General features: G+C 47.2%; 1 protein-coding gene and 1 non-coding gene across 2 annotated transcripts; one reads left to right on the forward strand and one right to left on the reverse strand.

Moving 5' to 3' along the window:
• Positions 1-523: 523 nt before the first annotated feature.
• LOC120392593 (cytosolic phospholipase A2 gamma-like) lies at positions 524-51,949 on the reverse strand. Its single transcript, XM_039517380.1, has 12 exons — positions 51,837-51,949; positions 39,023-39,092; positions 37,356-37,472; positions 34,501-34,643; positions 32,759-32,957; positions 31,044-31,161; positions 30,022-30,162; positions 27,763-27,804; positions 19,874-20,043; positions 4,307-4,573; positions 3,106-3,271; positions 524-1,124 (listed from the first exon to the last, which is right to left on the reverse strand). Exons 1-12 carry the CDS (start codon positions 51,947-51,949, stop codon positions 958-960), a joined length of 1,713 nt encoding a protein of 570 aa, XP_039373314.1. The 3' UTR covers positions 524-957.
• A 12,811-nt stretch (positions 51,950-64,760) lies between these two features.
• On the forward strand, positions 64,761-64,832 carry TRNAE-UUC. The gene has a single exon. It is a non-coding gene; the product is annotated as a tRNA-Glu (tRNA).
• The last annotated feature ends 6,836 nt before the right edge of the window (positions 64,833-71,668 follow it).

Consider the following 71,668-nt stretch of genomic DNA (forward strand, 5'->3'; position numbering starts at 1 on the left):
TCACCAAACCCCCACTCAGCTGTCACTGAACCCTGTAGATGCCTTATCACAGTCGACACCTACGTTTTGGCAGTAAGAGTTCCCTTGGTGCCTCTGGGTGTGCGCACGGCTGCCCTGCTCTAGGCATACAGATGCCTAAGCCCCACAGCAATGCACAAACTGGGGAAAGACAGGTGTTCCTCCGCATAGCTTGCCTGTGGGGCCCACTGCTGTAGGCTGTAAGCCAGGGGACTGGAGCCTGGTGTCTCTGAATTCAGTGGGGAGTGCTGCAGCCTTCAGAATCTCACCCTTGCTCTTGCTCTCTTTCTGGCCAAATTTCCCTTTAATTCTTTAATCCGCAGTTGAACAGTTTCAATGGGGGGGGGGGGGGAAATGAAGCCCCCCGCTCCCGCCAGGAGACTATCCCACTGCCTGGTGATGAGGGCACTCACCTCAGAGGTAGCAGATCCCTCTTCAAATCCCTCCTTCCACTGAGGCAAGCAGGGGACTTGACCTGGGGGTCTTCTCCATCCCTGGTGAGCACACTAACTACTGGGCTAACAGCTCTGAGGGAGGCCATCTTCCTACTTCTTGCACCAGGGCTCAGGCCCCACAGGTGAAGTAGGGAGGAACACGTGCCTTTCCTGGGGCGGGAATTACTCTGGGGCTTCGGCACCTGGACACTGAGATGGTGGCTGCAGTGCACATGCCCCAAGGTAGAAACATAAGCACCTAGGGAAATTTCACTGCAACAACTTTGGTGCTGAGAGAGTTTGGACACTACAGGGTTCTACAGCAGCTGAGCAAGAGTTTTGTGATTCTCAGAGTGCCTAAATCCTTTAGTGAATCTAACCCAGGGAAACTAACTACTCTGTGCTGCACTTAGGTTCTAAGAGGTCACAGTATACAACATCACAGGAAATGTGCTGGCCAGAGCCAGGCACATATTTTCTGCCCTTCTTGAACAAAGACGTGGTTTTAAAACTCCTTGGTGGAGGAGGACACAATCCGCTGGATCGCCTCCCGAATCCTCTCCTTGTTGTTGGATACATTCATCTTTGCTTTTTCGAGGAGTTCATCAATATCATTCTTTGTGTAGACTAAATGAGAGAAGGAAAACTTCTTTCTGAAGTGCTCTATTTCACCTAGGAATAAAACAAGAGGGTAAGTGCCAAAGAGAGGAAAACAGTGGTACTGCTTTTACACATTTACGGCTCCCAGAAGCATAGAATCCAGGAACCTAAAGAGGCAGGAGAACAACATGGGCAATTCCTGAGGCTTTCATAGAATCACAGAAATGTTGGGCTGAAAGGGACCTTGAGAGGTCACTAACTCCAACTTCCTGTACTGAGGCAGGACCAAGTGAATCTAGAGCATTTGTTCAAGCTGTTCCTAAAATCTACATCCCTTGGAAGCCTATTCCAGAGTGTAACTACCCTTAGAGTTAGGAAGATTTTCCTTGCTTTTCCACACAAAAATAACATATGACCAGACATCTAGCGAAGTATCAGACAATAAAGGGGAAGGAGTGCAGATCTAGTTAAGTAAAGAACAAATCAAAGGTACTGAAGGAATTAGCTGAAGAAATCTTGGAGTCACTGGAAAAAATATTTATGAACTCACGCATGAAAGGAGAGCTCCCGGAAGACAGAAGAATGTAATGCTCATCTTTAAAAAGGGGGGGAAAGGAAGAGCCAGAGAATTACAGACCAGTCAGCCTGACTTCGATACTTGGGAAGCTACTAGAGCAATGTATAAAACAGTCAATTTTCAAATAGCTGGATGATGAAGGGGTGATCACTAGCAGCCAGCCTGATTTACAAAGAATAAATCATAGAATCTTAGAATCTCAGGGTTGGAAGGGACCTCAGGAGGTATCTAGTCCCACCCCCTGCTCAAAGCAGGACCAAACCCAACTAAATCATCCCAGCCAGGGCTTTGTCAAGCCTGACCTTAAAAACCTCTAAGGAAGGAGATTCCACCACCTCCCTAGGGAACCCATTCCAGTGCTTCACCACCCTACTAGTGAAATAGTGTTTCCTAATATCCAACCTAGACCTCCCCCTCTGCAACTTGAGACCACTGCTCCTTGTTCTGTCATCTGCCACCACTGAGAACAGTCTAGATCCATCCTCTTTGGAACCCCCCTTCAGGTAGTTGAAAGCAGCTATCAAATCCCCCCTCATTCTTCTCTTCCGCAGACTAAACAAGCCCAGTTCCCTCAGCCTCTCCTCATAAGTCAGGTGCCCCAGCCCCCTAATCATTTTTGTTGCCTTCTGCTGGACTCTCTCCAATTTGTCCACATCCCTTCTGTAGTGTGGGGCCCCAAAATTGGATGCAATATTCCAGATTTGACCTCACCAGTGCCAAATAGAGGGGAATAATCACTTCCCTTGCCTAAGCTAACCCATGGGAGATGCCCAGGAGAGGGTGTGTGCTAAGCACTGTGGGAATTGAGCACCCAAGTCCAGGGTGGAGGAGGCACCTGTCTCTGCTTGGGGTTCTCGGCTGTGGTGACAAAGACTCTATAGCCTGGTGGTTACAGCACTTACGCGGGCTGTGGGGGCCCAGCATCTAGTCCTCCTGCTCCGCTGACTCTCCAGTTATGATTCCAAAATGGAACAGCTTCAGTAGGGGAGGCTGAGGCAGCCTGACATCAGAATATCCCACAGCTCAGTGGTTAGCGCACTGACATAACAAGTAGCAGATCAAACCCTTTCTCCCGCTCAGGAAGAGGAGGGACCTGAACCGGGGCTCTCCACATCCTCGGTGACTCTGTAGCCCCTGGGCTAATAGTTATGAGAAAGGGCCTCACTCCCGCATTTCTCTGAGCACATGTTCGGGGCCCAGTCCAGCAGGCAGCCAGAGGCGTAGGGAAGCCTGGGATGGGGCAACAGTGCTGTGCCCAGAGAGACAAACACAGGCCCTGAGAGAACTTTCCTGCAAAAGCTTTGGCACTGAGCAAGTTTAGGCTCCTACAGAGTCTGTTCACAGCTGAGCAGGGTTTTTTATTCCCAGTGAGACCTGATCCTGACATTTAGGTGGCTAAACCACCAATGAAGCACCTAAGTCCCTTTGTGAATCTAGCCCGTAGAGTTTTAGAAAAGAGGTGTATAATTAAGTTACCTGGGCAATTTTTGATGTTGAAGAGTGGAAAGTGCATGACGATGGGAACGTCCTTTCCTTTGAAGATGTAGCAATCAGAGGGGTGACATGGGTCCAGCTTTTCTGGATCTATCTTGGGAAATGGGATGTTATTTGTCTCACAATACTTGGCAGTTTTCTTGATGGTCTGGGAAGGAGGAAACATGATTTAAAAATAAATACATTAAAATAATTACCATCTCCATTACTAAAATGTGATGCCACTAAAATGACCAGGTTGGGGAGTTAAAAATACCCCTAAGCTAAGAAATACAAACATTCAAGGAACTGACTAATAGAGGGCCTCCAATGGAAACCAGAAACAACTCTGTTGCCATATCTCTGTAGCCAGAATCTTTGTAAAACAATGAATATACTCTGACTGAGGTTTTCAAAACCTTCAAAGGGATGTGGATACCTATTAAAATTAATCCCTTAGGTGGACTTGAAAACTTGAACCCAAGGTAATAAGCAGGAGTCAAATGCAGACATTCATCTCCAAAAGCACTAGTGTTTGGTGTTTTTGTTTGTTTTCCCAAATTCACCTGTAGGAAACCTTGATTTCAATGAAGACAAAACGTTATTGTAGCTGAGGCCACTAGAGGAGACAATATCACCTATGGAGCATTGGTGATCTGTGAGGCTGAGGTTAATGAGCTTGCAGAGTTGTAACTGGCTTATTGGAATTTAGTTCACATTTCTGCTGGCTCTGTCTCCTCATGCTAGAGTGTTCTTGGTTCTGTAGGTACTACCAGTAATAAAAAATTGGTAAATCTAATGACTATCATTTAGGTAATCAGATAGGACTGTGATAGACACAGGGCACGCCTGTGGAGTAAAAGGTCGGAATTTTACACATAGTAAAACTGAACTTTAAGGAATTTCATCTTCTTCCATGATATCAAAAGGGAAAGAGAGGTCACATTGACTAGGCTTGTAGTTGGTCACACTCCCTTACCCCAAACTCAAACGAACTGGCAGAGAATAAAGTAAATATTCACAATGGATCTTATACCACCATGTGCCTCAAATTTTGATCCACAAAGAACCTTCAGGGAATCCAAATTACTGCTGCTAACATCGGTGCAACCTCATTGGGTCACAGGCCAAGCCTTGGATATTTGTGCAGTGCTTGATCCTGATTGGGGGTTTGGGAAATGTCACAATAAATAACAGAAGTTACCTCGAAAGGATCCCCATCGCTGAAGTCAAAGGAGAGGATTAGTTTCACTTTCCTCTCTCCACGCAGAACAAGGGGGTAGGCAGAATTTATGGCAGTCCAGGAATCGATCAAGCTGATGATTTTGTCCTTAGTGAAGACAGGAGATTTGGATTTGGGGTCACCTGCGAAAATCCATCCATGTATTGTTTTAGGCTGTGATTTATCCAAGGGGTCACAATGAGTGAGGTGCCCAAATCCCCCAACTTCTGTGTGCATTTTCAAAGGCTCCTAAACTGGCCGATAAACTCCTAGTGGGATTCCTAAGGCATCTAAGCAGGTTGGGCACTGTCAGGAGTAAGGACCCACAGCGAGCATGCTTATGTGCTAGTTTAACTCCCTGGGAGTCTAATGAGCACAGCTGGCCCTCATCTGAGCCCCCTGATTAGCCCAACTGCCTGACGGGCAGCAGGGACCTGCAGACCTGTTCTTATGAACAGCAGGAGGGCTCTGGCTGCTCAAAGAATTCACCCATGGCTGCGAGAGCTCCTGCTCCGTCACCAGCCTTGCACCTGCCTTGCCTTGCTCCAGGTAAGAGCTCTGATCCTGGCCTCTGACTCTGGCTTCAACCAAACACAGCAACAATGTATTGACAGCCATGTGTCCAAACAAAAGCCCCACATTCCCTTCAGTTGTATGTGAAATCCCTTTTATTTCCTTCCCATGAACACTCAAAAAGGCAATTGGATCTGCTAAAAATATGAAAAATATCCCACCTGCCCCAGCCCCACAAAAAGCGTTGAAATTTCAAAGTTGTTTTCATTCCACAGGGTGGAAGCTGATTCATTTCTCTTTTTCATGAAAAATGACAGGGATTTCAATCCAATAATTTCCCAGAATATTTTGACACATTTTTCCATGAAAAAGTTGATTTTAGAAAATGGCCATTTTCCACTCACAATAAAATGTCATTTGAGAAATATTGACCAGCTCTAGAGAGAACCTTTTGCCTTAAAGAAAATTATGGACTCCTTGCAATACCCTTCTAATACAGCCTTATAAAGTATGTTTGCACACCAGCTCTCAAACAGAATGTTCATAAGGCTGTGATAATTGTCAGAGTCCTCAACACCCAGTTGAAGAAAATTGTCGATGCCCGTGACCCAACAGAGCTGGGGCTGAGGGGTTTGGGTGTGGGAGGGCTCAGGGCTGGGGCACAGGGTTGGAGTGCGGCAGTGAGGGCTGAAGGGTGGGGCCGGGAATGAGGGGTTCAGGGTGTGTGAGGGGTTTTGGGCTGGGGTAGGTGCTGGGGTGCAGGAGGGTGTCAAGGCTCTGGGCTGGGGGTTCAGGCTCTGGGGGGCAGGGATGAGGGGTTTGGGGTCCAGGAAGGGGCTCCGGGTTGGGGTGGCTCAGGGCTGGGGCACGGGATTGGGGCATGGATTTACCTCCAGTGGCTCCCGGTGAGTGGTGCAGAAGGGGTGCTAAGGCAGACTTCCTGCCTGTCCTGGCACCATGGACTGCACTGTGCCCTGGAAGCAGCCAGGAGCGGGTCCCGCTCTAGGCAGAGGTATACAAGTGGTTTTGCGGGACTCTCACCTGTAGGTACTGCCCCCAGCCAGTGAGATTGCGGAGCTGGTGCTTGGGGTGGGGGCAGCACGTGGAGCCCCGTAGCCCCCCTGCCTGGAAGCTGGACCCACTGCTGGCCACTTCTAGGGCACAGCGCGGTGTCAGAACTGGTAGGAACTAGCCTGCCTTAGCCAGGCACCACTGCTGACGAGACTTTTAGTGACCCAGTCAGCGCTGCTGACCAGAGCGACCCGGTGCCTGACATGCCGTGACCCAGTACTGGGTCGCAACCCCGAGTTTGAAAACAAACCAGGCTATAGTATAGCAATCCCTTCCCACCCCTCACCCTCTGCTGCCCCAGTGCATTTTGCTTACATGTGTACAGAAAGTTATTGGTTGTCCCCCAGATCCCGTCTCGGCAACAGCTCCGGAATTTCCATAACAATTTACATACACTCCACATATTTCCTATTAGGCAAGAAAAATCAGAATAAAAATTGAATCAGAAAATAAGTTAAAAAAAATCGCTAGAGGAAATCTGTAGACATGTTCTTCCTTTTTCCCTCTTGGTTGCCAGTAGGTGTGAGTGGGGTTCAAGACGGGTATTTGTTAATCCAAATGCATTCAGATAGTGTAGTACCCGTTGTAGAGTAATTGCAATAAACACAGAGGTGATTCTTCCTCTGGGCTGCTGGACTCAGAAGAACAGGGCGGGCCTGTCTGGTTTTCTGGCTGACTGACAGACAGTGTGCTGCCAGAATATCATGATGCAGGGACTCCTATATGCTAGGTCATTAGGAGTGGGTGCAGCCCCCACTGACAATGGATGTTTCTTTTCATTTACACAGGCATAACTGAGGAGCAGCTTTGGTACGACAGGTCATGGAATGGGGATGGGGTGTGAGGAGAGTCGAGAGCAGCACTTGTATGTGGAGCAAGGTGGGTAGGAAGTGAATGGGCAGGGGTGGAGAGTGACTGGAAGGTTAGCTGTGCTGAGACAGTGCTAGACAGAGAGCAAGTGTCCAGTACTTCTGCCCGCTGTTGAGAGGAGAGGGACTATAGTTTTGCTCACTGAGTTAAAATCCTGCTCCTAGGGCAGCAATAAGGAGCCCTACCCTTTGCAGCAGGCACGAGACAAAAGCTGCCCAGACATGTCCCACATAGAAATGATGGGAAGCATTCCAACAATTTTTTTTCCCATGAATTTGCCTATTTGTTGAGATGGGAACATTCCGTGGAGGTGGTTCGATCCTGATAGTACCACCAGAAACCAGTCTGATTCCTGCCTGCTGGCCTGCCTGGCTTATCAGCAGGTGGCCTTGGAGTCGAGGACCCCAGGGTTTCCAAGCAGCTGAGGGGCAGCCCCATCACATGGACTGCCTGGGATCGGGGGAACCCACAGCTCCAGGGTCTTTTTCACAGAGAAATTTCAACTGTTGGGATTTGGTTCTGAATCAGAATGAAACCAAATTTCAAAATATCACACCCACCCTGTGAAACAGAATCACCTCTCTGGCCAGCTCCAGTCCCATCGGGGGAAATGTGGTAGGTCAGAATGAAAGAAGAAGGGGCAATGGAATGACTCACTGTCTGTGTCCAACTAGCAGCTGGATTCTGACTCATGGGCTTAAAGTTAAGCATGTGCTTGGCTGGATCAGGGCCTATGCAAGGAAAGAATGATCAAGTGGGATGAACTGATGGAAAATATTCAGTGAGATCTTTTAGAAAGAACTCGTTCACCTTGGTTGCCTTGCCATACCTACCACAGTTGACGTCCTTTTTACTATGTTTGTAAAAAAACAAACAAAAATAACATTGCACTGTCAACAATTCTGTTGATCTTTAATAAAAAGTTAGTAATTAAATTTACTTTCTCAGAAAGTAGGATTAGTCTTTGTTTACTCAAAGAAGCCCAAGACTGCTAGATACTTACCTGCCACACACTTTATATATTTTATTAGTTACAGATAAGTTCTACATGGCCTTGTGTTCTCTTAAATTTTAGAAAAGTCACTCCAAGCCAGATCTAAAGAAAAATATTTAAGTACCTAGTGGGCTTTTGAGATGAGTGGGAGTTAGGTGCCTAGATGCTTTTGAAAATCCCACTCCAGGCTTAGACACCTTTAAAAATATGGCCTTGAAACTGATGAGCACTCTTATTTACCTTCTCTATTTCTTCTGTAGAATTCCTTATATCTTAACTATTATTAGGCTCGCAAAAATTAGGTTTTTATAAGTAAATGTTGATTTCACAGGACACACACATTGACAAAAAATCCATTGATGATGATAGAAATTTACAGAGAGGCAAAGCAAGACAAATTCTGCTTGAGAACTTCTTACAGTTTGATTTAATGATATTTACTTTATATATTTTGACGTGATGTTTACTATTTGTGTTTTAATGGTTATAAAGCTTGAATTTTTAATGTTTTGAATTTCAGTGCCTACTCTCATTAAATAATTATTGTCTGATCCCTCCCTCAAATTCCCACAACTGTGAAAATGTAAATTGATAAAAATAGAAAAAAATGTTTAAAAGTAAACATTGATATTAGCTGTCAAATTTACAAAACAATAAAAATTGAATTCTGCTAATTTTGGTTAGTAAAATGTATCAAATTGGAATACTGGAATATGTACTTTAACCAAAGCAACCAGAATTGCCAGCTACCATCAAGAATATACTACGGGTAATTGAAAATTTCAATCTACATAGTTTTAATTAACCAGATGATATTAAGGGAGTTAGGAGATACATCCCCATGGACTTTCGATGGGATTTTGGTGGCACGAGTGCCTTACATGAGAATATATGAAGGGCCAGACTGGGTCAGATCAATGGTCCGTCTAGCCCAGTATCCTATCTTCTGACAGTGGCCAATGCCAGGTGCTTCTGAGGGAATGAACAGAACAAGGCAATCATGGAAAAATCATGGAACAGGTCCTCAAGGAATCAATCCTGAACCACTTAAAGGAGGGGAAAGTGATCAGGAACAGTCAGCATGGATTCACCAAGGGCAAGTCATGCCTGACTAACCTAATTGCCTTCTATGACGAGATAACCGGCTCTGTGGATGAGGGGAAAGCAGTGGATGTGCTATTTCTGGACTTTAGCAAAGCTTTTGATACAGTCTCCCACAGTATTCTTGCCAGCAAGTTAAAGAAGTCTGGGCTGGATGAATGGACGGTAAGGTGGATAGAAAACTGGCTAGATGGTCGGGCTCAACGGGTAGCGATCAATGGCTCCATGTCTAGTTGGCAGCCGGTATCGAGTGAAGTGCCCCAAGGGTCGGTGCTGGGGCAAGTTTTGTTCAATATCTTCATTAACGATCTGGAGGATGGTGTGGATTGCACCCTTACCAAGTTTGCAGATGACACTAAACTGGAAGGAGTGGTTGATACGCTGGAGGGTAGGGCTAGGATACAGAGGGACCTAGACAAATTAGAGGATTGGGCCAAAAGAAATATGATGAGGTTCAACAAGGACAAGTGCAGAGTCCTGCACTTAGGACGGAAGAATCCCATGCACTGCTACAGACTAGGGACCGAATGGCTGGGCAGCAGTTCTGCAGAAAAGGACCTAGGGGTTACGGTGGACGAAAAGCTGAATATGAGTCAACAGTGTGCCCTTGTTGCCAAGAAGGCTAATGGCATTTTGGGTTGTATAAGTAGGGGCATTTCCAGCAAATCGAGGGATGTGATCATTCCCCTCTACTCAGCACTGGTGAGGCCTCATTTGGAGTACTGTGTCCAGTTTTGGGCCCCACACTACAAGAAGGATGTGGATAAATTGGAGAGAGTCCAGCGGAGGGCAACAAAAATGATTAGGGGGCTGGAGCACATGACTTATGAGGAGAGGCTGAGGGAACTGGGATTGTTTAGTCTGCAGAAGAGAAGAATGAGGGGGGATTTGATAGCTGCTTTCAACTACCTGAAAGGGGGTTCTAAAGAGGATGGATCTAGACTGTTCTCAGTGGTAGAAGATGACAGAACAAGGAGTAATGGTCTCAAGTTGCAGAGGGGGAGGTTTAGGCTGGATATTAGGAAAAACTTTTTCACTAGTAGGGTGGTGACTGGAATAGGTTACCTAGGGAGGTAGTGGAATCTCCTTCCTTAGAGGTTTTTAAGGTCAGGCTTGACAAAGCCCTGGCTGGGATGATTTAGTTGGGTTTGGTCCTGCTTTGAGCAGGAGGCTGGACTAGATACCTCCTGAGGTCCCTTCCAACCCTGAGATTCTATGATTCTATGATTCTATGAAATGATCCATCCCCTGTCGTCCAGGCCCAGCTTTTGCAGTCAGATGTTTAAGGACATCAGAGCATTGGGTTGAATCCCTGACCATCATGAACAGACCTAATTCTTTTTTGAACCCAATTACACTTTTGGTCTTCACAACATCCCTTGGCAATGAGTTCCACAGGTTGACTATGTGTTGTGTGAAGAAGAATTTCCTTGTATTTTTTTAATTGCTCCCTATTAATTTTATTGTGTGACCCCTGGTTGTTCTGCTATGTGAATGGATAAATAACACTTCCTTATTCACTTTCTCCACAACATTCATGATTTTATAGACCACTGTCGTAGCTCCCCCTAGTCATCTTTTTTCCAAGCTGTACAATCCAATCTCTCCTCATATTGACGTTGTTCCATACCCCTTATTTTTTGTTGTCCGTGTCTGTACTTTTCCCAACTCTACTATAATATTTCTGAGATGATATGACCAAAGCTGAATACATTATTCAAGGTATGGGTGTACTATGGATTTATACTGTGGTATTCTGATATTTACAGTCATATTATCTATCCCTTTTGTGATGTTTCCTTACATTCTGTTAGCTTTTTTGACTGCCACTGCACATTGAACAGCTGTGTTCAGAGAACTATCCATGATGACTCCAAGACCTCTTTTTTGAATGGTAACAGCTAATTTAGACACAGAACTATAGAATCAGGGGCGGCTCTAGACACCAGCACGCCAAGCAGGCGCTTGGGGCGGCCGTTTCCCGGGGGGGCGGCATTTGGCTCCGGTGGAGCACCCGCCGGCATGCCTGCGGCAGGTCCACCGGAGCCCGGGACGAGCGGACCTGCCGCAGGCATGACTGCGGCGGGTCCCGTCTTCCCGCGGCTCCGGTTGAGCTCCCGCAGGCATGACTGCGGCAGGTCCGCCGGTCCGGGCTCCGGTGGACCTGCCGCAGGCATGCCGGCAGGAGCTCAACCGGAGCCGCGGGAAGAGGGGACCCACCGCGGGACCGGGGAAGGGCGGCGCAGCGCTCCGCGCTGCTTGGGGCAGCCCGATTTCTAGAGCCGCCCCTGTATAGAATATCAAGGTTGGAAGAGACCTCAGGAGATCATCTAGTCCAACCCCCTGCTCAAAGCAGGACCAACACCAACTAAATCATCCCAGCCAGGGCTTTGTCAAGCCTGACCTTAAAAACCTCTAAGGAAGGAGATTCCACCACCTCCCTAGGTAACCCATTCCAATGCTTCACCACCCTCCTAGTGAAATAGTGTTTCCTAATATCCAACCTAGACCTTCCTCACTGCAACTTGAGACCACTGCTCCTTGTTCTGTCATCTGCCGCCACTGAGACACAATCATTTTGTATATAAAGAGTTGGGATTATGTTTTACAATGTGCATTACTTTGCATGCATCAACACTTAATTTCATTTGTCATTGTGTTGCCCAGTCATTCAGTTTAGTGAGAGCCCTTTGTAAGTCTTTGCAGTCTGCTTTGAACTTAGCTATCCTGAGTAGTAATGTTGTATCATCTGCAATCTTTGCTGCCTCATTTTCATCCCTTTTTCTAGATCATTTATGAATATGTTGAACAGTACTGGTCCCGGTACAGCTCCATGGGGAACCCTGCTATTTACTTGTCTCCATTGTGAAAAATGACCATTTATTCCTACCCTTTGTTTCTTGTCTTGTAACCAGTTACTCATCCATCAGAGGGCATTCTCTATTATCCCATGACTGCTTACTTTGCTAAAAGTCTTTGGTGAGGGACCTTATCAAAGCCTTTCTGAAAGTCAATGGGATTGGTGCTCCTAAATCACTTCAGCCCTTTGGAAAAATCCCACTGTAAAAAACTTAGGCTCAGATGTCTAAAGGGTTTTTTAGCACTGCTCTGCTCAGGGTAGCAAGGCAGTGAGACTTAGGTCCTAAGGAAAGGATTCACTAAAATATGAGGCCTTTTACTCCCATTGAAATCAATGGGAGTTAGGCCCCTTACTTTAAAAATCTGGCCCTAAGTCACTTTTGAAACTGGAACTTAGCCATCTAAATCATATGGCAGGTTGTCAAAGGCACCGAGGTGCCCAAAAGTGCAGATAGCGTGTGGTATTTTCAAACATGCCCAGGTGAGTTAGGCACATATGTTCAATTGATTTCAATGGGAGCCAGGCATCTGATCTGCTTAGGTACTTTTGAAAATGCCACTAAATTTCTAAGTGCTTCTTTAGCCCTAAATCTGGCCCAGAGGCCTTGCAACACTAAGCAGGGAAAGGCATAAATAGCTCTGAAAATATGTGCTTTTTAGGCCTCTTTTTCTGGACTGGGGGGGTCAAGCCTAATGGTCAGAGCTGGAGACAGGAACTAGGAATCAGACACAAAGAAGGGCAGGAGCAGGTCAGGAACAAGGCTGGAGCAAAGCTGGAAACAAGGTATGGAGCAATCACAGCTGCAGGCCTGAGTATTGAGCAGCCACTGGCTAAGCACTACTGCTGGCAACACCACACAGCCAATAAAATGATCTGGCCAATTTGGGACTTTGGGTGCAGTTCGCTAGCTAATCCCAGACCCAGCTGCAGGGCCACAGTTCTGACACCTTTGGAAATCTCAGCCTTAACCAATAAAATACATCTATATGTAGTATCTACCCATATACTCTCATATTAATTCCTCTGTATCTAATCTCTATTACTTGATTTAAATGATTGAAGGCATGCTGAGGGAATGGTCTGAGTCTCTTGTAGCCTCAGATCTCTCACCCTTGTCCATCTGGATATGTCACTGTGAATGGTAGATAACCGTGTTGTTCAGCTGTTTCCTTCCTGTGATGGGGAGAGAGAGGGAGGAGTGGGACACCCAGCTCTCCATCCCATCTGACCTGGCCAGAGCACTCAATTATTTCAGTCTTTGGGGAAGATTAGGACAGAGGTTTTCAAACTGTGGATTGGGCCCCAGTACTGGATCACGGCATTTAAGGCACTGTCGCTCTGGTCAGCAGCGCTGACTGGGTCATTAAAAGTCCTGTTGGCGACGCTGCCTGGCTAAGGCAGGCTAGTCCCTAACTGTTCCGACACCGCACTGTGCCCTGGAAGTGGCCAGCAGCAGGTCCAGCTCCTAGGCGGGGGGCACAGGGCTCCACACACTGCCCCCACCCCAAGCACTGCCTCCACACTCCCACTGGCTGGTTCCCAGTCAATGGGAGCTGGGGGGTGGTGCCTGAGGGCGAGAGTTATGAGAAGCTGCTTGTGCATCTCCACCTAGAGCAGGACCCACTGCTGGCCGCTTCTGGGCCACAGCGCAGTCCGTGGTGCCAGGGCAGGCAGGAAGCCTGTGTCTGCACCCCTGCTGTGCTGCTGACTGGGAGCCGCTCAAGGGAAGTCCGTGCCCCAACCCCACACTTCAATCCTCTGCCCCAGCACTGAGCCCCCCCCAGCCCCTCATTCCTGGCCCCACCCCAGAGCCCGAACACCCACCCCCGAGCCCTGACCCTTCCGGCACCCCAACCCCACCCCAGCCCAGAACCACTTCCTGCACCCCAAGCCCCTCATCCCCAGCCCCACCCCAGAGTCCACACCCTGACCCCTGACCCCCTCCCACACTCTAACCCCTTGTCCGAGCTCTGAGCTCCCTCCCACACCCTGAACCCCTCATTCCCAGCCCCACCCCACAGCCTTCACTGCCGCAACCCAACCCTCTGTCCCAGCCCTGAGCTCCTCCCACATCCCAAACCCCTCAGCCCCAGCTCCACTGGGTCATGGGCATCAACAATTTTCTTCATTTGGGTCCCCAGAAAAAAGGTTTGAAAACCACTGGATTAGGACATGGACATGAACTAATGGAAATGCAGGGCCAGTGTAGATGAGCAGACTCACCCCTGTGGCACCTCCTGCTGGTGTCTTCCAGGAATTAGCTTGATTTAGCTCCGGAGCACCCTCTGCAGGCTGGTGATCTGCCAGTCCTCTGGCCCCCTCATGTCCCTCCCTGGACCCAGTGCCCTTTTACATGGGGTGCTGCCGTCTGGCAGTAACCCCTCAGTCTTAGGGTCTCCCCTCCCCAGGGAACTCCCACCCTCTCTATTCCCACCTCGGCTCAGTATAAGGCCAGTCATCGTCTAGCCCCACACCCTGGGGCAGGCTGCAGTATCAGCCTATTCATCACTGGCAAGGAGGGTTTGGACCTGCTGCCTTTGCCTACCCTGGGCTGCCCCCTGCAATCCCCCAGTACCTATTGGCCTTGTGCTAGGCTGCAGCCTGGGGCTTTCCAGGCTGGAGCTCCCCAGCTCCTCTGCCTTTCCCCAGCCCTGCTCCACTCAGGTACCCTGTGTCCAGCTCCCTGCAGCCAGGCCCTTCTCCCTCTACAGGCAGAGGGAGACTTTGTGGGCTCCTGGCTCACAGCCTCTTATAGGGGCCAGCTGGGCCTAACTGGGGCATGGCCACAGCTGACCCTACTTTCCCCAATCAGCACAGGCTTCTTGCCTCAGCCACAGCCCTCTCCTGGGCTGTTTTACGCCCTTCAGGGCAGGAGCAGGTAACCAACCTGCTACAGTCAGATATTCAGCTGATGTAATTTGGAACAACTCCACTCAAGCCCTCAGAGCTACTCCAATGTATATCTGTGAAAATTTGGCCCTCGGCTTGGCTAAGATTGATACAATGTTGTCTGGCTGGGAGAAGCCACTCCAAAAGTACAGCCGAGATTCTTCAGGTCTCTTTGACTCTGTGTGTGTATGTCTGGCCATTGTGGCTCTATTTAACCTTTCCCACAATTCAAAAAAACAGGGTTCACCCAATGAAATCAGTAAGCACCAGGTTTAATACAAAGAAAATAAAATATTTTTGCGTACAATTCACAGTTAACCTGTGGAACTCATTGCAATGATGTGATGGCCAAAAGTACAATGGGCTAAAAAAAGAACTAGATAAGTTCATGGAGGATAGGTCAAATGGCTATTAGCTAAGATGGTCAGGGATGTAACCCCGAGCTTGGGGCAGTCATAAATTTCTGTCTGCCAGAAGCCAGGAAGAGAAATCAGGGTTGGATCTCTCCAAAATTGCCCTGTTTTTTACATTCCTCCTGAAACTCTGGTACTGCCCACTGTTAGAGACAGATTAGTGGACTAGATGCACCATTGGTCTAACCCATTAGGGCAGTTCTTATGTTCTTATTTTAACTCTAAGGACCTAGGAGAAGATTTTTGAAAGGATTTAGGCACCTAAAGATGCAGATAGGTACCTAATGGGATTTTCAAAAGTGCATAGGTAAAGCCTAACTGCTATAGAATATAATGTGGTTTGGGCACTTAACCTGCTAAGACATATTTGAAAATGTCACTAGGTGCCGATCTGCAGCCTTAGGTACCTAAATACCTTTGACATTTTTCTCCCTAAGACAGTGAGCTGGGGAGGCAGTGTGGTCTAACGGATAGCACACTAACATGGGACTCAAGAGCCCTGGGTTCTGAAAGCAGCTCAAGCACTAAGCTTCTCACTTCATGGTCCTGTACTTCTCATGCTGTACAACAGTGCTAATGAGAGTGACTTCCTTTGTAATGTGCTTTGAGCTCTTCTCAGGAAAAATGCTAGGTGTTGTTGTTATTAACAATAGCTAGGATTGGCTGAATTTTATTTTTATAATCTCAATATAGATGTTTTATCCAAGCCTTTTTAAAGGTTTTTATCAATTTAAATTTTCACTGCAATTTCAATTTTCACTATGGGGAGAGAGACAATTATCTAATGGCAGCAGATGTGGAGAGTCAGGAAGTTAAAGTTTTATAAACCATTAAAATGCAAATGCAAACATGCTACATTCTAAATATACAAACTAAATATCCTCAAATCAACAAATCTCCCCTGTTTTTGCTATTCGTTACTCCATTTGTTGTACCAAGCCTAAATAAAAAACCTAATCATTGGATCTTGACTCTAATAAGTTCTCAAGCAGTATTTTTCTTACTCTGCTATCTGTTCATTTATATTATTATCGATGGACATATTTTTTCATTGGGTTGTGTGTGTATTGTGAAATTGACATTTACCAATAAATATCTAATCCTTCCAAGACTAGCAATAGTCTTGCGGCTACCTGGTCTTCTCAAACCAGCTCTCTGCATCTCTTTTTCCTACTACACCAGGATAAGTGGTTATGATCCACTCTTTTGGATGTCCATGTTGCCAGTCTAGACCTTGCTATTGGGTTATTGGAAAGCACGCTCCATGGGGTTTATATAGTAAATCTCCCCAGAACTTGAAACGGAGGCAGACTTCAGCAACCTCTTTGATATGCTGGAAATCCTGATTTCAGCACATTGCATCAGGGCTCTGGGATCTGCATTGACTGCGTTGGGATTTCTAGGGTAGAATTTGAGACATTGGTTTGAATTTCTAAGCACTGAAGTGCCCTACGACGTAGCTGAGAAAGCACTGCTCTTTAGCCTGGTCTACACTACGCGTTTAAACCGGTTTTAGGAGCGTAAAACCGATTTAACGCCACACCCGTCCACACTAAGAGGCCCTTTATATCGGTATAAAGGGCTCCTTAAACCGGTTTCTGTACTCCTCCCTAACGAGAGGAGTAGCGCTAATATCGGTATTAACATATCGGATTGGGGTTAGTGTGGCCGCAGATCGACGGTTTTGGCCTCCGGGCGGTATCCCACAGTGCACCACTGCCCGCTCTGGACCGCAATCTGAACTCGGATGCAGTGGCCAGGTAGACAGGAAAAGCCTCGCGAACTTTTGAATATTTCCTGTTTGCCCAGCGTGGAGCTCTGATCAGCACGGGTGGTGATGCAGTTAAAAATCAAAATAAAGAAAGAGCTCCAGCACGGACCATGTGGATGTGATCGCTGTAAGGGCAGGCAAATCTGTTCTATCAGCGCTCCGTTACAGAAGACGAAATTCAAAATCATTTTTTAAATATCTCCAGACAGATGCCATAGCAGGGACTCAGCGCACTGCTGCATGACAAGCGTAATGGAAAGCCAAAGAATCAAATGGATGCTCATGGACTGGAGGACTCAAGCTATCCCACAGTTCCTGCAGTCTCTGAAAAGCATTTGCATTCTTGGCTGAGCTCCAAATGCTTCTAGGGTCAAAAACAGTGTCCGCGGTGGGTCAGGGCATAGCTAGGCAATTTATGCACCCCCCCACCCACCCCCAGAAGTGAAAGGGAAAACAATCCTCTCTTGACTCTTTTACATGTCACCCTATCTTTACTGAATGCTGCAGATAGACGCGATGGTGCAGCACTCAACACCAACATCCTTGCTCCCCCCCCCCGCCATGGGTGGCTGATGGTACAATAAGACTGATACCCATCGTCATCATCAGCCTATTGGCACATGGGGCAGTGCAAAAGGACTGGTAACCATGCTGACTAGCATCTGTCAGGTTGATCAAGGGTGCCTGGTCCTAATTTTTCCTGGTAGATGGTACAGTATGGCTGATAACCATTGTTGTCATAGCAACAGGGGGCTGAGCTCCATCAGCCCCCACCCTTCATGTGTAAAGAAAAGATTCAAGTGCCCCTGAACTAGCAGAGGGATGCTGGGCTCCTCTCCTACACACTCCTTACTGTCCTGTCTGGACTATCATAGCAGCTGGAGGCTGCCTTCACTAACAAGTCACTGTGTCTTATTCCTGCATTCTTTATTACTTCATCACACAAGTGGGGGGACAATGCTATGGTAGCCCAGGAAGGCTGGGGGAAGAATGGAATGAACAGATGGGGTTGTTGCAGGAGCACCCCCTGTGAATAGCATACAGCTCATAATTTCTGCAGGATCTGACACAGAGCAGCTGTGCTCTCTGGTTCTCTGATACAGTGGTTCTCTAGTACACTTGCCCATATTCTAGGCAGGACTGATTCTATTTTTAGATACCAAAAAGGAGGGATTGACTCAGGGAGTCATTCCCAATTTTGGCTTTTGCGCCCCTGGCTAAGAGCAGCCAGGGGCACTTATGACAGCAGCAAATGGAACAGTGCAAAAGGACTGGTAGCCATGATCATCTTATTACCAATTTATGGATTGGTAGATGGTACAGTATGGCTGATAACCATCTCTGCTGTCATGCAAAAGCAAAAGCATGCTGCTGTGTAGCGCTGCTGAATCGCCTCTGTCAGCGGCATCTAGTACACATACGGTGACAGTCACAAAAGGCAAAACAGGCTCCATGATTGCCATGCTATGGCATCTGCCAGGGCAATCCAGGGAAAAAAGGTGCGAAATGCTTGTCTGCCGTTGCTTTCCCAGAGGAAGGAGTGACTGACGACATTTACCCAGAACCACCCGCGACAATGATTATTGCCCCATCAGGCACTGGGATCTCAACCCGGAAATTCCAAGGGGCGGGGGAGGCTGCGGGAACTATGGGATAGCTACGGAATAGCTACCCACAGTGCAACGCTCCAGAAGTCGATGCTAGCCTCGGACCGTGGACGCACACCACCGATTTAATGTGTTTAGTGTGGCCGCGCGCACTCGATTTTATACAATCTGTTTTACAAAACCGGTTTATGCAAATTCGGAATAGTCCCGTAGTGTAGACGTACCCTTTGACATACCAACAAAGTTGTGTTCTTTGGAGGAACTTGAGATGTAGTTTCTCAGTGTAAAAAGGGAGATGTTTGGAAAGATTTATTTAATCATGTTTTTTAAGGCCAGAAACTGTTATGTGTAGTCTGACTTACTGCATAACACAGGGCAGTGAATTTCACACAGTAGCTCCTGCATCAGTCCCATAATTTCTGATTGAACTAGAGAAGATCTTAACAAAAGTGATTTCTTATCTCTATTTTAAAACTCTATTTGATGGAGACTCCACCACATGCCTAGGTACATTTTCCAGTGGTTAACTGCCCATCTGTTTAAATTTCACCTCATACCTCTAACCTGAATTTGCCTAGCTTCAGCTTCCAGCCATTGGAACTGGCTCTGCTGTTATCTGCTAGGGTCAAGAGCCGTTTGCTCTGAGAACTCTCCTCCCCAAGTGAGTGCTTATGCACTGTGGTCAAGTCACTTCTTGCCTTCTCTTTGTTAAGCTAAACTTTTTGAACTTCCTTAGTCTCTCATTAAGAGCCTGATTTTTCTCAGATCTCAGGTTCTTTTCTGAACCTTTTTGAAGTTGTCAGCATCCTGTAGGAGGGTCTCTGATGTTTAGCACCCGACTGTGCATTAGCTCTACTATTGTGGAGCTCATCACTGCAAACCAGTTAGCGGTGGCATGCTGTATGGGTCACTACATATTATTCTATAATTGGAAAGATTGTCGAGGGTGCCCAGACCTCTTTTGGTTCTTACAGAAACAAAAATAAATCAATGACAAATAAATACATTTAAAAAACTTTTCAGAGAAGAAGCAAAATTATTTACTTGCCTTCAATTTCTAGTGAGCATGGACCATAAGTCTTTCCTCCAAATTCCATTTCAAAAATCTTGTGATGTGCATCACAGTCTGCCATTCTTTCTTCCAAGGTCTTTGAACCCAGGTCTCACTCATTTCACAGCACTTCTGGTAGGAATCCTTGCTGTTCTCACCTGCTTAAATGACAGGTGAAATGAGGTGAGTTTTGTGGCAGGCCATGGAAGGGTCATTAGAAGTGTTTGGTGGTACTAAGGCAGTTCCAGTTCCCAGCTCCCATTGAAAGACAATAGGATTTGGAGTCCTAAATCCCTTAAAGCCTTTTGAAACCCTCAGCCTGTGTGTATTGGAACAGCCCTGGGGATATGTAAAAATATTGGCAAATACATGTGTTGCCATGGAAACATGCATGCAGTGATTCTTTTACCCGGTAGCTGGGATTTCCTAAGATAAATCTAGTCCCGTTGGTCCACTTGCCTTTCAGGACTTCCTTCAGCTTCTTGAAGACTCCCTCACAGTCTTCCCCAACTGAGGCATGAACCTGAAGCTCCAGGAGGAGGAGGATACACTGACAAGTTGCACAAGTGCATCTGATACCTGGGAGGAAAGAGAATATAATGTAGCCAGAAGGCAGCTGTTTGTCCTGTGAGCCCTGAGTGTGGAGAGAGGGAAGAGTCATGTTGTTCCCGGTGCACAAGTTTCTTGGGAGCAGGGATGCACCAGCCAGTGTAGAGTCAGACACCTGGCTGCTGAATCTTTGTACCTGGTGTCCTAGAACATAAGGCCCCAATTCAGCAGAAGAAGGAGTGCAGTGGTTAGAACTCACCTTCCAATGACACCTGACTTGCAGTGTGAGCTACCTGGGGCTGACCAGGGCAGCTCAAAATATCTATCTATATATACATAGATATACAGATATCTAGATAGATAGATATAGAGATACAGATTACCTACCTACCTACCTATCATGAAAAATTGCTGTTCAACCAAATTGTCATTTTGATTAAAAAAGAATTGGTTCTTAGGCAAAAAAACCGGCAACACCAATTCTATTGATAGTTTCCAAGGTCAGAAGGGACCATTGTGGTCATCTAGTCTGACCTCTTGTGTAACACAGTAAACTGTATTCAATTTTGTTTTAAGTAAATGAGCAATTTCCCCCCTAGAACATTGTAGCAAAAACTGAAATGTTTTAACATACCCAGTTTTTAAAAATAGAAAAACATCAGACTTGGTTTTGGTTTAATATCTGAACACCACACCTGCCCCCAACTACATTCCTGATATGAAAGCATTTTGAGCCCTGTATAGATAAATGCACATGCCAGGTAGAGATGCATTCATTACGGATCCCCATTCTTTCGATGTGAGAGATTTTCAAAGAAGCCTGAAGGATTTAGGAGCCCAACATGTACTGGACTTTAATGGAATTCCAGTATTCCATGAGGCTCCTTTAAAAATCCCACTATGGACGATGACATTATTCATCAGCACCTTGAAGGACTGGAGCTTTTCAAGAAAACCTCAGGAAGGCAGGAACTTGACTTCCATTGGATTAAAAATTCTTTTGAAAATCCCGTCATTAAAGACTAGACAGTCATCTGGCCTGGCAGTGCTGTGTGAGGGAGACTAGTTAACAGGGCCGCCCAGAGGATTCAGGGGCCCTGGGGTCTTCGGCGGTGGGTCCTGGAGCGGAACGACCCCCTGCTGCCAAATCGCCACCGAAGACCAAGAGTGGAAGAAGCTCCCTGGGCCCGGGCCCCGCGAGAGTTCTCCGGGGCCCCTGGAGTGAGTGAAGGACCCCACTCCAGGACCCCTGAAAAACTCTCGTGGGGGCCCCTGAGGGGCCCAGGGCCTGGGTCAAAGTGGCCCACTCGCCCCCTCCCCCCCCGGGCGGCCCTGGTAGTTAACAAAGGCTGTGAATGACGACCTGTGTACCTAGGAAGAAGTGGAGGCATGGCCATTTCTGTCTGTCCAAAATTCAAATGGTAGCAGTATTTTCCTCACCTATCAACCTGCCCCCATCAGCGCCCTCTTTCATCCCACCTTGCAGCTCCTTCTTGCATCAATCTGAAACACCTTCAGTACCTAGCACAACTCCATTTCGGCCTCCTGGAATAAATGCACTCATCACTACTATGTATCACCCCATGTTCTTCTGGACCTACATATCTAAAGTAAAGTTCACTGCCATGTGTCAGGCAGTTGAGGTGGAGAAGTAACTACAGACATTCTGCCAAACCTGCAGGCACTGGTTTCTCTAGAGCAGGCATGGCCAAACCGCGGCTCAGGAGCCACATGCGGGTCTTTGACAGATCACCTGCGGCTCATGGGGCTTGCTGCTCCAGCCCCACGGTGGGCGGGGAGGGGGTTTTGAGGCCTGACTTGGCACTTCCCCCTGTGGCAAGATGAGCTGTAGCTCATGACTTCAGTCCCATGGGGGTGGGCACAGAGGCTCAGGGTTTCTCCCTGTAGCAGGGTGAGCCAGAGCTTGCAGCTCCAGCCACACAGGGGGATGCAGAAGCTTGGGGCTTCAGCCTTGCCATGTGTGAGCTGGCACTCACAGCTCCCCCGCTGGGCCAGGGGCGAGGAGGCTGTGACATTACTGACATAATCTGTAACCATATAGATCATTGTTGCAACCACTGTTATATATTTTCAGCAAATATTGTACAAAGGTTGCCATGTGAGGTGTCTATGGAGAGGTTATGATTTGCTGATTATGCTTATGCTATCTGTGTGGGTGTATCATTTTTGTAGTTGAAGTTATGAATATTGCTATGTACTTTATCAATGCGTTTTGATTCTAAGTAGCCTCAGTGAAGCATTTGGTCAGCTTCTTGAGAAGGGACTATTCTCAGTTAGTGCCCAATCAAGAAACACTTAACCGACAGTGAACTTTGGGAGACGCCAATCCACATCTGAGCTTTCCTGGGAACATTCAAACTAACATGTAAACAATGGCACCGGCCTGAAAAGAACTGAGTCATGCATGGACATGTGGCTTCCCCATGTGACTCCAGGCTCCATCTTGCTGCTGTGATCATCCGCAGGGCAGAAGATATAAAAGGCTGCTGCATCTCCTCCATTTTGTCTTCAATCCTGCTTCTTGCCTCTGGAGGACTTTGCTACAAACTGAAGCTCTGTACAAAGGACTGAATGACCCATCCCAGCTGTGGATGGACTCCAGAGACTTGATTTAAACCTGCAGTTTATTCCATCACTGCTAGAAGCCTGAACCAAGAACTTTTCCAATACTGGATGTAATTGATTCCATTTAACCAATTCTAGCTCCCATTTATATCTTTTTCCTTTTATGAATAAACCTTTAGATTTTAGATTCTGCAGTGGACTGTCCACTGGAGTGTCTAAGAAAATTGCTTGTGTGACTTATGATTAACCAGTGGGGTAAAACCAAAGTCTTCTCTGTTTGGCTGGTTTGGTTTGCGTTGGTGTGCAAAGGAACCCCAGCCTAGGGCTGTAACTGCCCTGCTTTAAGTAATTTGTCCTGAATTGGCACTCTCAGTTGGGCCCCACCAGAACCAGCATTGTTACAGTGGCATAGTCAACGGGATCCATAGAACCAGGCAATTAAGCTTTGGATAAAAACCCACTCTATCCAAACTTGAATTTTGGTAGTGAGAGTTTGGTTGGTTAAAAGCAGTTACAATGGGTGAGCAAAGAGCATATGATGGTTTTGCAAAACAAAAACAAAAACAAAAACAAAACCCTGGCAGATTTGTGTTCAGGAACGGGGATAAACTTTAAAAAGAAAACTACAAATCAAGGACTGAGAGATCTGTTAATGACCAGTGATCAGGAGGCAGGAGCATAGCCCTTACCTGGTACTACAGAAGCTGCAGAAGCAATTAGAGTGCAAAAGGCAGCAAGTAAACTGAAACAGAGCATGAACAGACACTAGCAGACATTCTATTGCTGGGAAAACAAAAGATAGCTGATATCAAGAAGGAGGCTCATAGGGAGAATATGGAGAGGCTCGCTGCTGAAGAGAGGGTTCACCAGATGCAACAAGAAACTGCAAGACTTCAGCTTCAAGTCAAAAAAGCAAGGGAAGAACAGCAGAAACTGTATCATCTTAAAAGTCCTCTCTGTTTGGCTGGTTTGGTTTACCTTAATAGTAAAGGAACTCCAGTTTTGGGCTGTAACTGCCCTGTTCTCAGCAATTTGTCCTGAATTGGTACTCTCGGTTGGTTCCCACCAAAGCCAGCATCGTTACAGAGGCTCAGGGTTTCACCCCACAGTCAGGTGAGCTGGAGCTCATGGCTTCAGCCCGATGAAGGGGGGAGGAGTGGAGGCTCAAGGTTTCACCCGAGAGCGGGGTGAGCTGGAGCTTAGGGCTCATCCCCACAGGGGTGGGGGTGCTGATGCTTGGGGCTTCATCCGTGCAGGAGGCAGTTGGAGGAAGTAGTGGCCATATACTCTCAGAAAAACTCCTTCTGTTGTCATATGCCACATCTACGATGTGGGGCTGTAGTGCAGACATAGCCCCTCCCAGTGCTGCAGACAAAAACTAGCTTCTTTCAGAGGGGTCATGGCAGGATAAACCCAGTGTGAGTTTTAAGAAAAACAGGCCCATGGTTCCAGAAATAGAATGACCCACCTGCTTCATGTACTGCATTCTGCTCTTCTCCACTCAGTCCTCCAGAAAATGTTTTATAAACAAGCTCTTAACAACAGAAAACAAAACACGCACATTATGAGTCATTTCACACAGCTAAGGACACAAGCCATATAATTCAACCTCTGGTCCACGGATCCCTGGGAGTGCGCAGACTATGTCTAGGGGGTCCGCAAAAGGTGTCATTACCATAGAATAGTAGTTTTCAACCTGTGGTCTGTGGACCCTTTGGGGTCTGCAGAATTTGTCTAAGATTTCCAAAGAACCTCCATACAAAATTTGTTAGGGATCGGCAAATGAAAAAGATTGAACACCAGCGATCTAGAAAATCACGTTTGGGTTACAAGGTTAAAAACTGAACCAATTTTTTCTAGGGCTGTCAAATGATTAAAAAAATGAATCGGAATTAATCACGTGATTAATCGTGCTGTTAAACAATAATAGAATAACACTTATTTAAATAGTTTTGCATGTTTTCTACATTTTCAAATACATTGATTTCTATTACAGCACAGAATACAAAGTGTACAGTGCTCACTTTATATTATTTTTTATTACAAATATTTGCACTGTAAAAATGATGAACAAAAGAAATAGTACTTTTCAAGTCACCTCATAAAAGTACTGTAGTGCAATCTCTATCATGAAAGTGTAATTTACAAATGTAGATTATTTTTGTTGCATAACTGCACTCAAAAACAAAACAATGTAAATCTTTAGAGCCTACAAGTCCACTCAGTCCTACTTCTTATTCAGCCAATCGCTAAAACAAACAAATTTGTTTAAATTTACAGGAGATACTGCTGCCTGCTTCTTATTTATGATGTCACCTGAAAGTGAGAACAGGCACTGTTGTAGCTGGCTTCACAAGATGCCAGATATGCTAAAGATTCATATGTCCCTTCATGCTTCAACCATCATTCCAGGGGACATGTGTCCATGCTGATGACGGGTTCTACTTGATAATAATCCAAAGCAGAACAGACTGACACATGTTCTTTTTCATCATCTGAGTCAGATGCCACCAGCAGAGGGTTGATTTTATTTTCTGGTGGTTCGGGTTCTGTAGTTTCCACATCTAAGTGTTGCTATTTTAAGATTTCTGAAAGCATGCTCCACACCTTGACTCCTCAGATTTTGGATGGCTCTTCAGATTCTTAAATCTTGGGTCGAGTGCTGTAGCTATTTTTAGAAATCTCATATTGATATCTTCTTTGCATTTTGTCAAATCTGCTGTGAAAGTGTTCTTAAAACGAACATGTTCTGGGTCATCATCCGAGACTGCTATAACATGAAATATATGGCAGAATGCAGGTAAAACAGAACAGGAGACATACAATTCTCCCCCAAGGAGTTCAGTCACAAATTTAATTAATGCATTATTTTTTTAATTTCATCAGCATGGAAGCATGTCCTCTGCAATGGTGGCCGAAGCACAAATGTTTTGCATATCTGGGACGTAAATACCTTGCAACATCGGCTACAAAAGTGCCTTGAAAATGCCTGTTCTCACTTTCAGGTGACATCATAAATAAGAAGTAGGCAGCAGTATCTCCCATAAATGTAAACAAACTTGCTTGTCTTAGTGACTGGCTGAACAAGAAGTAGGACTGAGTGGACTTGTAGGCTCTAAAGTGCTGTAATAGAAATCAATATACTTGTAGGGAAAAAATCCAAAAATATTTAATAAATGTCAATTGGTATTTTATTGTATAACAGTGCTATGAATCGCGATTAATTTTTTATCACAATTAATTTCTTTGAGTTAATTGCGTGAGTTAACTGCAATTAATCAACAGCCCTAGTTTTTTCCTTAAGGTTTGAGGTTCTCTTAGATCTAGACATCAGGGATCTGATTTGCACTAGTGTAACTCAGACAAATAGCAGGTAAGAAAATAGTATTTCTAACCCATGGGAAACTGCACATTCTGAAATTTGTTTTCATCTCAAGTTGATTCAAAAAGTCAAAACTTCAAAATATCTTGGAGAACTGAAATTGTGAAATATTTCAATTCATAATTATCAAAATAACCTTACTAAAATGTTTTCTTTGAACAATAGTGAAGCATTATAAGGTAACATAAAATACTACATATAAATATGTGATATAAAATATAAGGTAATATATAATATTTTTAGCTAGTTAGCTAAAAAAATAAAGAAAAGTTGAAACCAAATACAATGATAAGATTGAAACAAAATAATAAAGTCGAAACAAAATACTCCATTTTGTTTTGTAGCATTTTGAAATTTTTCCATCAAAAATTATATCAGAATCGACACATTCCCAAAAAACTTTTTGATTATGACAAAACAGTATTTTCAGGTGGAAAACTGTTTAGTCAAAATGTTTGAACTGGCTCTATTAAAAAATAACTCCGCTGACTTCACTGGAATTTCTCCTGATTCGTGGAACTGTAAATGAAGACACAATTTGATACAATGAGGTTACACCAGTGCAAAACCAGCCTGAAACCAGAATCAAGTCTTAGATCTTATAATTATCTAGGTTTTATAATCTAGACATTACCTGATAATTATTGTTTTCAAAACACCACGACAAATCTTGAGGCCAGTCCTTGAATGTTTGCTTCCCTTTCAAATCATCAGTAATCAATCTTCTAGTTTTGGATTTCCCTGACACCTCCATACAACGGGCCTGATTTCACTTATGCTGGTATGAAGTGGGGGTAATTCCACTGATTGCTGATCATTTTCTCCTGATTTATGCAGGTGTAAGTGAGGCCAGAATTTGCCCCAAGTGCTAAATATTTGCAAAATCAGATTAAAGTTCTAAATCAGGATTTCATCTAAACGGAGAGTTTCAAAGCTGCCTAAATAAAGTTCTCTGAAGACTGAGGTATTGTGTGCCATGGGCAGAGAACAGGAGAGACTGAGGTGCACCTGTGGCAGAGGTCCTGGCAATGGCAGGGAATCATTAGATCAGACATGCCCATATAAACCCAGCAGCTACTCATTCCCCATGTTGCTACGAAAGGTGAAAAAAAACCACATGGTTCCTGCCAATGTGACCTGAGGGGAAATTCCTTGCTGACCACAAATCTGGTGACCAGTTGGACCATGAGCATGACTCACCAACCAGTCATCTAGAAAGAGAATTCTCAGTACCACTTCAGAGCATCAGTCTACCCCTGCTGGTGTCCCATCTCTAGATGTAGCTGATTGCTGAAGCTTCAAAGGAAGGCTAATAATAATTAGATTACAAGTGTGCATCAGGGAAGAAATTCCTTCCTTATTCCTAGAGGTGACTGGCTGAGACCTGAAGCATGAGATTACATTATGTCCCACTCTTTTTAACATTAATGGAAAATAGGATCCAAACCCAGAAGTCAGCTTTGAAAATCTCAGTCTTACATTTAATATTCTGGAAATTATCTGGAATGCTGGAGATTTTGAAAGGCAAAAATGAGAGTTGGGCACTCTAGCTCCTTTTGGCACCTTGCAAAATCCAACCCATCCACAATTAAGGTACATTCAAACGCTACTTTACACTACTGCTACTACAATGACTGTTTGATGCATAACAATATCAGTGTTATAAACAGTAGGGTATTGGAAACATTGCTACAGAATGGTGCGTTAGCTCTTCCATTTGTGACCTGTTCCAACTCAACTGATGATCTGACCCTACCTTCAATACACAGAAATTGCTGTACCTTGTAAATGTTGACGGCTTGCAAGGGCACTTCCCCATAAACCTGAAAAGAAGAAGGAAAAGACCTTATTTACAAGAGTGCCCATTAGATTGTGTTTCCCTTTAATTCTACATAAAGAGTTGCCAGGTCAGGAGCCCCATTAGTAGAAAAGTCAAGGGGCACTGGCAGGCCAGTCTCTGATGGGTTATGTGCTTTTGCAATTTCATTGACACATTGTTCCATAACTGAAGAAGCTTATTGTAAGTAGAGGTGGTCAACAAATTTCCAGTGTAATATTTTTGCACCAGAAAATACTCTTTGTCAAAATTTAAACTTTGCATGAAAATTTGTTGATTTTGACAAAATTTTATTTTAAAAATAAATGTGCGGTGAAGCATGTTGACCTTACCAGAACACGTTTCAATTTTTCATTTTGAAATGGCCTTTAATTTCTGAATTAATTGGCTTCTATAATACAATGTAAATGAAACTATAACAGACAATGTCTAAAGAGTAGAAATAGGAAGGCAACCTTTCAATTTTAAAGAAACGGAACATTTTGATTGACCTGAAATGGAAAACATTGTGTGAGAAAGGTCAAAATTTTGTTTTCATCCTGATTCAGAATACAAACAAATTTTCAAATTTCCTATGGAATGGAAATTCCAAATTTTGACCAGCCCTAATAATTAATATTAGTATTTGTAGTATCACAGTGCCTAGGTCACACAGCAATGAAAGAGGACCTCATGGTGCTAGGCACTGTACAGACATGAGACAGAAAGGCAATCCCTGCCCAGAGAGTTTGATAACTTTTGGGTTATCCCTGCCCCGTAGTAAGTTGAGAGGTGGGTGAGACAAGGCAACCTCAGGAGGCAGTCGTGGTCTTGTTTGTGGTCTTTGTTATATTTACAATCCTGCTGGTCTTAGTGTTACCTCAGGATCATAAGAATGTAGGGCTGGAAGGGACCCCAAGAGATCATCACTGAGGCAGGACCAAATATATCTAGACCACCTTTGACAGGTGTTTGTCCAACCTCTTCTTAAAAACCTCCAGTGATGGGAATTCCATCACCTCCCTTGGAAGAGTATTCCAGAGCTTAACTACCCTGAAAGTTTGAAAGTTTATTTCACCCACTAAGGATAATTAACTGCTGGAGTTATCTTACATTAGGCGATGCATTATGAACAATCTTCAAAGGCAACCGGAGCCTAGGATGGACTGTGTTTGACTGGTATAGTACATATTTGAATGAATGAATGAATGAATGAATGAATGAATGAAGCTGACATTTTCACAGGGACTAAGGGAGTTGGACACCTATGTTAGGATTTTCAGAAGCACTTAAACGACTTAGGAACACACATCCCCATTGACTTCTAGTTGCCTTATGCTCCTAAATCATTTTTGGTGCTTTCAAAAATCACAACCTCAAAGCCCATTGAATTTATGCGGAACTTGGTTGCCTAACTGCCCTTTGTCCCTTTGTCCCTTTGAAAATCCCCCCCTTACAAACACATGTGCACAACTTCTCAACTCTTTTAAAGCCTTTGGAAATTCCCAGACTAAATAAATAAATATAAAAAGACCAAGTAAACACTGGATATTAACTAATAGGAAGGAAAATGGTTTGGATTTTCAAAGGAGACCATGGGAGTTGAGTGCCCCAATCCCACCTGAATTCCACGCAAGCTGGGCTTCCTAACTTTCCTAGGTTCATTAGAAAATTTGAGCTCTAGTGACAGGGCAGTTTCTTAGTCATTAGGACACCTGACTTCTATTCCTTCACTTCCCATTTCTGACCTTTATGACCTTGGACAAGCCACTTCCCCTCTCGATGACTCAGTTTCCTTATCTGTAAAATGAGTATGTTGATGCTCACTAAACTTTTGAAAAGCTTCTTAAGCTATGTGGACAGGACGCACTATCTACATAAATGCTAGCCATGATTCAGGAGGAGCTAAATAAGTCAAAGAAAGGATGAGATGGGGGAAGAAGGTTGAGAAAAGGGGGTTACATGTGAGTGAATGTCATGAGGATACAGAAGGAAGATTGAAAGGGTTTGAAGAAAGTTTGGGTAGATACAAGCAGCTGGCAAGAGAGCTCTGAGACTGGGATGAGACCTGAACGGTTGGGTGGCTGGAAACATTCCATATAGGTCTATAATATGAGGTAGCTCTCACGCTACATTAGAATAACATGGTGGATGTGCAATACCTACATACCTACCTACCTATCTATCTACCTATCTGCTAAGAATCAGGGGCTTGAATGCTTACCTTGCAGGTAGTGGATATTTTTCTCTTCCCTCTGTTTTTTCAAATTTCCATCCTCGAATTTGCTTCCCAAGTACTTGGTGCACACAAATGCCCCTGGACCAGGAAAGCCACACTCATGGGGGGTGAATTCAAACCAGGTCCCTGTGAAACATAGGTAAGGTTTGAAAAAAGAGCCCTTCAAATGCCAGCTTCTTGTTGGCCCTTTCTTCACTGATGACAATAATTTCTCAATTCCCCCACTGCTCTGTTTGCTCCATCAATGAATCCCATTTACTTTTCTGTCTGTTCCTCCACCCATGGTCATTTTCATGCTATTTTCTCTGGTGACCTCCTCCATCTGGTGTTTCCTTCCTAGGCCAAAATATGCTGTCTTTGGATGTCCCAGAAGTGCTCTGGTGGTCATCACAGCCGCTCTCCGCCCTCCCTCCCACCACTTTGATCCAAAGGTATCAAGAAAAAATGACTCATAACATGTAAAATCTAAAAGTGATTTATTTACCTGCAGAGCTAACCAAAAAAGACAAGCATCAATTTCACAACATTTTCTAATGTTTTCCAAGTTCTTTTCATTTTCAAAACAGATCTTTTTAAAAATTCATTTAGCAATTTATCATAAGCTTATTTGATAGTCATGTATATTGAAAATGTTTTCAAAGTTCCTCTTGAAACAATTATGGGAAGTTTTCATTTACTGACAACCCTGGTTTTCAGGAAATGAAGAACATTGCATGACCCTTTTGTAAAGTCCTTGATAAAACATTTGATTGAAAATTATATATATATATAAGCTGACAGGTTTATGCAAAAAAACCCCAAAAACCCTTTTTCCAAAAAGGCCATTTTTAGACTTTAAAAATACCCTGTTAGATTACATTCAGCTCTAGTAAATAGTGACTCCACTTCTAAGTATTTATAGTAGGAAAAAGGGCAAGAGGCAACATCAATATTTATTTTTCGACAGAGTACTTGAAATTTCAGCGATAGCTGCTCTCACTAAGAACACCAGTTTGCTGTTGTTTTACCTGGGCTGTTTCCACCTTCTTCATGCAATTTCTTCATTTCAACTGCTGCATAGATGGGGTAAGGATTCGTCCCACTTGTGGAGGCGACCTCATGTTGAGATAACGTGGTCTGGTCACACTGGAAGGGTAAGAATTGATTAGCACATAAAGACACATGTTTTGGTGATGCTCCCAGCAATTCTGTTCCTGATGAATTAGTTCAGACTAGGAATTAGAAAGACCTTTTTTAATGAGACCACCATGATCTTTGTTGTTGTTACCTCATTCTAGTATGCACAAACAACAGAGTATTTACAGTCCATGGTGGAGACTTTTAAATGGGCCTAAGGGAATTAGGCCCCAATTTTCAAAAATATTTAGGCACTTAAAGATACAGATCAGCATGTAAAGAGCTTTTCCAAAGCACCTAAGCAAGGTAAAAGCAACAAAGAATCCTGTGGCACCTTATAGACTAACAGACGTTTTGCAGCATGAGCTTTCGTGGGTGAATACCCACTTCTTCGGATGCAAGAAGAACTCTGAGCGGTATCCGAAGAAGTGGGTATTCACCCACGAAAGCTCATGCTGCAAAACGTCTGTTAGTCTATAAGGTGCCACAGGATTCTTTGTTGCTTTTACAGAACCAGACTAACACGGCTACCCCTCTGATACTAAGCAAGGTAAGTACCTTAGGATATATCTATGCTGGAGAAGGAAGATCTGATTACCAGCTTGAGGAGACATACCTGTGCTGGCATGATACAATATTGATGTAGCTACAGCAGCAGGAACTGAGGGAGAAGTTATCTGTGGTGGGTGCACACATAGGGTCTCCATCAGAGCTCATGTGGGTATGTTTTCTCTAGCTGGCAATTACACTCCCAGGTCCAGTGAAGACGTAGCTCGAGTTCCATAAAAATTAATAGGAATTAGGGAGCAGAAAAGCCAGGCAATTTTTTCCCCAGTGAATAGTAAATTCAAAGAAAAAATCATTTTCAGAAAATTGAAATTATTTGTGAATTCAGGTGAAATTTGGTAAATTCTTTCATTTGAGAAAAAGTTATGAAAAAGTTTAAAGTGTCTGTTTTGTCCACTTTGAAATGAAACATTCAACTTTTTGTGTTGAAATAGTATTTCATTTGAAAAATTTAGCTAATTTTTTATAAAAGGAAAAACAATTAAAAAAACATACCTCCAAAAATAACCTGAAAACAATTTAAAAAATAGTTTTGGGTTGAATCAACTTTTGTAAAACATCCAACTCTGATTTAATAATGGTCAGTGATGGAGAATCCACCACAACCCTTAGTAAGTTGTTCCAATAGTTAATTACTCTTATTGTCAAAAATGTACACCTTTTCTCTTTCTGAATTTCTCGTACTTCAACTTCCAGCCATTGGATCATGTTAAACCTTTAGTCTGCTAGATTGAAGGGTCCATTCTTGAAAATTCAAGACTGTGAATGAAACTTTCATTTAAGCAGCCTTGAAGTCCTCTCTTTAGATTCACATACTGCAGTGATCTTTGAGAGCTAAGGGGAAAAGGCTGAGAATTACAAAGTTTTCTGGGGGTTCAGATAGCCTTGAAACTATTAGCAGGAGCTATTATCCTTCCACTACTTTGCTCCTGAGTTCCAAGTACTGCCGAGAGAGAGAGAGAGAGAGAGAGAGAAGAATATATTAAGTAAATCTATTGACTTTTCAGTGCAACCACTCTCGATTTACCCAGCAACCCACCTTCTTCAACATGAAAAGGAAGACAAAAAATGCCCAGACATCGGTCAGAGAGAAGAGTTCATCTTCAGCTGCCTGGCACAAGATAGAAAACGCCTTTAGAACATCACATGGAGGTTTGGGAAGTGTATCGCACAGTTCTTCTTCCAAGACCTGCAATTTCTCTGTCCAATCCTTCTCTTTGTAGAGGAAAGACATGCACCTTTTAATGAAACAGAAGAAATATGGCTGAGGCTGAGGGAATAGGATGGGGAATCCACCCCCCCCCTTTTAATCTTCATACCCTTTATTTTTAATAGAGGGGATTCTAATTATCATATTGGCATTGTAACAAATCTGTGACTTAACAAGGACTTAATCCATGGCTGTCTGTCACCATGGCCACTGAGAAAGTTATGGCAATAATAGGGATTGATCCTCTGCTGAAAGCCAAAACCAAAGCCAAGGCCCCCGCCACTCTGAGCTATGGAGAAACTCCATTACCTGCTTTTCTAGGACCTATGATGGCTGCATTAGCAATTCCGACTCTACCCAACAGAAGGCAGGGACAAGCACACTAATCAGGCCATTATGAGTCTGAACCAGAGCCTAGGGCCCTTCTTCAGCTAATGGGAAGCTACTTTGGCAATACAGGGTGTGTGACATGGGGAGAAGCAATTATGATCCTGCCTAGCAGAGGAAAGTGGTAACACCAACACATACATACATGCGCACACACGCACTGTCCATGTCACTAGGCCACCCTCACTCACCCCAATGAAGTGACTCTAAGAGTAAGATGCTATGCAGCAGGCACAAGAGACTCTGATTCTGCCCTGGCTGATCAGCTAGAAGCGTCTGAACTTTTTCCTTTCCCAGCTCTTTCTCCATTGACTACTCCACTCGTCTTCCTTCCTCCCAAGCCCCAGTACCGGGGCCCCGTTTGACACTTCCCTCTCCTTCTCTCTTCGTAAGCCCCAATGAACCCCCTTAACCATTCCCACATGTTGCCCTTTTCTCACTGTCCTCACAGCTGGAACTGTACCCTCTGTGACCTTGGTGCTGTAAACATCACTTTTCTGGCCTCCACTGATCCTCACATCTACAGCCCTTGAGTCTGCCCAGAATGCCTCTGCGTCTTCTAACCTTTTCACCCAGCACCTCCAGTTCTCTATGCCTGGCCAGACGGCAGATACCTATGGGGCAGGGCATGGGGTTAAGGCTTAAGAGACTGGTGTTCTAGTCCCAGCTCTACTGTGTGACCTTATATGTGTCACTCTATTTCTTTCACATTGCACGCTTTTCCTGACTTATCTACTTAAAGGAGGGATTTCCAAAAGTGACTTAGGAGCATTAGTCACTTAGGGTACGTCTGCCCTGAAATCAGAGGTGTGACCGCAGCATGTGCAGACACTGCTGGTTTTGATCAAGCTAGTGTGAGTGCCAATTGCACTGGAGCAGTGGCAGCATGGCTGCCAGTGGGGGCGAGCTGCTTGAGTATGTTACCCAGGATCACGCTCGAGCCCAATAGCTTCACTGCCATTGGTGCCGGAGAAAGCCAGGTTAAAGCTAGCTCAGGTATGGCATACCTGTTACCTCACCCCCCGCCCCCAATTACAGTGCAGACATACCCTTAGGCAATTCTGAAAATCTCACCCATTATGCCTGGAAAATGTACAGAGCTGAATAATAATAAGAATGCCCAGTGACCACCAACTCTGTGCAGGAAAACTGGTTCATTCTCATTTCTACTGACATGCACCTACCAGGTGGACCCTGATACCCCACACAGATACATGACAGCATCCAAAAGACCCTGATTCTTCATCTCCACCAAGGTTCCCTGAAGGGCTATCATGGCCCGCAGACCTCCGCCTGATCCTAGGACAGCGACATTGGGCGTGTTATCCTGGGGAAGGGAAAAGAGGGAATGACAAATGAACTAGAATTGCTGAGCCATCCTTGCTGTTCAACTCTTGGTACAAATCCTTTCAATAAATTCACAGAGAGCACCTCAAATTCCCAGAATTGTTTGCCTTATATCAGGAAGCATTCCTTATCTGGTGCATAATGACCTGTGTCTCCAATCCTGAGTGAAGAGCAAATGTATTTTATCCTGCATTTTCAGCCATCAGCACACAGTGGCAACCCAGTATCCCTGAGGGCACTTTGAATCTCTGGGCCTTTGTGCTTAAAAATCCTGTGTACCAACCAAGAGACCAGGACCAGAATTTTAAAAGGGATGCACATAAGTGCCTAGAGGGGATTTCAAAAGCACCTATGCAATTAGGTGCCTAACTCCCTTTGATTTCCATACGCTCCATGATGTAGGGATTGAGGGTTTTTTTTGTTTTGTTTTTTAACTAAACATGTGTAATGTAGAAGGACTATTTTTGGTGTCCAAAAATTAATGTATGAAATGCAGCTGCTCAAGAAATGATTTTTATTCCCATAAAAATGTTTGCTTTCTTTTCTGGAGGGCCAAATTGTTTATCAAAAAGGTAAAAGGATTGGTCAAAGCATGAAAACCCAAAAATTATCCCCCCATTGCCTGTCTACCCCCCAACAAATGTTAAACTCTCATTATTTCAAAAAGTTTTGAAAGATTTTGTCAAAAAATTACATTTCTGTTATCACAAAAAGAAAATTATTAAATGTGGTGAATGCAAAACGTCAGCCTGCTGTAGTACTAATGCAAAAAAAAGATTAATGACAAGTGTGTCACCAATGGATACTGAATCTGGAGCAGCAAACAAACTCAGATCACTATCCCTGGAACTGAAGGAAGACTACTGTGAGGAGGAAGTAGTGGGAGATTCTTAGGCTTAGAATTGCAAAGCCATCAAAGGGGAGATGTTCCCAAATATGTCAGATCCACTGGAGCTCACATCCCTCCAAGGACCACCACTTATTAATGATGGGTAACAATCCTGGGAGGTTCCTCACATGTCTCCACCATGCCAGTTAACAGAGTTAGCACAGCAGGTGGGCAGCAGTGGTTGACTTTTACCCTCTGTGAGGTTCGACCAGCAGAGGGGGCTATGACACATGTAGAAAGTATATTACATAGACTCTGTTCATTACTGACACTAATAATAAGGCAGACAAGTATCAATAACTCACCCAATTCTCTGTCCCTCTAACGCTATCTATGCACTACAGGGACGGTTCTAATGTCCCCTACCCAGCTGTTCTCATTTGCAGGCTCTGTCTGGCTTCAAAATCCCAGTGCTATATACACACACACTGTAAAGGCTCTTCAGTAAGCACTGGCTAAATTCACTTGAATACGGAGCCCTGTAGTCATTAGGCTGAGCAAGCTCCTTACTGCACTTATTAAGTGTGTTACTTCTTTCGCTGCAGGGATAGGGGCATCTTCTTCTTTTAGCCCTGAAGGCCCCAAGTTTGACCTCTGCCAAAGGACATAAGCATTGTATGTCTGTGGCCATGGGTTGCCACATTGATGGTTTGGGAATGTTGCGTTGCAAGCATATTAGGTGGTGGGAGGAGCGTCAGGTTTGTATAATTTTTGGTGGTGCCCAGAACAGGTCCAAGTTCTGCCCCCGCCCCCCACCTGCCTTGTAAGCCAATATATATTTTTTAAAATAATGTTAAAATGTGAGGGCTCTGGGGTGGGGCTGGGGATGAGGGGTTTGGGGCATGGGAGGGGGCTCAGGGCTAGGGCCCAGAGGATTGGGGTGTGGGCTGTGGGGTGGGGCTGGGGATGAGGGCTTCATAATGCAGGAGGGGGTTCAGGGCTGGGACAGAGGGTTAGGGTGTGGGGGGTGAGGACTCTGGCTGGGGGTGCGGGATCTGGGGTGAGATTGGGCTGGGGATGAGGATTTTGGGGTGCAGGCAGGCCCAGAGAGGAGGACTATCCCCAGCCCTCTCCCCACTGGCAGCAGTGAGCTCCAGGGGAGGGGCCCTCCTCTCCCCCTCAGCAGCACACTCACCTCGTACCACTGTCACTGCATGTGCTCCTAGGGCCCCTCTCAGGTCCAGGAATCTCCCTCGCCTCCCCCGTGGTGGGTGCCAGGGGGCTGCCGTCACATGTGCGTCTCCTCCCCTGCTGCTGCCCCTCACTGTAGCCTCACTGGGGGTGGGGGATGGGGCTGCCCCTTGCCCAGCATGGGGTAGGAGCGGTGACTGTGGGCAGGGGGGCCCCCTGTGCTGGTGGAGGGTCCCGCCAGAAAAGGGAAGAGTCTGAGGCAGAGGGCAGGGGCAGGGTCAGCCTGCCCTGGCACTAGTGGATGGGGAACACCAGGACCCTGCGACTGTAGTTGATGCCAGGAGCCAGCTGAGCAGAGGCAGCATGGAGCTGTAGGGGAGAGGCAGGGATGCGCGGGGACCCGGGGGAGGCAAGTGGGGGCAGCAGGTGGGTCTGGGGGAGAGACCCCCCCAAACATTGGTGGAGCTAGGCCTCTGGGCCCTGAATATTGCTGGAGCATGAGCATCACGGTCCCATATAACTCGCCGCTCCTGGTTGCATGGGGAACATCTCCATGGGGTAGGATTTTGGAGGCATTTCCTCCCACTGTACCAGGCACCTCACTCACTGTCCAGGTGGCTAACATACTAGATTGTTCTCCTTAGATTGGTCTAGGGCATGATGGGACTCTACCTCTTCACAGGCAATGCCAAGGCTCTTGAGGCATGCCAGTACTTTTGGCCTTCTATTCATAATGGCTTCTTTCTCACCGTCCGAGATCTCATTGGAAAGCCGAACAGTTTTATCATCCTGTCAAAAATTAAATAAAAGGCCAATAAAATATCTCATTTCCCTCAAGGCTGCCCAGAAGTGGAGATGTGGGGTCTGAGTGCAGATCTCACAAGTCCATCAGAGGTTACCCAGGATTCACTCTTTATATGTTGATCATGCCTGTAGTTAGAAACCTCAGCCAAGGTCAGGGATACAAATGGGCAAAAGAATGACTTCATGATTCACTTAAAGTTCTCAGAAACTTGGTGGAAAAATGGTTTGGGTCAAACCAAATAAAAAAATTGTTGAAAGCTTTGTCAAACTCAAAGAAATCTACTTTGGGTCAACCAAAACAAGTTTCTGTATGACAAATAATTTACCTTTCTCAGCTGTGACCTTTTCATAGCTTCTTTCAGATTTCTCCGTAGAGCTCCTGATGATGTGGAATTTTTTCTTCAGTGGCAAAGGGACCCTTCAGGGAGCACCTCGATGGGAGGACAAAGTCAACCTCAGAAGCTGTTTTCTTCTTTCTGTGGCTGTTTTAAAGAAAAGGACCATTTAGTATAATACCACAGGGACATCAAGTGGGGTTTTCAAAGGCATCTAAGGGAGTTAGGAGCCCAAATCCTACTGAATCTCAGCCTGCAAATGTAAAAGAAAAGAATCTAATATGGAGCTTAGTGGTTTAGAGGTTCCACTTTCCAAACATAAATAAGCAGAGTGAAAAAGGTTAGTGTTGTATCAGGTTCAGATTTAAAATAAAACAAAACAAAACACAAACCCAGTGATAACATTTCTTTCCTGCTACAACAGCAAGTGATGATTGCTCAGGTTCCCAAGCCTGTCCTTCTGATAAAGTTAATTATAATCAAAAATGGAGAAAATTCTTCTTGTTAAGATGCTCTCCAAGAGATCCAGTTGGAAAAGCAGACTCACAGAATCACCAGTGTCTGCCTGCTGGGGGCAGTGTGGTGTCGCTTGCAGGGTTGTGGTTAACAGAAATCAGGATGCACTTGTGCAAAGTTCTCACCTAGCCCCGAGTAGCTGCTGAGTCTCAGTATATATCGTGCTGGGTAGGGATTGGGCTACTCCATTATCTATCATCATAGCTCTGCATTATTATTAACCCAATGATCCAGGACCACAAGTAATAATGAGTACACAATGGCAGTCAGAGCACATGGGTACAGGAGCGGCGCCAGGATTTTTGCCACCCTAGGCGGCAGCGCTCCTCCTCTGAGCATTCGGCAGCGGGGGTCCTTCTGCTCCGCATCTTCGGGGCACTTCAGCAGCAGGTCCCGGAGCGAGTGAAGGACCCGCCGTCAAATTTCCTCTGAAGACCCAGAGCGGAAGGACCCCCAGCCCCCGAATTTCCACCGAGGGTGGCAAAATGCCTCCCCCCAAAACCTGCCGCCCTCGGTGACCGCCTAGGGTCGCCTAGTGGAAGTGCCGGCCCTGCATGGGTAACTGCTAGAGCTGGTTGTGCAAATTCTGATGAGAGATACTTTTGCTGAAATTTGCCACTTTGTCAAAATAAGAACATTTAGTAGAATGTGGCCACTGTCAGAACTTCCCGGTTTCCTGCCAACTCGCCGATCCAGCTCCTCAACATGGAGCTGAATGAGCTGCTGTGGGACCTGGGCCTTCAGGCTCCTGGAGCTACATTGACAAAGGGACATAGGTATTGTGAGGTTGAGCATCACCACCCCTTACTTTTAGGTACCTGGAAAATCCCTGGGATTCACAAAGCCTGAATTGGGAGAGAGATGCCTCAGAATGGGATCCACAAAAGCTAGCCAATGGGAGGGAGTGTCCTAAACACTGTCCCTCTGTGGGAGTTCGGTGCCTGTCTTTGCTTAAAGACTGGTCTTTAGGCCTATGCAAGGCAGCTTAAATTGACCTAATTCTGTAAGTGTCTACTCTAAATTGTTGCTCCCGCAGATTCAACTTGCTGTTACACTGACTTAATAACTGCATCTCCCCAAGAGGCAGGGCTTTGGTAGACATAGTTAGGGCAGTGCAGTGTCAGTGTAGACACTTCATTGCTTATGTTGACTTTAGTGACCTCCAGGAGGTGTCCCACAATGCTCCACTGTAACTGTTCTGGGAACCATTTTGAACTCCGCTGCCTGACCGCCAGGTACAGAGGTATATGCCCCATCTCTTTTCAAACCCCACAAATTTCCTGTTTGTGCCAATTGGAAAACTTATTTAGTGACTGCCCATGACAGTTCCATTCTGCAAATGTGCTCCTGCCTGGAGTAAACAGGAGGTGGTTGATCTAGTTACGTGGGAAGAATAGGCAGTGCAAGCACAGCTCCGATCCAGCCATAGAAACATCAATATCTACTTGCTGATTGCTGGGGGCATGGGGGAGAAGGGCTACACGAGGGACCTGCAGCAGTGCTGTGTGAAAGTTAAGGATCTGTGGCAGGTGTAGTAGTAGCCAAGGGAAGCTAACAGTCAATCTAGTGCAGAGCCAGAGACACGCCACATTTACAAAGAGCTGCATGGCATTCTCAGTGGTGATCCCACCACCACCCCAGAAGGCCCCATGGATACTTCGGGGGAGCTGGAGTGAACAGTGAGGAGGAGGTGTTGGACAAGGAAGAGGAGGAGTATGGGGGACAGGCGACTAGGGGATCCTGTGGTGCATTGAGCCAGGACATGTTTTTGACTCCAGAGCAGTCAAGCCAATCCCTACAGTCCAGCAGAGGCGAGCCTGGTGCAGGGGAAGGAACCTGTGGTAAGTGTGCAGTTTGCTTTGATATTACAGGGGCACATCTGCTCATTTACGCTTTTTTAATCATGCTAGAAGAGAGAGTAAAATAACCAATAGAGGCAGAGTCACTATCTGCTTCTCATTCCCCTGTACAGTTATGCAGAGGGGGCCCTGCAAAACAGTTTGTTTACGTGCACTGGGATGTGCTGTGAATCCTCCACAGAGAACTCGAGGAAACTGTCCTGGAGGTAGTCTGCAATCCTCTGCTGCAGGTTTCTGGGGAGGGCAGCCTTATTTCTTCTACTGCGGTAAGACAATTTCCCATGCTACTCAGCATTACTTCAGCAGGCACCATTGCAGCATGCAAGCTAGCAGCATACAGACCAACTCTGCAGTTGGATGCATGCAGGAGCTATTCTCTTTCACCCTCCATTACTCTCAGCTAAAATCAGCACTGCCTGTAGAAAATGGTTCTAGTATTCAGTTCAATTGTCCTATCCGCATATTCTCATGCCCGTGAGATACCCCCTCCCTTATTGTCCCAACTCTCCCACTTTCCCCTGGGCCATATGCACCATGGCTGGGACTGCCTCTGTGCTCTATGAATCCCAAGGAGAGGTGAGAATGTGGTGTTTGCAACTTGTGTGGATCAAGGGGAGTGAGTTCAATTTTGCAGCTGGAAATATTGCTATCAGGGTCTTTCCATCCTCACCAGCAGAGCCGCTCAGCCAGATAAGGAGGAGAAGGAAGAGGATGCGGGATGGCATGTTCCAAGAGATCCTGAAAGCCTCTGGTGCTTTACATACCAATCACAGGGCTTGGAGGATCATCCTTGTGGACACAATGGTCAGGGATATAGTGGAGAGGAGAAAAGCACAGGAAAAGGAGAGAGACCTGCAGCAGGAGATGCTTGCACTGCTCAAGTGGCAAACAGACATGATGGAGACTCTTGTTGAACTTCAGGTGCAACAGACCCATGTGCACCTCCTTCTGCAGCCCATAGAGAACTGCATTCCAGGACCTCCCTACACAGCACCACACACAATCCACGTGGCATCTGGGGCTGCTGCTCTACCCTTGCCACTTCACCCCAGGGGACCAAGCAGACAATTACAGCCGCACATGCACTGACCTGTGAGAGACACGGTTGGTGTACATGCTTGTGAAATGGAAATGACTATTCTTTCCCCTTCAAAGCTTTTTTCCCCTGTATTTATCAAATTTCATTTAGTTACAAATATGTCTGTTTGCAGAGGTTTGGAATAAAAGTCTAGTTATGGAAACCTAATTCTTCTTTATTAGTTCACAGCATATCCTGGCTGGGTCTGACATCATTCAGAGATAATAGCAATAGGTGCATTTGCAATGTTATATTACTACACACTCAGCACTCATTACAAGGTTCATGCAAGGTCCCCCCAAGCCATTTAATCCTATCATATTGGTTCTGTGAGGTTAGCCTTTGGAGAACCAGATATGGAGCATGTTATCAGATGGCAGGGAATACTTGGGGCAGAGGGATACAGGGGCCCAGACTTCTCTGGTTAAGCAGAATGTGGTCCCAAAGGCCAGTATGCTACCTGGCCAAATGGCAGAGATTGTGAGTGTGGGCAAAAGCAACTTCCTCATACAACTAGCTAAAATCCATGTGGTTTGGAAAGTGTTTTGACTGGGGGAGTAATGGAACACCTCCTAGTCAACCTGCTCCTTGGTATTGTTTTTTTCCATGTCGCTCAGGTTAAAATATTTGCCAGCAGCAGGAGGGAGTTTTATGCTGGGATCCCCAAGGGAAAGGGTAAGGTCTCAGGAACTGCTGAGAGAATGGGAGAAAGTCTCCTTGATTCTTCTGCAGCTGGGGGAAGCCACATGCTTCCAGGTGGGAGTGTGGTTGAGACCAGCTCCTGCACTGCAGCTGGAGGCAACACCACATCAGGAAGGGATGGAGATGTAATGCCTGCCAAGGAGAGAATTGTCCAGGTTGTTAGCTGCCAGCAGGTTGCAGCTGAACCAGTTGCAAAAACGGCTCTAGGGAGCAGAGAGAAACGTGTCCCAGAGGAGAGCCCAGAGAAGGGGCAGGGAGGTCTAGATTAGATATTAGAAGAAAAACTATTTCACTAGGAGGGTGGTGAAGCACTGGACTGGGTTCCCTAGGGAGGTGGTGGAATCTCCTTCCTTAGAGGTTTTTAAGGCCCAGCTTGACAAAGCCCTGGCTGGGATGATTTAGTTGGGGTTGATCCTGTTTTGAGCAGGGGGTTGGACTAGATACCTCCTGAGGTCCCTTCCAACCCTGATATTCTGTGAGTCTATGATTAACAACACTGCAGTGGTGCAGCTGTTTCGTCTGCTTCACTAAAGGCCAAATTATTCCCAATTATGTGGTGTTCTTGCTTCCAGGTTTTGGTGGCGGAGGACATAAGATGACTGTGGTTATGTCAAGTCCGGTTCTTTTGTAACAGACCCAAACAACACCTGTGTGAATCAGCCATAGCTGCATTGGAGTGCATGAGCCAGAGGCCCAACTGGTGTGAATTGGCTTCTCTTTTCAGAAGCTGAGGATCTGGCCCACATATTAACAGGTCCCTGGGGAAGTACATCAATGACCCACCTCTGAGATAGTCTTCACCAGGCCATATATCGCATTGTGTGCGGTTCTGTCCACACACCACCGGTGTGCTCTGCTTAGCTTTCTGAACATACATTATTGTGTCTGTGGGTGTCAATTATGGATTTTCATTTACATTTTTTCTGTTTGAAGAATTGTGTGTGTGTATGTGTGTGTATGTGTGTGTGTGTGTGTGTGTGTATGTATGTATGAGAGAGGGGGAGTTACTACCTCCTGCTGGAGGGGACACAACCTGGCCAAGAATGCTACAAGAACCCCATAAAGGCAGCCCCTAGAAATGAACACAATTTACAACTGATGTGAAGTTCTTTATTGCAGTCAAAGGAAGAAATTTCCCTTTCAGTCAAAGGGCACTAGCACAATCTTGTACAAATATCTCCCTTCAGCAACCCTACTCTCCAGCACAACACAGAAAATGACACACATTGTCCATGAATGCCTGTTGACTAGGTTCAACAGTAGCCTAGAAGAACTGCATCACGCCACTGAAGATGCCATCGCATGGCTAGATGACAACGCACACGACAATAAAAAATACTCTGCAGCAAAGAAAAGCCTCCCCATCCAGCTGCTCTGAGCCCTGCCTCAGACAAACACACTGAATGACAAAGTGTGGATTTCCCAGCCCCCAGGCTAGCAAAGATCACTCCTGGGAGAACTGATTCACAGAGCAAGCTGACCAGAAAAATTATTTTGACCTTTCAGAATTATTGAGAAAACTCTTCCTAATTCTAGACAGGCAGAACATAGATTTCCATTGTAATAGGGTGTTAATACCCAAAAGAGGAGGGCTATAGGTTGTAATATGCAATGTGGACAACAGAGGGCGAGGGGTGGGGAGGAGTTGCTGCACTGCATAAGTGGCACTAGAGCAGGGGTGGATAAACTTTTTGGCCAGAGGGTCACATCGGGGTTGCGCAACTGTATGGAGGGCTGGGTAGGGAAGGCTGTGCCTCCCCAAACAGCCTGGCCCCTGCCCCCTATCCGCCCCCTCCCACTTCCCAACCCCTGACTGCCCCTTCAGAACCCCAGCCCATCCAACCCCTGCTCCTTGTCCCCTGACTGCCCCCTCCTGGGACCCCACCCCTATCCAACCCCTGCTCCTAGTCCCCTGACTTCCGTGACCCCTATCCACCCCTCACCCCTGAGAGCCCCTGGGACTTCCACCCCTACCCAACCGCCCTCTGCTCCTCATTCCTTGACCACCCCTCCTGGGACTCCCCACCCCTAACTGCCCCCAGGATCCCACCCCTTATCCAACCCCTGCTCTCTGACTGCCCTTCCAACCCCATCCACATCCCCGCCCCTGACAGGCCCCCGGGACTCCACTCCCAACCTTCCCTGTCCCCCATCCCCTGACCACTCCCCTGAGAACCTCCACCCCATTAACCCACCCCCTTGTCCCTGACTGCCCCCCAGCACCCCCTGCTCCATTACCCAACCCCCCCCACTCCACACTCCCTTACCAGCAGCAGGAGCTCGCAGACGCAACACCCAGCCAGAGCCAGCCATGCTCCCCATGCTGCTGAGTGGGAGCAGTGGGCCAGAGCACAGCCCGTGCAGTGGCATGACTGCGGGGTACGGGGGAACGCGGGGGAGGGGTTGGAGACGAGGCTCCCCGGCCGGAACCTCAGGGGCCGGGCAGGACGGTCCTGTGGGCCAGATGTGGCCCATGGGCCATAGTTTGCCCACGTCTGCCCTAGAGGAACCATAAGGTGTGGGGTGGGGAAGGAGCGGCTATACTGTATAATGGGCACTAGGGGGCAGCAGAAGGTGAGGGTGGGGAAGGAGCGGCTATACTGTATAATGGGCACTAGGGGGCAGCAGAAGGTGAGGGTGGGGAAGGAGCGGCTGTACGGTATAATGGGCACTAGGGGGCAGCAGAAGGTGAGGGTGGGGAAGGAGCGGCTGTACTGTATAGTGGGCACTAGGGGCAGCAGAGGGTGGGGGTGGGGAAGGAGCGGCTGTACTGTATAGTGGGAACTAGGGGGCAGCAGAGGGGGTGGAGCAGAGAAGGGGCAACTGTACTATATAATGGACACTGGGTCAGTAGCAGGTGATTTAAGACATTATCAAAAGAGCAATATTTTAGTTTATAGATTATTCTGTCAGTCAATGTTTAAGTCCAGATATGCCTAGTATCATCCTCTGTGATCTCCTGCCAAGTAACTCACAGAATCTGATCCAGCAATTCCCACCTCTAACACACAGCCCCTGTTTCACCTCAACCAGAACTTTCAGAAAGACAGCTGTGTCCCTTTGGAGACCCCAATGATGGGAAAGGCACCTGGGCTTGAGCTCAGTTATCCCCATGCTTAATTACCCTCTCTTAAAAATTTCCACTTCATTTCTAGCATGAATCAGTCTATCTCAGTGTCCAGTCACTGGGTCTCATTCTGAGTTTTTGCTGTCTGATTAGAAAGGTCTCTGACTATTCAAAATCATATCCCCACATAGGCTCCTAGAGGTCATGATCAAGACAGCTGTTAACCTTCTCTTGCATAAACTACATAGAGTGATCTTTTTTTAACTCTCACTCTAAGGCCTGGTCTACACTGGGGGGGGGGGGCGGTGTCAATCTAAGGTACACAACTTCAGCTACGTGAATAGCGTAGCTGAAGTCGAAGTACCTTAGCTCGAATTACTTACCCGTCCTCACAGCGCGGGATCAACATCCGCGGCTCCCTCGTCGACTCCGCTACCGCCACTCACTCCAGTGGAGTTCCAGAGTCGACGGGAGCACGTTCGGGGTTCGATATCATGTCTAGATGAGACGCGATATAGCGAACTCCGAGAAATCGATTGCTACCTGCCGATCCGGCGGGTAGTGAAGACGTACCCTAAGGCATTTTTTTTCCAGACCAGAGTATCATCCTATTGTTTTCCTTTGTGGTAACATCCTTTTCAAGATGGGTATATTGGAACTGGACACCGTATCCAGTAGTGTTCTCATTACTAACATTGTGCACATCATTAATACCACCTCCCTGCTCATCGTGGATATATCCCTCCTCAGGGCCGGCTCCAGGGATTTTGCTGCCCCAAGCAGCCAAAAAAAAAAAAAAAGCCGCAATCACGATCTGCGGCAATTCGGCGGGATGTCCTTCACTCTGAGTGGGAGTGAGGACCCTCCGCCATTGCCGCCAAATACCTGAACGTGCCGCCCAGCTCTGGAGTGGCCGCTCCAAGCACCTGCTTGCTAAGCTGGTGCCTGGAGCCAGCCCTGTCCCTCCTTATACATCCAAGGATCATATTATCTCTCAGCTACCGTATCACATTCACACTGTTATACCTCATCCATGCCCATGGTATCAGGGCACTTGGAAATCTCATCCGACATCTGCAATCTAAATAACATATCAGACTTTGTACTGATAAGGAGACAATGGTCGCTTTGTTTTATTTTAAGCAAAGCACGAGACCATAACTCTGTTAGCTAAGCTCTATTAGTGACTATTTTTTGAGAGACAACGTGTGTGGTAATATCTTTTATTGCACTGAGTTCTGTTGGTGAGAGAGACAAGCTCAAAGATTTCAAAAAGCTCTGTGTAAGCTCAAAAGCTTGTCTCTCTCACTTATAGACATTAATATGTTGTATTGGACCACCTTTTCTCTCTACTATCCAGGGACCAACACATCTGCAAGTCAGTATACAACAGTTATTTTTGTCCCCAGCTTTTTCAAGGGAAAAAAACAATACTTGATCTATTTACTTGGTAGAGAAATAGAAGATGGATCAATTTTAAACCCTCTTTTTTCTATCCTTTCCTTCTGCGCTTGGTTCACTCTAGCCATATTAGACTGTATGAGCAGCTGTCATAAACAGATAGTTAAGGGTTAATGCCTCTTTTACCTGCAAAGGGTTAAAAAGTTCACCTAGCCTAGCTGACACCTGACCAGAGGAACCAATGGGGGAACAAGATGTTTCAAAAGGAAGGAGGGAAGTTTCCTTTGTTTAGAGTCAGTTTCAGTTTCAGACGGAGTGGAAAAGATCAAGGAACCAGCCTCTTATCAGAGTAGTACGTTTTAGAAAGGAATAAATAGGTTGATGTTTATTTTCTTTTGTAATTTGTCTTTGTGCAATTAGGGGAGTAATCAAATTTGGGTATTCTTGTGTGTACTAAAGTTTTTGCCCAGGGGAACATCCTGTGTTTAAAATCTGTTGTCTGTGAGATCAGCTTGTATGCTGTCTCCCAGAGGTTTTTTTTTCTTTTATCTTTCTTTTCTTTAATTAAAAGCCTTCTTTTTAAGAACCTGATTGATCTGGACTAACCAGGGATTGGGGGGCGGGGAAGACAGGGGGAAGGAGTAATTCTTCCTTGTTTTTGAGATCCAAGGGAATTGGATCTGGACTCACCAGGGAATTGGTGGAGGAGTCTCTCAAGGCTACCCAGAGAGGGGAAGGTTTTTGGGGGGAAGACAGAGTTTTCCAGATAACTCAGAAATCTGGATGGTGACAGCGAAACCAGATCTAAGCTGGTAGTTAAGCTTAGAGGTGTTCATGCAGGTCCCCACATCTGTACCCTAAAGTTCAGAGTGGGGGTGAAACCTATGACAGCAGCGAGGTGACTTTACCTGCATATACAGCATTGGTGGGACCGATGCTGCATACTGTGAATACTGCATCCAGTTCTGGGGTCCATCTTCTGAAAAGGATGTTGAAAAATGGAAGGAGGTGCAGAAAAGAACCACAGAAGTGGTCTAAGGACTGAAGATAATGCCAGACAGTGAGACAATTGAAGATCTTGGTCTGTTAATTGATCTTTAAGAAGATTGACAGGTGACTTGATTACAGTGTATAAGAATCTACATGGGGAGAAAAGACTGGATATTCAGTGTCTCTTTAATCTAGCGGAGAAAGGCAGAGCAAGAACCAACGACTTGAAGATAAAGCTAGATCATTCAAATTAGAAATAAGGCACCAGTTTTTAATGGTGAGGATGAGGAATCATTGGAAGAAATGATCAAGGGGAACAAACACCACCTTCTCCATCTCTGGCTGGTTCCAATCAAGACTAGACACCTTTGTGGAAGGTGCTTTATCCAAACAGAAGTGATTGGGGTCAGAGCCAGGGGAAGTGGGTGAAATTCTATGGCCTGTGTTATACCGGAGGTCAGGCCAGATGATGAAATGGCCCATTCCGGCTTTAAAATGTATAAATCTAGGAATTGTTCTGGTGGGAGGCAGGGCCGGCTCTGGCTTTTTTGCCATGCCACCTGCTGGGAGGGCTCCATGCTGCTCTCGCCTGCAGGTGAATTGAAGGTCAGTGGGGAGGGAAGGACGCGGGCTGCCCTGCTGGGCTTGCTGCAGACCTGGCACTGGCTGAGGGAGATGGAGCACGCAGCCAGCTCCCAGCAGGGCGCTCCGCTCCTCCACGCCGCTGCCCCCTAAAGGGCAGCCAGAGCGGCAAACCGGAAGAAAAAGGGCGGCCATGCCACTCTAGGATTGGACGGAAACTGCCCCTTAGAATCTGCTGCCCCAAGCACGAGCTGGTGCCTGGAGCCAGCCCTGGTAGGAGGCAATTCATGGAGAGTGGTTCAGAGTGTGAAACACACCAGCTCTACAGGGTGCAGAAGAGATGCATCAAGGCAAGGAATGGTCTCAAATTTCCCTATGAGAGAGACAGTGGATCCCACTCCAAAACTACTTTCTGGAGAGATCCCCCACTCAAAACTGCTTTGTAAATCACCTTCCAGCATGTGCTCCCATCTCTCTCGTAGACGATTCCCAGAGGTTTATGAGTCTGCCAGATGGGGGACCTGAGCTGGGATTTTGAAAGGAGCCTTCCAGAGTTAGGTGCCCAAATCCCACAAGAGCTCCTCTAACTCCCTTGGGCCTCTTTGCAAGTCCCAGCTGTAGTTCTCCAGCAGTAGCAGCTCATGCACTTGGTTCCAATGGATTCTCAGTATCCCACAGGGGACGCAGGTAGTGCTGGTCAGATGGTCACCCAGCTTTGCACAGCACAAGATGCTGAATGTTGCTTTGTCGCAATCGTGTCCTCTCATCCCAGCCTCTTTATTTGATTCCCCTTTAAAGAGACACGTTTAAATGAGCAGAGATCCTGAGCCTCATTCTCTACAAGAACTGACCCAACCCCTCTCAGCTGCTTTGCATTTTGAAATTCTGTTCTCAGAGGAGCCACAGTGGGGTCTGCTGAGCCCTCTGCTCGAAACTCTAGGTGACGTTTTTTTCCTAAAAGCAGCAAAGAATCCTGTGGCACCTTATAGACTAACAGACGTGAATCCTGATTTCCAGCCCCACCACCACACTAACCCATTAGTCTCCCCTCCCCTCCCCGAGCTGGGGATAGAGACCAGGAGTCATGACTCCCAGCTGCTCCAGATGTAGCCACTTGAATTCGGGAGAACATCAGCTGACCCTGAAGCTCAATATTACAGAACCCTCAGCACCTGACCCCAGCTGGATCATCAACTCACCTTGTCCTGGGGCTGGGACTACCAAACGACGGATGGATCCAGATCTCTGCTGAGATGAAAAACACTGATCATCCTGCTTTGGTGTCTATTATATAGAGCAGAAGCGGGCAAGTGGCCAGGGAGATATGGGAGATGCCATTAAGCAAACAAAGCCAGTCACAAGAAGTTCCTAGGAACTGGGAGTAAAAGGAAATAACCTTCCAAATGGGTTGGGGAGAAGAATTGTTAGGCGTGTTTGTCAAGATGTGGGCTTTAAGCAGCACTGCCAATGCCCCTTAATCTCAAGCCACACTTCCTGCTGGCCATGCCCTGGGCTCTCCCCGCTTTGCCGCTGCCCCTCACTCCCAATCTTCAGCCACCTACTAGCCCAGCCCTTTGTTGCCTCCTGCCACAACCATTCCAGAAGCCCTCTGACCTGACCCTCAGTCCTCTGTCCCCACACACAACTCTGCTAGTGCCCCCTAATGTCTGACTCTGAGAACTGTTTCCATTCATTACATGGCTGTGTGCTGAGGGATCCCCCAGAGAAGGGTATTCCCTTGTGATGCAGCAGTGAGTTGGACAAGTGAAGGCATGGTCCCAGCCCAGTTCCCTCTCCTCTAGCCCCCACTGCCTGCCTCGGCAACCCAATGAAATCCACTGGTCTTTCCTGTGGCTGTGCAGCAAGCCCTACAGAGACAAAGGGAGCATGATTTAAACCCCATTTAGCTCAGAAGAGGACGAGGTGAAGAGCCCAGTGGAGAAGGAAATGCTCATGAGGACAGCAGAGCACATCTGGGAGACCTGAACCTCATCAGCCATTAAGGCCAGAGGTGCCAAGACAAAATCTTCAGCCCAGCCGCTCACCCCCGGCTCTGGTCTGTCGTACAGGGGTACTGGGCCCAGAGCTCAGGGCTTGGTTTGTAAACCAGGGCTCATGGCTTTGATTCCCACTGGGCTAAGGGGTTCAGCTCTCAAGGAGTTCACTTCTCAGCACTGATGGGCTGGAGACATACAATGGCCATAGACTGGAGGGTGAAACCCTCTCATCTGTACCAGGCTGTTTGCACTGAGGCCCGACTGACATACAGAGCGTATCAGCATGGACACCTCTCTGTCACTCATACAGTGAAAGGTACATCTCCGCACACAGCCATGTGAAGAATGGAAACCGTTCTCAGGGTCACACATTAGGGTGCACAAGCAGACCGTGTGTAGATATGGAAGTCCCAGATAACAGGAGGCTGAGGGTCAGGATTGGCGCTACCAGCAAAGCTGTGGCAGCCCAGGTCTGGGCTAGCAATGGATGTGGGTTGTGATCGAGGGGCACTATCAGAACTGTTTAAAGCCCATATCTTGGCGAACACACTTGTTTCTCCACTCCCCAGCCCATCTGACAAGTTATTTCCCTTTACTCCTAATTCTTAGGAATTCTTGTGACTGGCTTTGTTTGCTGACGGTTACCACCCACATCAACCTGGCTCCCTGCCCAGATAAGCTCCATATCAGCCCTTAATCACAATCTGCAAGGAAGAAAAACCAGGGGAGCTGGAACAATTTGTATAGTGGGGGTGCTGAGAGCCATTGACCCAAACTGTATAAACCCTGTCTATAATGGAAACCACTTCAAGCCAGAGGGTGCTGCAGCACCCCTCACACCCCTAGTTCCAGCTCCTATGGGAGAAGCTGGAGGAAACATTCACAAATAGCCTCCAGCGTAGAATGCCAATTTTTCCCAAAGGGAAAACAGGGCACCACAAGGGGCTGGCCTGAGCCGCTTGCCCCAGCCCTGTTTCCCCCATGCACAAGGTTCTCGTCTGAATCCAACCTGTTCCCCGCATGGGGCTGGTATCGCCACTTGCCCGAACCCTGCCCCCCCACTCCTTCATGGCTGGCGTCACGGCTCCACACTCTCAAGATCATGCCAGAGACATTCCAGGGTGGCTCTGGGAGAAGAACTAGTTGGCCAGGGCCTGACCAAAGGCAGTAGCCCAGCAACTGAACGATTTATGCTGGAGGTGGCTAGAACCTGAACGGTGTACAGGGCAGAAGTTGCTGAGCAAGTCAGTCTGGAGCATTTTATACATATCCTCCTGGCACAAAGAAGAACCTGGGTCCTTTGTTGCCAGCTGGTGACCCTGAGTGCAGCCATGGCCCCAGGATGACCAGATCTCAAGAATAAAATATCAGGACATATGCAGAGGGGGGCTGCCAGAGGCTCACATCCCCAACCAGAGCCATGGGGGACAGGAGCACACAGCCCTAAGAAGCTGCAAGGGGGGCGTATGGACCCTGCTGCAGCTCCTGCCACAAGCCGCAGGACAGGGGTGCAGGATCCTGGTTGCAGCCCCAGCTGCAGGGCAGGGGAATAAAGGGTTCCAGGTCTAGCCTTGGCTCCAGCCCCAGCTGCAGTCACAGATGGGGGGGTCCACAGTCCTGACTTCAACTTCAGCTGCTGACAGCTGAAACAAACCTAAGTCAGGGAGGTCCAGAATCAGTGACTGCCAGGCCCTCCCTGACTAAATTGTAGACTTAGTTGTAGTCCGTATTTAAACATACGGATTAATGTGTACTCTAAACAAACAGGGAAAAGGGCAGGGTTTTTTATTAATTCAATAAATCAACTTCACAATTTGCATACCTCTCGGACGTGCCAGAAGTCTCGTACTTCTTTGATGATTTTGCCAAAGTCATGACTTGCTTCTGGGCAATCACAAAGCTGTAGAAGTCCTTGCAACTCATCTGGAAATTCATTTTGACAAGGGTTTTACACCACACCAAGTCTGTACTGCTTTGATTCCAGACATCAGTCCTTGCACCTTTCATGATTGAAAATACATGCTCTGTGTATGCGTTGCTTACTGGTATACTGAGCACATATCACACAATCTTTGTCTTGTTCAGGAATTCAGTGCTACCATCCTTGTTTCTCAGCACTCGAGACCAGAGTTCCCCAACTGAATAGTTTCAGGTTCCAACTTGGAGTTGATGTCATCACAGAGCTGAGCAAGATCCACTGTTTTCTGCAGGTTTACAGCTGTCATGGCCACAGACATATCCATGTATTAAAATTCCCTATTAACTTTGATGTTCAAGCACTGGGTATTGAACAAGTAGCCAGTTGTTGAAAAAAACTAAATCATTTCTCCAGATATTAGAACAACACATCATAAAATTTCATGAAGTCTTTCCGGTGACATTCAGCAGTGAAAGGCAGTGTCTCAGGGTATGTCTACACTACAGGATTACTCCGAATTTACAGAATTCGATTTTTGGCAACTGATTGTATAAAGTCGAGTGCTTGCGGCCACACTAAGCACATTAATTTGGCAGTGTGCATCCATGTACTGAGGCTAGCGTCGACTTCCAGAGTGTTGCACTGTGGGTAGCTATCTCATAGCTATCCCATAGTTCCCGCAGTCTCTTCTGCCCATTGGAATTCTGGGTTGAGATCCCAATGCCTGATGGGGCCAAAAACATTGTCGCGGCTGGTTCTGGATACATCCTCCCCCTCCCTCTGGGAAAGCAATGGCAGACAACCGTTTCACACCTTTTTTCCTGGGTGAACTGTGCAGATGCCATAGCACAGAAAGCATGGAGCCCACTCAGCTCAAGACAGCAGTCATGAACATTGTAAACACCTCGCACATTATTGTGCAGTTTATGCTGAACCAGAACCTGCAAAACCAGGCGAGGAGGAGGGGGCAGCGTGGCAACAAGAGTGATGAGGACATGGACATAGAATTCTCTCAAACCGTGGGCCCCAGAGTGTTGGAGATCATGCTCTTCATGGGGCAGGTTATAGCCATGGAATGCCGATTCTTGGCCCGGGAAACAAGCACAGACTAGTGGGACCGCATAGTGTTGCAGCTGTGGGACGATTCCCAGTGGCTGTGAAACTTTCGCATGCGTAAGGGAACTTTCATGGAACTTTGTGACTTGTTTTCCCCTGCCCTGAAGCTCCAGAATACCAAGAAGAGAGCAGCCCTCACATTTGAGAAGCGAGTGGCGATAGCCCTGTGGAAGCTTGCAATGTCAGACAGCTACCGGTCAGTCAGGAATCAATTTGGAGTGGGCAAATCTACTGTGGGGGCTGCTGTGATGCAAGTAGCCAAACAATCACTGAGCTGCTGCTACCAAAGGCTGTGACTCTGGGAAATGTGCAGGTCATAGTGGATGGTTTTGCTGCAATGGGATTCCCTAACTGTGGTGGGGCGATAGATGGAACCCATTTCCCTATCTTGGCACCGGAGCACCAGGGCATCCAGTACATAAACCATAAGGGGTACTTTTCAATGGTGCTGCAAGCACTGGTGGATCACAAGGGACGTTTCACCAATATCAACGTGGGATGGCCAGGAAGCGTTCATGACACTCATGTCTTCAGGAACACTACTCTGTTTAGATGGCTGCAGCAAGGGATTTAGTTTCTGGTCTGGGAAGTAACAGTTGGGGATGTTGAAATACCTATTGTTATCCTGGGGGACCCAGCCTAACCCTTGATGCCATGGCTCATGAAGCCATATACAGGCAGCCTGGACAGTAGTCAGGACCTGTTCAACTACAGGCTGAGCAAGTGCAGAATGGTGGTAGAATGTGCATTTGGCCATTTAAAGGTGCGCTGGTGCACATTACTGACTAGCTCAGATCTCAGCCAAACCAGTGACCCTTTGTTATTGCTACTTGCTGTGTGCTCCACAATCTCTGTGAGAGTAAGGGGGAGACCTTTATGGCGGGGTAGGAGGCTGAGGCCAGACACCAGGGCGGTTAGAAGAGCACACCAGGAAGCGCTGCACATCAGAAAATCTTTGAAAACCAGTTTCATGACTGGCCAGGCTAGGGTGTGACTGCTGTGTTTGTTTCTTCTTGATGAAAACCTGCCCCCTTGATTGACTCATTCCCTGTAAGCAACCCACCCTCCCTCTTCGATCACAGCTTGCTTTCTAAGGAAATAAAGTCACTATCATTTAAAAATCATGTATTCTTTATTAACTGATAATAAAAAGAGGGAGAGAACTGACAAGGTAGCCCGGGTGGGGTTTGGGAGGAGGATAGGAGGGAAGGAAAAGGCCACTTCAGCAGTTCAAAGTAATGACAGCCTTTTGCTTGAGCTGTCCACTGGTGTGGAGTGGGCGGGTGCACGGAGCCTCCCCCTCCCCCTCCCCGCATTCTTACACGTCTGGGTGAGGAAGCTATGGAACTTGGGGAGGTGGGAGAGCAGTTATACAGGGGCTGCAGCAGCAAAGAATCCTGTGGCACCTTATAGACTAACAGACGTTTTGCAGCATGAGCTTTCGTGGTGAATACCCACTTCTTCGGATGCAAGTGGTGGAAATTTCCAGGGGCAGGTTTATATATGCAAGCAAGAAGCAAGCTAGAGATAACGAGGTTAGTTCAATCAGGGAGGATGAGGCCCTGTTCTAGCAGTTGAGGTGTGAAAACCAAGGGAGGAGAAACTGGTCCTGTAATTGGCAAGCCATTCACAGTCTTTGTTTAATCCTGAGCTGATGGTGTCAAATTTGCAGATGAACTGAAGCTCAGCAGTTTCTCTTTGAAGTCTGGTCCTGAAGTTTTTTTGCTGCAGGATGGCCACCTTAAGATCTGCTATTGTGCGGCCAGGGAGGTTGAAGTGTTCTCCTACAGGTTTTTGTATATTGCCATTCCTAATATCTGATTTGTGTCCATTTATCCTTTTCCTTAAAGACTGTCCAGTTTGGCCGATGTACATTGCAGAGGGGCATTGCTGGCATATGATGGAGTATATTACATTGGTGGACGTGCAGGTGAATGAACCGGTGATGGTGTGGCTGATCTGGTTAGGTCCTGTGATGGTGTTGCTGGTGTAGATATGTGGGCAGAGTTGGCATCGAGGTTTGTTGCATGGGTTGGTTCCTGAGCTAGAGTTACTATGGTGCGGTGTGCAGTTGTTGGTGAGAATATGCTTCAGGTTGGCGCGTTGTCTATGGGTGAGGACTGGCCTGCCACCCAAGGCCTGTGAAAGCGTGGGATCATTGTCCAGGATGGGTTGTAGATCACTGATGATGCATTGGAGGGGTTTTACCTGGGGACTGTATGTGATGGCCAGTGGAGTCCTGTTGGTTTCTTTCTTGGGTTTGTCTTGCAGTAGGAGGCTTCTGGGTACACGTCTGGCTCTGTTGATCTGTTTCCTTATTTCCTCGTGCGGGTACTGGTGAAGAAACAAAGAATTACACACTGGCAGGAAAAAAATTTGGGACCCCTGCTTCGAAATGTGGTATTGATTGGATTTGGGGGTTTATTCTACAGGCTGCGCCCTGTGTTCTGGATAAATCCTTCAGCATGTATTGCCCTCCCTAATTGGATTGTAAATGGCATTGCCCTTATCCAGTTTCCAGATCACTTCTACATACCCAGATTGCTCACAAGGGGCTGCCATTAGATTAGCACAACAACGAGCCTAGGTTATTTCCTCTGGAAAAAGAGGGAATTGATCAGATCCCTGTAGTCTGGGGCCAATAGTGCAGCAGCCATTTAAAATATTCTTAAAAGCCAAAAACATGATAAGAAATTGGGCCAACTAGAAAGGGCCACTAGCCTTATTTTTGGAGCTCAGCTAACCCAAGTGCAGGCTGGAGTTGGTGAGTTACATGTCATTTCCACCCTTAGTTCTATGACCCAGAAGTTACTGACAGAGATGGTGTTGAATATCACTGAGGCTGGGAAGGCATTGCAGTGGGATCTAGTATGTTTAGAAATTCAGGATTTCCTGAATGACCAGCTGATGGCCATTTGGAATGGTCTTGAGCACCAGACTTGGCCCACTGCCCTTACAGACGCATCAGGAACCATCTGATCTGTGGCCATGGAGACATACTTGGACACTTTCTGGATGGAAGTGTGGACATTCACAGTGCTCCTTCCAAGCATATGGACCGGTTAGGGTGGGTGTGGGCTCCCACATACCGAATCCTGCTGGGTCCATGGGAAGGATAAATGTGGGACTGAATACCCCCTCATTAATGACCCCAGCTCCCTAGAGCTTAATCGCTTTTTGTCCTCAAAGTATGAGAAAACTCAGCCAAAAGTTTATTGAGTATTCTCAAAGTGGGGAGTTGTTGGTGTCACTAGGCATAAATCTAGGTAACTCGGGAGGATGGCTCTGGGCCTATGTGAACCAAAGTACCTCTATGTGAAGCGCTTTTGTTAGCCTTACTAAACTTTTGTAACCTCCTGTGCTATGTGCTGACTGCTGGCAGATGCAAAGCCAGTTGGCACTAGATGCAGCCAATACTAGATAAGCTAGGCAGAAAGCAGGTGCTGTAATCAAAGTTATATGCATGGGAAAGTAACTCACACAGTGGAAAAGTACAGATAAAAGAAAAACAAAGGGGCTATAAATACTGGGACCCGCCTGCGTGCGGGTGTGCAGGATTTGAGATTGCTATTTCTCCTTTGCACCCTTTTTTTTTTATCTCAAATAAACTTGGTTTGTTTCTCCATCCTGGTGTGTTAATTAGTGCAACGCACACCAGGCAACGAACCCCACTGTTGCCCCCCCTCGGACCCTTTGGGCCAGCAACAGACTGTTGGCCCCTTACTAAAGCTCAGTGGGTTTTTGGTTGGCTAGCTCCCAGTTCCAATAGACGGGAGAAGGGCCAATGGGAAAGCAGGACCCTGAGACTGACAGTCCCCTGGGAAATGGGGAGAGGCCAAGGCTCCAAGTTAGCTGCACTGACAGGCCAGGCAGTATAATGAGGGAGTCACCAGGCCAGGGGGTCCCATCCTCCGTGGGAGCTGGAACTGCCTGGGCCAGAGTGGGGCGGAACTAAGGAGAGAGCAGGAGCCCGAGAAGAGCCGGGGAGCAGAGCTGCACCAGCCAGGGAGAACCAGAGCAGATCCGTGTTGGGAGCCGAGCCACAGCAGCACGAGCCATAGAAGCTGCCCAGGGAGCAGATCTGTGCTGGGAGAAGAGCTGCAGCAAGCGGAGCCAGAGGAGCAGCCCAGGGAGCTGGAGGGAGAGCCGCAGCAGCACTGGGGCTGGAGGTGGGTGCAGTGAGCAGTGTGGGAGAGCAAGGGGGACCCTGGGCAGAAGGCCCAGTGCAAGGAGATGCCATCGGTCAAGAGATCTTGCAGGCCAGACTTTTGGGGGTGGGGGGATCATATCCCCTACATGGGGGCTGACACTGGGAACAAGGGGCCTGTCACCTAGAGCATGTGGCCACTGCCAGAGCAAGTGTCCAGCCCGTGGTGTCCCTGCAGCACAGCCAGGGCCTGGGGAGGAGGCCTGGGACATGTGAGGGAGAGACTGTGACCTGCCCTGACCCTCCAGAGACGCTGGTTGTGATCTCCCTGCGCCACAGAACAGGGTGACGTGTTTTCCTTTCCCATCTTTCCTTGTGTTTTACACTGATTGCTGGGTAGTAAATGGTGTTCGCTTGAAGCACATGCAATGAGGAGTGGGTCAGGGAAGTGCCCAGAGTGGAGACACTGTAGCCCTGTTCAAGTGATCATGACACGATTGGGGGTCAAGCCCCCCAGGATTCCTGGGCCCAGCCTTGTTGGGGTTACGAGGTCTCTGCCATACAGGAGAGTAGAAAGAGTGTCCTTGGGGTCAGGCAGCCTCTGGGTAAGGGGGTGGGGACTCAGATCCTTTCTCCGGCAAATTCCACCAGGGTCATGTATAAACCAGGGAAGTTTACTAAAACTTAGTGGGGGGTGGGAGGGCATTGGTTGGCTAGTTCCCAGTCCCCTAGACTCTCTCCAGACCTCGAGGACTGTTAGGATACAGAGATTCAGGCCAGTCTGCAAAGGCCTGTACTTTAAGAATTTAGGTGTATTTTTATCACTTAGCTAGTTATAAAGGTATAAAAGAAAGAATAAAAAATCACTGTCTGTGTAATGGCCTTCTCTTACTGTGACAGTCTGAGGCCTGGTTCTTTGGCTAAGCAGCAAAGGCAGCCATAAGCTGGGAAGTGTATGGTCACAACCTCACATTCCCAACTAGTCACACTGAAATAAGGTGCGATTGGGCTGTGAGGAATACAATCCTGTCCTGATATTCCATCACCTCCAGAGAAAGGGAAACTTAGTTTGGTAGCATCCTGTCTGGCAAGAACTCACTTATCAATAGATACAGCTGGAAAACCCTTATTTCTGTATAGATGTAATTGTGAAATCCTCCCTTCTGTATTGTTTTGTATGTTTATTTGCATGGTCTCTGTCTGGTTCTGTGATTGTTTCTGTCTGCTGTATAATTAATTTTGTTGGGTGTAAACCAATGAAGGTGGTGGAATATAATTGGTTAAATAACCATGTTACAGTATATTAGGATTGGTTAGTTACATTTCAGTAAAATGATTGGTTAAGGTATAGCTAAGCAGAACTCAGGTTTTACTATATAGTCTGCAGTCAATCAGGAAGGCGAGGGGGGGGGGGGAATGGGAAATGGGACCAGGGACTGGGGATGGGGGAATTGGGATCATGTTTTGCTACAGGGGGAAATGGGAACAGGGGATGGGAACAGAAAGAGGGACACAGACAAGGCTCTGTGGTGTCAGAGCTGAGAAGGGAACACTAAGGAAGGAAACTGGAATCATGCTTGCTGGACGTTCACCCCAATAAACATCGAATTGTTTGCGCCTTTGGACTTCAGGTATTGTTGCTCTCTGTTCATGCGAGAAGGACCAGGGAAGTGAGAGGGTGACGGAATAAGCCCTCTAACACTGTCATTTGTTGCTCTAGGCTCCATTCACATCCCACTTCTGACACAATCACTGTCTTCTATCTGACGAAATAGACTAATTTCAACCTCTCCTGTAACATTACACCACCAACTATTTAGCATTTGTATGAGAGAAGTTGGAGGGAATTCAGACATCTTCAAATGGCAAAACTTTTCCCCCGGCCTGGTCAGTGAATCCTATGGTGAGAAACTTTTTGTGCATTTCAGTTTCTTGTATTGTTGGATGAGGCCTGAGGTTCAAGTCCCTGGTCAGGTGAAAAACTTCTCACTGTGAGTATAAAAATCTGTCTTTCTGGAGTCTTGTTCAGTGTTACTCTTTCTCTCCAGGATTTTGCCTTTCCTAAGAAGGGCCTTTGTGTGGCGGGGATTGAAGGAGCAACTCCTTGACATCCCCTCTGTCCTTGCAGGCTAGAGGAATAAAGTCCTCTGGGCATAGAGCATGTTCCTCCCCTGCACACACACCCACACAGAATATTCATAAGGAATTAGAATTATAATCCACCACGTTCCTTGGGAGCTTGTTCCTGTCGTGAATCATCCTCGCTGTTGAATATTTCTGCCTTAGTTGTAATATGAATTTGTCTCTTTTCACCTTCCAGCCATTGGGTCTTGTTATGCCTTTCTCTGCTCGATTAATGAGCCCTTTCATATCCAATATTTTCTCTCCATTAAGGCCCTTCAACACTTCAGTGAAATCACCTTTCAATCTTCTTTTGATAAGCTAAACAGGTTGAGCTCGTTCAATAGCAAAGAGCCACCAAATGTTCTGAGGGCTGGAGAAAAATGTCTTCTAGGGAAAGTGGTGGATTCTCCATCTCTTGATATCATTTAATGAAGACTAGCTGCCTTTCTGGAATGTGTTTGCCCAAAAGTAGCTCTTGTGTCATACAGGAGGTCTGTGATATGCAGGGGGTCAAATAAGATGCTCTAGTGGTCTCTTCTGGCCATAAAGTCGACTAATTTCTGAAAAACTGAGTGTAGCATTGGGAGCAGCGTCTGATGTTTTCCTGTCTAGCCGGCTTGCTGCCTAGAACGAATGCTCCTTGAGTGGGGTGAACCACAGGGAGTAGCTCAAACCTCCAAAGTGCCTGGCCAGGGGCAGGACATTAGCACAGCAAGGGAGGGGTGTGGCAGTGACATCACAAAGGCCTTTTGCAGGACCTCAGACTATTGGTCAAAGGTGGTGGGGAGGTGGTGACCTCACAGAGAGATGCTGACATCAGCCAGGCAGGACAGGGGCGAGGGGCCAGGGAAACCTCAGAGACCCCTGTGGCTTTGCTTCAGCAAGTCTCCTTCTCCATGTCTCTCTTTGAGGACTGAGAGAGTATTCGGGTTCAGGCACTTGAGTGCCAGGAGGAACCTCTTTCGAGTTTTCTCCTTCCCTTTAGTGATTTTACTAGAAAACAGCCATCCCTGTTTAGAAGGTAAGAGCCTCCTCAAGGGAAGGGATGTCCTGGGCGTGTCACAGTTCGGATGCCAGTGGCCCCCCTACACTGTAAGGAAGTTCCCGCCACCCTGCTCTGTGTTCGCAGGGTGGGAAAGAGCAGCATCCACGGCAGTGATTTGCTCCTGGCTGCCGGAGCAGAGCAGCAGGCTCAGCTGTCAGAACTTCCCAGAGCTATGAAAGGGGAGGGCCCCATGGCTCTGTAGCAGGAATGCAGGGCAGGCGAGTTCACGGCAGGCATTGTGGGATAGTGGCAGAGGCCAGTTATGGTGATATAATGAACAGCAGCGTCTACACTGACACTCTGTCACTTTAAGTTTGCTGCAAAAAGCTCTAGACCTCTCATTGAAGTCGTTTTATTTTGTCAGCAAAACAGGGCAGTTTTGTTGCCAGACGTGGCATTGCAGTGTGTGCACCAGCCACAAGCTACTGACCGAGAGAGCGTTGTGTGTTTTTCACACACCTGAGCAATATAATTCTGCTGAAACAACTTTGTAGTGCAGACCTGGCCAAAGATTCACTCACACACAGCTTGCAAGGAAAACCTCACCTGCACCTCTGCTTTGCAGAATCCAAAGACGAGCAAAGCTTCTCAGGCCCTGGTGGTGATGGCAGGGAGTCAGGTGTGGGCAGACACTGTGTTACAGCTACCCACAGGCACCATGGCTTAGCTGGCTAAAGCATCTGTTTTGTAAACAGGAGATCCTGGATTCCACTCCCAGTGGTGCCTTGTTGACTGGTTGTTGGGGCACCTAGTATTGGCTACTGTCAGAAGACAAGGTTCAGAGCTAGATGGGCCTTTGGTCTAGCCCAGTGTGGTTTTTCTTATGGTTTAAATAACACTCACAGGCACTGATAATAGAGTTACTGAACGTTTGGGCGTTAGGAGCGGGTAGGTCAGTGGTCCAGTCCCCACACAGATGACCCCCTCCCTCTGGGACAGGGGCAGGTCTGAGCTCTCACCCAAATGCTCATTGTGGCTGCCAGAATCTGTGGGCAGCTTGTTTAGTTTACAGCAAAGGTTGAGTCCTGCTTTGTGCACCGTGTGTGAGAATGAAAATCCTAAACCGCCCTTTGAAATAACAAAAGCATCAGGACGTGTTATTGTCCCTGCCCCCAAGCAGACAGACCAATGGAGAAATGCCGTCGAGTCCAAGGTAACACTCCCCTGCCATTTTAGCTTTTTTGCTTGCTAAACTCCTTCTTATCTGCCCGGCCCAGGCTGTCCTCTGCCTCAGCTGCTGCTCCCGGCCTGCTCTAGAGTCAAACACGCAGGGCCCCCAGGGGAACAGAGGCTGGGACAGGGCAGCAGCCTGGGCTGGGCTGGGAAGATGCTGGGAGTTCTCGTTCCCTGAGAACTGGCCTGGCTCCCTTCTCAACAGCAAACAAATCAATTCCACGTCCCCTCCCCAGAAAAACCAGCCTGGAGCCAAGGGCAGCAGGGGACAATTCCCTCCAGTTCCCACCGAGGCAGGAGAGAAGCCAGGGTGTTTCTAGCAGAGCTTATGGAACTGACTTGGGGAAACCAGCCTTTAATAACAGGCAGTTCCAGTTTTAGCTAAGTGTTTTTAACAATTTCTACAACATTAAATAACCCTTCAATCATAGTGTCACCATCCATAAAATTGCTTCAGCCTTATAGGTTCCTAAGTGCACAACTAAACATCTCTTCAAACACAAGGGAGTGGAGATCAGTCAATGTTCAGAGTCATCCCATATAAAAGAACCATGTTGTCATACATACTGGCCCCATCATGTGGCCATCGCCTTTCCCTCCTCTCTGTTAGAAGTTTTAGTATTTTGCACAGAAACTGTCTTCCCTCAGGAGAGTCCTGGGAACCAGGGCTGCCAGCCAGACAAACACCTTTAAGAGGCGGCGTAATCTGTCAAAAAATGATCTCCCGCCTTCAGTTCAGTGACACCCTGAAATGTTACTTATCAGGGCAGAGCCAGAGGATTGAAAGCAGCTACATGAAATCCCTGTGTAGCTAACTGGAATGAACACAAACACTCCCTTGTATCTGAAGAGATGTTTAGTTTTACCCTTGGTAAACTACAAGACTAAAGGGAAAGGCAGTGGTGCCAGATATAAAGAGTGAAACACGAGACAATCATCATAGTTATGCCCATAGTCACTGCAAATTATTTCTAAATTCTTCTTATTATCATCAGTGTATTATTTTCTCTGCTGTCTAGACATTGACTATATCTTGACCAAGAAATTTAGATCTTGATAAAATAATTGACTATCCCTGGTTAAGGCAATGGACTTGATACCCACTGGGGTGTCCCTACACAGGTTCAAGTACTAACAACAGTGGCTGCCTTTTAGCCATAGCTTTTAATCAGGGCAATAAATTGATACGAACTCCTATAAAATCATTTTCCAGCCCGACTCCTTCACCCACATTCGTTAGGGCATTGGGCCACCATGTGAACATTTCATTTCCCTCCTCAATTTCACACAGAGACACAATTTCCTTTGCACAGATCCATGAACAGCAAAACCTCCCTGTGTCTCTTGTCTGAGCCAGGGCATTCGATTCCATTGAAACCTTCTCTCCTGCAATGGCGATGGTCAGACAGAGGGGACGAGGCCACCTTCACCTCTGACAGTGAGATATTGGCTCAGCTCTTTCTTTATGCTGCTGCTGTTAGTCCATGAAACATCAGGGATGGAATGCAAGGCTGAGTTCATGCACCAACCCCCTGAAACATTTCAGTGCCCCAGAGAAATCCTGACCCCGGCTGTTGGAATGATATGGTGGAGATTCGAATAGGAAAGGGACTGTCTGAATTGTCAGTGTGGGGAATGAACAACAATCTATAGCAATGTCATTAACCACAAACACACTCTCATCCTGCTCCAGCCGGAAGGGAAATGCGCAGGAACTCTCGCTGTTCAGCCATGGACACACTTACACTAATGCACAGCCAGGAGTGTGCTGGGGGAGCTGGTCTGAGCAATTTGAAGTGACAATTCTGTGAGAACAGAATCATGGTGTAGTGAAGTAACTGTACATTAAGTACTTGTGGCTGAGTGGTTAAGGTAATAGACTGGAAATCCCTTGGGATCTCCCCACACAGGTTTGAATCCTGCCAACTATGAAGGCATTAGTATGTTGTGAGTACCTGAGTGTCCACAGAGCCAAACTGGAGCCAGATCTGGTCTCACTGTGAGGCTGGCTACACTTAAAATGCTGCTATGACACTGCTCTAGCACTGTGGAGTAGACAGCTGCTACAGTGATTGGAGGGGTTTTCCATCCCTGTAATAGCTACATTGACAGAACAATCTTTCCTTTCATTTAGCACTATGTAACCACGGCTTAGGTCAGCTTAATTATACTGGTTTTGGGGTTTTTCACACCCTGAAAGACCATCATGCTCTACCAACTGAGCTAGCTAGATTTAAAGTCAGTCAACTGCCCAGTCGCAGTGTAGAAGGAGCCTGAGGGTGTTTATTTGTGAGCTGAGGTTCCCTGTCTGACATTTGCCTTCTTTCCTGGGTCATTATGTCTCCAGCGAGCAAACCGGCCCTGTCACAAGGCTGGTTAGATGCTGCTTTCTAGACCAGAGAGCTGGGGTAGATTTAGCATGATGCCACCGTCAGCTGGTCAGAGTAACCAGGGTGGGAGGGTGGAATTTAGGATTCTCCCACCAAGGGGAGGTGCTGTTGGACTCATCTAGTGGGGGAGAGTCTGAGTCTGAGTTCCCCACACGCCCCACACACATTTTCACAGGGAATCAGGTCCCCTGGGGAAAAACTCAAAAGAAGCCCAGGCCCAGGAGTGTCAGAGAAGGGAATCACTGTTTGCCTTAAGAGGTGGGTGAGGGAAACCTGCAGGTCCTTAGACCCCTCCAGCGCCTGATAGAACTATTTGTGGGGAAGGTCTGGGGAAGCCGAGGAGGACAAGGAGACGGGAAAAGGGCTTGCAGCTGTTGTGCAATCCCCATGCTCCCAGCAGAAGGGTCCGGGGGGCTCAGTGCTCAGAACTCACAAGATGGCAAAGCTCAGAGCCCCGTTACACGGAGTCAGAATGTGATCAGCTCACAGCGAGAGGGAGCAACACCCCTCCCTTGGTCTCTATGCCAGAGCTCCTATCAGCTCAGTGTCCTTCCCGCAAGAGTAGGCTGCTGAGAGGGTTGCGATGGGGTAAATGAAGGCAGAGGAGGATTGTTCCTCATGTGGTTTTTTTGTGTGGCTCTGTGATCCTGCTGGAGGAAGCATCATTTGAGTTTGTTTCAGTGACTTGGGTTGGGCTGAGGTTGTGACCCTGAGCACAGGGGTTCTCTGCTCTTAGCCCCTCAGGGAGTGGACAGTGGAACAGTTTCAGAAAGTGGCTAGAAAGTAGCCTAAGAAAGTGTAGCATAAGTGAGAAGAACACCACCATCATTGCCTCCCTGGTGGTCTAGTGGTTAGGATTTGGCACTTTCACTGCCAAGGCCTAGGTTCAATTCCCAGCCAGGGAAAAGTGGCTTTAAATGAGAAAAGCTTCAATTATTCTTCACTTGCAATGTAAACAAATCCATGTTATTTTCCTGATTCCCCCATCTTCCCAGTGTCTCCATGGCAGGGCTGGCTCCAGGCACCAGCGCAGCAAGCAGGTCCCTGGGCTGGTCAATGGAAAGGGGAGGCTTCAGCGGCAATTCGGCCCTCTCAGAGGGAAGGACTTGCCACCAAAAGTCGCAGCGGTAGAGCTGCCATTGATTGCAGCTTTTTTTTTTTCCGCTTGGGGTGCCAAAAACACTGGAACTGGCTCTGCTCCATGAAAGACAATTTGTTAAATCCCAGATGAGTGGAGTTCTATCAGTTCTCAGCCTGAGTCCTTAGGTCTTAATCCTGAGGCTATTGTCCCATCATGGGGCCATTTCCCGCCTCTCTTTCATACAGAAGCACAATTTTCCTTGCACAGACACAGGAACAGCAAGATCTTTCTCTGTCCCTTGTGCAAAGCAGGGGGCCAAATTCCATGGAAACAATGGACAAGCAGGGGGACCTGGGCACATCCAGCCCTGGCCGTGAGATGTTCCCTCCCCTCTTTCTTTATGCCCCTGTTGTTATTTCATGGATTGTCTGGGATGGGGGAAAAGCTGAGTTCACTCCAGGTGGAGGGGGAAAGAACCGTGAAAGTCTCAGGACCCAACTCCTGCTACCAGGATCACCAAGGTGCTGGGAATCTGCATGGGAAAGGGACTGTGTGAATAGTCAAGGTGGGGAATGAACAACAATCTACAACTAGATCCACCTCATTAATCACCGACACAGGCTAATCCTGCCGCCGATAGAAGGGAAACTGGGAGAAATTCTTTGCTGCTCAGCCATGGAAACAGTGACCCAATTGCACTGCAGTGAATGTGCTGGGGAAAGCTGGACTTTACAGGCAGGTGGAAAAAGCAGATCCTAGAAACACCTGGAGCTCCCCCACAGCACTGCTGCCACCAGGGTCAGGTGTTGAGCAACTCACAGTGCCCCCTCCCCTCCCATTACCTTCCAGCAGGGGGTGGCAGCACCCCTCACCCAATGCAGGGGAGAGGCCTGATTGCATCTCTGCACCCTGAGTCCAGGGCACCCACTCTCTCTGCCCCACACATCAAATCTGGCCTTGCTGCAAAGTGACCCTAAGAACCAGCAATCTCCAGGACAGCAGGTTTGGCCCTCAGAGCAGGGAATGTGTCCCCCATGCTGCTCTTAGGCCACTGGATGCTCTGGAAACAAGAGGGCTCTGAGTGTAACCCAGGGGTCAGCAACCTTTCAGAAGTGCTGTGCCGAGTCTTCATTTATTCACTCTAATTCAAGGTTCCGCATGCCAGTGATACATTGTAATGTTTTTAGAAGGTCTCTTTCTATAAGTCTATAATATATAACTAACTATTGTTGTATGTAAAGTAAATAAGGTTTTTTAAAATGTTTAAGAAGCTTCATTTAAAATTAAATTAAAATGCAGAGCCCCCAAGACTGGTGGCCAGGACCTGGGCTGTGTTAGTGCCACTGAAAATCAGCTCGTGTGCCACCTTCCGCACACGTGCCATAGGTTACCTACCCCTGGTGTAACCCATAGCAAACAAAGGCTAATTGTGGATGTAGGTCAGTGGTAGAGCACATGCTTTGCATGTATGAGGCCCTGGGTTCAATCTCCAGGTTCCTTTTTCACGCTGCTGCTTTGCTCATGCCCAGCTGGGATGTGGCCCAGCAGTCTCCCTGCAGAGTTTCAATCCTGCTCAGTGAGGGGCAAGTGCCAATTGCATGGAAGGTCTGGGGGGATTTCTGCTCTTAAGTCACCTCAGTACGTGTAAGATTCCCACCCGCTGTGCTGCTTGGGACAAGGGTAGATGAGAAGGGCGAATCCTCCAGCACTGTAGGGAAAGGTCCCATCTGCACAGACTGAGAGGCAAGGAAACAGAGGGGCAGTCAGTGCACAGAGAGGAGAGAGGTCAGTGATTTACACCCACCAGGGGACACTGTCTTTTTGAGGCGAGTGCAGCTGGCTTGGGATGGTGCTGACGATGGGTAGAAAAAAGGCTGGAGTCAATGACAGACGAGACCACAGAAGGGGAAGGGGAATGGCAGCCCCACAGAAGGTCCTGGGTGCTCAGATGCCCCAGTTATTGCACCCTGGCCTGTCGTAGAGAGAGAAAAGATCCAGCGGGACCCAGCCCCCCTACAGTGATCCCATGGACAAGAACCTGGCTGGGAGTGGGGTGAAAGCTCCTGTGGGCAAAGGGGCTGAAATCCTCAGTGTCCTGGAGTTTAAGCAATGGAAGCTTCAAACCCTGCAGGGGTGTGGGCTGAGGTGCATCAGCAGAAGGTTGGGCTGGACAGGGGCGGCAGGTTTGGATAATTTTTGGTGGTGCCGGTTTGCCACACTGGGGTGGCCAGGCTTCCCCAGGGGCTGGGATAGGGCTGCGGGGTGCTGGGGGCTATTTAAAAAGTCCAGGGTTCCCATTGCTTCTACCGCCCCGGCCCTTTAAATAGCCCCCAGAGCCCCACCACTTCCCCAGGGCTCCCACAGCTATTTACCGGGCCGGGGCGGTAGAAGCAGGGGAGCCCTGGGCCATGTAAATAGTCCCCAAGCCCCAGGCTGCTGCTGCTACCCCGGTGCTGACGGAGGGAGGAGGGGGCACTTACCGTACAGGGTGGGCTGTACCCTCTGTACCCGCCCCCCCAGCCCGGCCGCCAGCCCCGCACCCCCTGCCCTGCCTGCACCTGCCCCTGCCTCCAGCCAGCCCCACACCCCCTGCCCTGCCTGCACCAGCCTCTGCCTCCAGCCAGCCCCCACACCCCCTGCCCACAGCCAGCCCGTCTCCAGCCAGCCCCACACCCCCAGCCCGCAGCCAGTCCCTGCTGCACACCCTGCCTGCACCAGCCCCGCACCCCCTGCAGCCAGCCCTGCACCCCGTGCCCTGTCTCCAGCCAACCCCTATCGTACCCCCTGCGGCCCTGCCTGAAGCCAGCCAGCTCCCCACACCCCCCTGCCCACACCAGCACTACACCACCAGCCCTGCAACTCCTGCCCTGTCTGCAGCCAGCCCCGCACCCCCTGCCCTGTCTCCAGCCAACCCCTGCTGCACCCCCCTGCCTGAAGCCAGCCAGTCCCGCACTCCTCTGTCTCCAGCCCTGCCAACCCCTGCCACACGCCCCTGCGGCCCTACCTGAAGCCTGCCAGCCCCACACACCCCGTCTCCAGCCAGCCCCGCACCCCTTGCCCTGCCTGCAGACAGACCCTACCTCCAGTCAGCCCCTGCCCTGCCTCCAGCCAGCCCCATGTCAACTGGTGCCCTGCAGTTCCCAGGGCAGTAACCCTGCTCACCTGCTTCAATGAGGGGGGCAGGGAGCAGCTGGGATCCACACATGTGCACACCGTAGGGTGACCAGACAGCAAGTGTGAAAAATCGGGATGGGGGTGGGGGGTAATAGGATCCTATATAAGAAAAAGACCCAAAAATTGGGACTGTCCCTATAAAATCGGGACATCTGGTCACCCTAGCACACCCCCAGGGAGTGGCAGGGACCCACACATGTGAAACGGAGCTCATTTCTGGTTCAGGCCCATCTTTTTAAAAAAGAACTTTAGGTAGGGTTAACATACATCTGTATTTTCCCGGACATGTCAGGCTTTTTGGTTCTTAAATCACTGTCTGGGAGGAATTTTTAAAATTAAAAAATTTAAAAATTCCTCCTGGGAAAATACAGACGCATGGTAACGCTATTGGTACAAAAAAATACATACTGTGGCACATCCCTTAAATCAGAACTTTTTATAGGGAACCGGTTCCTAAGAAATGAAAGTCTTATAAATTTTTAGTTATCCCTGCTGAAAATGACTGCCCAGAGTTCAAGAACTGTCCCTGTTCTCATTGGACAGATGGGGAGAAGCCTGAAGTACAAAGAAGGGAAGTGACCTTCCCAAGGGCCTACACAGCAAGGTGGTGGCAGAGCCAGAAAGAGAAGCCAACAGCCCTGACTCCTGTTCTAATGGACAAAAAAAACCCAGAGAAAGGGATAGAGCCCAGGAATCGAGATGGTGGGGAAATTTCATTGAAACCATTTCTGTCAGAAAATCCCCTTCAGACTAAACCAGTTTATTTCTCGAAATCAAAACAAGTGAGATGAAAGTTCTTTGCAAAAATATTTTGTTGCAAAACAAAAGCATCTCCTGTTTGTCACAGTGTGTTAAACTGTCTCGTCGCACACAAAGAGGAGACACTTAGATCTCAAACATTAGATAAGATGCTTCAGTCTGAGCTAAGTAATTGCTGCTCTTAACAATTTCAAAATAAAAAAATACAAATCAAATAGACTATTTTAGCTATTCTATTATGTCATAATCTGCTCTGAGTGAACGTGATAGGACACCGCATATTATGCACTACTCCTAGTGACACTCTCCAATGGATCCCCACCCACCGTGAGGTAGGTAGGAGAGGATCATTATTATCCCTACTTGAAAGAGGAAGAAGCTAAGGCTGAGAAAGGAGAATTGACTTGTCTTAGGTCATACAGCCAACCAGTGGCAGAGTTGGGAATAGGACCCAAGAGCCCTGATTTTCAAACTAACCATCGGATCTTGAATTTCAGACACTGAATGACCTGAGTAAAGTGCTTTCATATGAGCTCCACACCAACAACAGTGCACAGTAATTATTCAGCAAGTATTTGAGGAGAACTGCAATGTTAGAGAGAATCATGAACTGCTCAGAGACAATTAATGCAGAGGAGCAGCAAAATTCATCAAACATATGACTGGTTATGACTTATTTCCTTGGGCTTAAAAGAGAAAAACAAGGACCTGAGTCTCCTCCCTGTCAATAACCCCCTGCTCAGCCAATCAGGGTAGAGACTGAGGACGGGAGGCTGAGGGTTCTCGCCCAAAGGATGGCCCAGGTCACTGGTGGGGATCACTGTCCAAGCACTATTTTAGCCCCACATTTTCGGGTGGACCTCCCACAGTGGGAGCTGCAGAGCACTCCCCTGAGACACATACGCACACCCCTCCTGGTGTTGGGAGGGGAACAGGAGAAAGGACAAAAGAAGCAAGAGACAAAGAGAAAGGAGGAAGGGATGGATGGAGGAAAAGGTGAAACCAAAAGGACAAACCCTAATGACCCCAGTGATTCTAAGGGACAAAATCCCAGGTGCGCAACAAAATACTGCCTCCTTAAGCTCGTGTTTTCCATGCCTAGAATTCAACAGTCACCAGATGGATCAGACTGAACAGGTTTCAAACCTCGAGGAGGCTCTTACCTTCTAAACAGGGATGGCTGTTTTCTAGTAAAATCAGGAAAACGGAAGGAGAAAACTCAAAAGAGGTTCCTCCTGACACTCACGTACGTGAACCCGAATACTCTCTCAGTCCTCAAAGAGAGACCTGGAGAAGGAGACTTGCTGAAGCAAAGCCACAGGGGTCTTTGAGATTTCCCTGGCCCCTCGTCCCTGTCCTGCCTGGCTGATGTCAGCATCTCTCTGTGAGGTCACCACCTCCCCACCACCTTTGACCAATAGTCTGAGGTCCTGCAAAAAGCCTTTGTGATGTCACTGCCACGCCCCTCCCTTGCTGTGCTAATGTCCTGCCCCTGGCCAGGCACTGTGGAGGTTTGAGCTACTCCCTGTGGATCACCCCACTCAAGGAGCGTTCGTTCTAGGCAGCAAGCCGGCTAGACAGGAAAACATCGGACACAGTTCCCAATGCTACACTCAGTTTTTCAGAAATTAGTCGACTTTATGGCCAGAAGAGACCATTAGAGCATCTAATCTGACCCCCTGCATATCACAGGCCTCCTGTATGACACCAGAGCTACTTTTGGGGAAAACACATTCCAGAAAGGCATCTAGTCTTCATTAAATGACATCAAGAGATGGCAAATCCACAACTTTCCTTGGTAGCTTGTTCCTGTGGTGAATCATCCTCACTGTTGAATATTTGTGTCTTATTTCTAATATGAATTTGTCTCTTTTCACCTTCCAGCCACTGGATCTTGTTATGCCTTTCTCTCCTCAATTAAAAAGCTCTTTAATACCCAATCTTTTGTCTCCATTAAGGCCCTTCAACACTTCAATGAAGTCACCTTTCAATCTTCTTTTGATAAGCTAAACAGGTTGAGCTCGTTCAATAGCTCACTAGAAGGCATTTTTCTCCAGCCCTCAGAACACTTTGTGGCTCTTTGGTTATCAGACTCCTGAACTGCAGCTGGATGTGGTTCTTGTTCTTCTGCACAACAAAGCTCCTGGAGAAGAGGGATCTGCAAATGTACATTCGTATGATCCCTTTGTTTAACTGAAGAAAACATAAACTAGACACTTAGAGGATTGGAACTGATTTCAGCTGATGGACAGCTTCGCTAGGTTTTTGTGCATTTGGACAGCAAAATGTTGAGTGTTTACATTGTTATCAAGCACTCCTGTATAGAGGAGCCCCTGAACATAATGGAGAATGGAAATGAAAATGTTTTCCTTTTTTAAAAAAAAAGAAAGAGGGTTATAAGAGAACACGGGGGTTTGAACTAAGGACTACTTAAACTACAGTCAAGCACTTTAACACTGAGCAATATCCCCATGACAACAGAACTATGGAATCATGATCTCCAGCACTTTGAAGGACAGACCCTGCTTCATCGAGCTCCTTTGCCATTCCCAGACCACAGGTGGTTTTAAAAATGGGGTTTGATTAAACTTCTTAAATGTGGCAAACACCACAGCTTGCACACCCACCGATATAGCTTCTCCCACTGACATAGCTGCCACCTCTTGGGAAGTGGATTAACTACACCCACAGGAAAACTCTCTCCCCTCAGTATAGAGGAGCGGTTCT

The sequence above is a fragment of the Mauremys reevesii genome, unplaced genomic scaffold (assembly GCF_016161935.1).
Source record: "Mauremys reevesii isolate NIE-2019 unplaced genomic scaffold, ASM1616193v1 Contig104, whole genome shotgun sequence".
In the NCBI taxonomy this organism is placed as follows: Eukaryota; Metazoa; Chordata; order Testudines; family Geoemydidae; genus Mauremys; species Mauremys reevesii.

Bases quoted from the DNA above. Each gene is read 5' to 3' on its own strand.
- LOC120392593 (XM_039517380.1), bottom strand. From the start codon at position 51,949: ATGAATTTCCAGATGAGTTGCAAGGACTTCTACAGCTTTGTGATTGCC. The intron at 27,805-30,021 runs GTAAGCATTCAA...TCTTCTTTTCAG, and splicing joins AAATATCCACTACCTGCAAG to GTTTATGGGGAAGTGCCCTT. The intron at 1,125-3,105 runs GTAACTTAATTA...TTTTATTCCTAG, and splicing joins CAACATCAAAAATTGCCCAG to GTGAAATAGAGCACTTCAGA.